We start from the raw sequence: 70,876 nt of genomic DNA on the forward strand, positions 1-70,876 counted from the left end.
TAACTGTTGCTTCCTGACCTGCATACAGGTTTCTCAAGAGGCAGGTCAGGTGGTCTGGTATTCCCATCTCTTTCAGAATTTTCCACAGTTTATTGTGATCCACACAGGCAAAGGCTTTGGCATAGTCAATAAAGCAGAAGTAGATGTTCTTCTGGAACTCTCTTGCTTTTTCGATGATCCAGAGGATGTTGGCAATTTGATCTCTGGTTCCTCTGCCTTTTCTAAAACCAGCTTGAACATCTGGAAGTTCATGGTTCATGTATTGCTGAAGCCTGGCTTGGAGAATTTTGAGCATTACTTTACTAGCGTGTGAGATGAGTGCAATTGTGCGGTAGTTTGAGCATTCTTTGGCATTGCCTTTCTTAGGCATTGAAATGAAAACTGAGCTTTTCCAGTCCTGTGGCCACTGCTGAGTTTTCCGAATTGGCTGGCATATTGAGTGCAGCACTTTCATAGCATCATCTTTCAGGATTTGGAATAGCTCAAGTGGAATTCCATCACCTCCACTAGCTTTGTTCATAGTGATGCTTTCTAAAGTCCACTTGACTTCACATTCCAGGATGTCTGGCTCTAGGTGAGTGATCACACCATCATGATTATCTTGGTCATGAAGATCTTTTTTGTACAATTCTTCTGTGTATTCTTGCCACCTCTTAATATCTTCTGCTCCTGTTAGGTCCATACCATTTCTGTCCTTTATTGAGCCCATCTTTGCATGAAATGTTCCCTTGGTATCTCTAATTTTCTTGAAGAGATCTCTAGTCTTTCCCATTCTGTTGATTTCCTCTATTTCTTTGCACTGATCACTGAGGAAGGCTTTCTTATCTCTCCTTGCTATTCTTTGGAACTCTGCATTCAGATGCTTATCTCTTTCCTTTTCTCCTTTGCTTTTTGCGTCTCTTCTTTTCACAGTTATTTGTAAGGGCTCCCCAGACAGCCATTTTGCTTTTTTGCATTTCTTTTCCATGGGGGTGGTCTTGATCCCTGTCTCCTGTACAATGTCATGAACCTCCTTCCATAGTTCATCATAGGCACTCTATCTATCAGATCTAGTCCCTTAAATCTATTTCTCACTTCCACTGTATAATCATTAAGAAAGTGAAAGTGAAGTCACTCAGTCGTGTCCGACTCTTGGCGACCCCATGGACTGTAGCCCACCAGGCTCCTCCGTCCATGGGATTCTCCAAGCAAGAATACTGGAGTGGGTTGCCATTTCCTTCTCATTAGGAAAGTACAAATCCAAGCCATGATGAGATACTGCTTCACATCTACTAGGATTGCTATTAAGAAAAAGGGAAATAACAAGTGCCGGTGATGTGGAGAAATTGGAGCCCTCTTACACTGCTGGTAGAAATATATTGGGTTGGCCAAAAATTTGTTCAGACGTAGAGGGGTGGGAGGGAAGTTCAAGAGGGAGGGGACATATGTATACCTATGGCTGATTCATGTTGACGTATGGAAGAAACCAACACAATACTGTAAAGCAATTATCCTTCAATTAAAAATACGTAAATCAAAAAAAAAGTTTGTTCGGGTTTCCTAAATAAAATGCCTTAGCTGCTAAAAGAAGACAGTTTGCCAGTGCTTCAAAAAGTTAAAGATAGCATTACCATATGACCCAGCAATTCTACTCCTAGGTGAATCCTCAAAAGAATTAAAAAACAGGTACTCAAAGATATATACACTCATTTTTCAGAGCAGCACTATTTACAATTGCCAAAAGGTGGAAAATACAAAAATATCCATCAATAGAAAGATGGATAATAAATTGTGGTATATACATACAATGGAATATTATTCTGCTTCAAAAAGGAAGTGCTGATACATACACATACTACAATGTGAATGAACCTTGAAAACATTGTATTAAGTGAAAGCCAGACACAAGACTATATACTGTATGATTCCTTTTACATGAAGTATCTAGAATAGCTAAATCCACGGAAACAATGAAGATTGGTGGTTGCCAGAAGATGCTGAGAGGAGAGACTCGGGAGCATTTACTTAATGGGTATGAGGTTTTCTTCTGGGATGATGAAAATGTCTTGGAATTATACAGAGCTAGTAGTTTCATAGGGCTTCCCAGGTGATGCTAGTGGTAAAAAACCTGCCTGCCAATGCAGGGGACATAGAGATGCCTGGGTCAGGAAGATCCCCTGGAGGAGGGCATGGCAACCCACTCCAGTATTCGTGCCTGGAGAATCCAGTATTCTTGCCTGGACAGCAGAGCCTGGCGGGCTATAGTCCATGAGGTCACAAAGAGTTGGACATGACTAAAGTGACTGAGTGCACACGCACAGTAGTTTTACAACATTGTGAATGCCACCAAACTGTTCACTTTAAACTGGTTAATTTCATGTTATGTGAATTTCACTTCAGTTAAAAAACAGTTTTTAAAAGGTTAAGCAGTTAACCATATAACAGCATTTCCACTCCTATATATCTCCCCAAGAGAAATGAAGATACACCTAGACACAGAAGTATGTGTCCATGAATGTATCATTACTCATAATAGCCAAAATGTGGAAACAATCTAAAGTCCATCAATTGATAAATGGATAAACAAAAGGTAGTATCTCCGTAAAATGGAGTATTACTCAGCCACATCAAGGAATGTATTGATATACTTGACAACATGGATGAACCCTGAGAACATGCTAAATGAAAGCAGGCAGACACAAAAGGCCACACATTGTATTGGGTTGGCCCAAAAGTTCAGTCCAGGCTTTCCATAAAACACCCAAATGAACTTTTGGGCCAACCCAATATGATTCCACTGATATGAAATGTCCAGGAAAGGCAAATATATAGAGACAGAAAGATTGCTGGATGACTGGGGAGATGGAGAATGACTGCTAATGGGTATGCTTTTCTTTTTTATTATTAGCAAAATTTTTTTAATTTTAATTTTATTGGAACATAGGTGATTTACACTATTGTGTTAGTTTCAGATATAGGGTATGCTTTTCTTTTTGAAGTATTGAGAAAATGTTCTGAAATTATAGTGGGGATGGTTGCACAACCTTGTGAATATACTTGTGAATAAAAGCCACTCAAGGGCATATTTTAAAACGGTGAATTATATGATATGTAAGTTGTATCTCAGTAAAGCTGTTATAAGAAAATGAAAGATACTAAGTATACATTATTCTTTGCTTGGCGAGAGGGAAGGAGAGAGAAATAGCTAAAGAGGAAGATCAATGGAAAACGAGCAAGGGAGTGATTACCATAAAAATCAGCAGAGTGGTTACCTGTGTGTGCCATCTGGAGAATCCGGATACTTGAGGGGCTTCTTGAGCATTGTTATTTTTGTATTTCTTGACCTGGGTGGTGGTTATGCCAATGCTTCCTATGTAGCTACTTGTTATACTGCAAAGTTGTGTTTTATGTACTTTTCTGTATGTGCCTCTCTTCATCTCACTAAATGGTACCACTTTCCACCCAGTTACTCAAGTCAAAAATCTTGGAGTCACCTTGACTCTTCTCTTTATCTTACACCTCATATCTAACCTGCCAAGACACCTTGTCAGTTTTACCTTCAGACTACATCTAGAATCTGACCCCTTCTCATCTCCACCTGGTTTGGGGCACTTACCATCTCTTACCTGGACAATAGCAGTAGCCTTCTGATCTCTCCGCTTCATCCCTTGACCTGCCTACCCTGGAGTATTTTCTATATAGCAACCAGTTTCTTTTTTCTCCTTTGACTTGAAGGTATTTCTTAATGAAATATTAATCACATACAGTGAAATGCACATACATGTACATTCCAATGAGTTTGACAAATGTAGACACTAGTGTAACATACACCCCAGTTAAGATATAAAACATTTCCACTACTCCCCATAAGTTCCAGAAGGATCCTCTCTAAAGCCAGTGTCAGATCATGTGAGTCCTCTGCTTAAAACCTCCCAGTGACCCTCCTTGTCACTGACAATAAAACCTCAAGTTCTTGCAATGGCTCATAAAGCTGTACACAGTCTGCCCTCACCCCCATTACTTCTCTTATCTCATCTTAGAGTTCTTTCCTCTTCCTTGAGTTCATTCTGTATGGGCTCCCCAAAACAGATCATTAAATTTCTTCCTCACTGTTCTCAGGACAAATTGGGCACTTTCCTGCCTCAGGGCTTTTGTACTGAGTGTCCTCTATCTGGAATGCTGTTCTCCCAGATTATCTGCTTCATTTAGGTCTCTGCTCAAATGTCACCTTATCAGAAAGAGATCCTCCCTGACCACCCTATATACAATAACATGCCCCCTCCCTGCTGCCCACTGCTCTCTCATCCCCTTACCTTGCTCCAGTGTTCTTTATAGCACTTAGCTCCATTTATTATATATTATGCACGTGCGATTCTGCTATGCTCTCTCATGTAAGTTCTAGAGTGTGGGGATTCGAGTGCCTTTGCTTTGGCTGTATCTGCAGTGCATACCACCTGACTTGGTGGCTCAGAGGGTAAAGCGTCTGCCTGCAATGCGGGAGACCTGGGTTGGGAAGATCCCCTGGGAGAAGGAAATGGCAACCCACTCCAGTACTCTTGCTTGGAAAATTCCGTGGAGGAGCCTGGTAGGCTACAGTCCAGGGGTCGCAAAGAGTCGGACACGACTGAGCGACTTTCCTTTCCTTTCCAGCGCATAACTCAATGCCTGGCATATAGTGGGTGCTCAAAAGTATTTATTAGGCCAGCGGGAGCCCCGGAGGTCGGCGGTGCAGCCGAGGGGCCAGCGCAGACCGCGGGCGGCCAGGGCGTTGGTCCTGGGCCGCGCCTTTCTCCCTGCACGACCTCTCCGGAGCCGGGGGCGGGCCGCGCGAAGGTGACTTAGGGACCTTGCGGTGTCACCCTGGATCGCGCCTCCCGGCTGGGCTGGAAAAAAGGCGGAAGGACAGACCGAGCGCATTCGTGCGGGAGCCTCGAGCAGCCCCGGGTGGCGCGAGCCGCACCGGGCGGAGTGCGCCGCCAGGGAGAGCCCCGGCCCCAGCCCAGGGAAGGAATTTGAAATTGGAACAGGAACAAGAAAAAAACCAAAATTTTATCAGAAGCGCTGGCGACTCTAGCCACTGAACATCACGAATTAGAGCAGTCTCTGGTCAAAGGCTCCCCGCCTCTGAGAATCTCTAGAGAGGGCGAGTTCTGTCCCTGAGCAGACTGGAAGCAGTGACTGACCACGCACTCCTTGAAAGAGGAAGCAGAGCACCCGAGCAGTAGACAGCACAGAATGTCGGAAGGCAAGGACTCTGGTGGTGGAGACGCATTCTTCAAAGGCATCAAAAAACACAGAACAAGCCTGCCCTCCCCTATGTTTTCCAGAAATGACTTCAGTATCTGGAGCAGCCTCAGAAAATGTATCTGAACGGAACTCTCCAAGATCACCATGCCAGTTATATTTAATGAGGCTTTGAGCTTCCTCCAGCGACTCACTGAATTTATGGAGCATGAGTACCTCATCCACAAGGCCAGTTCGTTTGCAGATCCTGTGGAAAGGATGCAGTGGGGAGCTACCTTTGCTGTCTCTGCTGTTGCTTCTCAGTGGGAATGCACTGGAAAGCCTTTCAACCCACTTCTGGGAGAGACTTATGAATTAGTTCGAGATGACCTTGGTTTCAGACTCATCTCTGAGCAGGTCAGCCATCACCCACCCATTAGTGCATTTCATGCTGAAGGATTAAACAATGATTTCATCTTTCATGGCTCAATCTATCCCAAACTGAAGTTCTGGGGGAAAAGCATAGAAGCAAAACCCAAAGGAACCATAACACTGGAGCTTCTTGAACACAATGAAGCATATACGTGGACAAATCCTACCTGCTGTGTGCACTACATCATTGTGGGAAAGCTCTGGATCGAGCAGTATGGGAATGTGGAGATCACAAACCACAAGACTGCGGACAAATGCATGTTGAATTTTAAGCCATGTGGCCTTTTTGGTAAAGAATTACACATAGTTGAAGGCTACATTCAAGATAAAAGCAAAAAGAAGCTCTGTGCTCTCTACGGGAAGTGGACAGAATGTTTATACAGTGTTGACCTGGCCACATTTGATGCTTACCAAAAAAATGATAAGAAAAATACTGAAGAGAAGAAGAACAGCAAACAGGTGAGTGCTTCTGAGGAGTCGTATGAAATGCCAGTGCCAGAATTCCAGAGCATGTTTGTCATCCCCAGGAGCGTTCTCCTGTGGCAAATAGCCCCGCAGCCTCCGAATTCGGCCCAGATGTATAATTTTACTAGCTTTGCAATGGTTTTGAATGAAGTAGACAAGGAGATGGAGAGCACGCTTCCTAAGACAGACTGCAGGCTGTGACCTGACGTCAGAGCCATGGAGAACGGGGAAATGGATCAAGCCAGTGAAGAAAAAAAGCGACTCGAGGAGAAACAAAGAGTGGCACGCAAGAACAGGTCCAAGTCAGAGGACTGGAAGACGAGGTGGTTCCATCAAGGCCCTAATCCCTACAGCGGAGCCCAGGACTGGCTTTATTCTGGCAGCTACTGGGACAGAAACTACTTCAATTTGCCTGACATTTACTAAAATGTAGACAAATTGGGGTGTTTTGGCTCATCCACAGATAAGTTTTAAATCTATATTTTCTTCCTTAGTTTCTCCTTATCTTTTTTCAAAGGGAAAAACCGTCTCATGATAACTTGCACTTCACCCAACAATAGTGGGGCATAGGGTGATACTGGTGATGGAAGTCTTAAGAAAAATGGGTAATTCTGCTATCCAGTCATGCTTCTTTGGAATACTATTTTATACAGAGGTATGGGAAACTGCTGGCAAATATGCTTTTGATGTTTGCTGTTGCCATATTTACTGAAAGTTTATACTTAAATGTAACTTTAGCTTTATGGAATTATATAGTAACCCAAATCAAGTTTTTTGAATATTTTTATGCTGTCATGCTTGAATGTTTTAGATTTAACTTTGTAATGGTTAGAATTCTCCTATATGAGGTTTATATGCTCAAATATAGAGAAGGTTTTATGTCATTTTTGTAAAGACTACATTGAAAAGATGGCTTTTCTTCACACTAATCCTATCAATTTTACTCCTTCCCATTCCTAAAAAGAAAAAAAAAATGCCTGAATGTTTGGAAGAGACAGTCCTGATTTGAAAATTCTAAACTGGAAAAAGTATTTCATTTGCTTATTTTAGTACTCTGAACTTACTTGTACAGTTTTCTATAATTAATGTCATTAGAATTAAAAAGTGAATAAAACCTAGCAATTCACAAAAATACCATAGAAATAGAGGTTTTAGGCACCATCATTACATAATGACAAACCTTTTTAAATGCTTCAACTTCCATTGACAAATGCCACCAGAGAAACTCAGTTGTATCCATGTATTATAAATATCAAACTATATACAAGGAGGTCTTGTGCATTTCAGGTTTTCAAGGCACCTGTGTACTTAAGATATGTATGGAGACCTACTGTACAGTAGCTTTGCTCCTTTAATTGGGGTACATTAATCTTTTGGTATTTATCTACCCAATCCCAGACTGAGATTTTGCTCCTATGGGCCTTAGGTAACCTCCAGCAAGTTATTTCAATGGCTGTCTTGAAGTTAAGAAGTTATAATGAAATAATCTACCTGATGCTAATAAAGGCTTTAGAAGGGTAAAAAAAAAATAAAAAATAAAAAACTATTAAATGAATGTCTGCAGTCCCCAGGCTAGTCCAGTCTGCCATGATATCATGTGGACTGGTGCACCAGCCTCCAGACTGATCTGTCTTGTGTCCAGATTCTACAGTCCATTCCCCACACTGAAGAATTATCTTTTTAAAATTCAAATCTGATCAGCTCACTTTCTTTCTTAAAACCTTTTGATGGCATCCCGTTGCCTTTCTGATAAAGTCCAGAGTCCTTAACATGACAGCAAGGTGGCTGTTCTTTGGCCCTGACTACCTGGCCACCTTTTTCCTCCAGCATCCTGGACTGCTTGGAGTTCTTAGCTGAAGCCAGTCTCTCACTTCAGGTCCTTGGTATATACTGACCCTCTGACTTGGATACTCTTCCTAATCCCCATTTACAGGTCTCCAGTTGAGGGTCATCTCCTAGGGGAGCCTCCTCTGAACTCTCAGACTAGGTTAGCGCCTTTAGGGTCCAGCTGCAACTCATCTCAGCTGGCATGCTCTTTATCTCCCCATATTTATTTATTTATTTTTGGCCATGCCACAAGGCTTGCGGGATCTCAGTTCCCTGACCATGAATTGAACCCAGGCCATGGCAGTGGAAGCCCAGAGTCCTAACCACTAGGCCACCAGGGAACCACCCCCGTATTTAATTTTTTTCTAATTTGTAAGAAGAACTATTTAGTTTTCACCTATGAAGTTGCACCATTTAATTAGAGTAATAAAAATAGTTCTTTTAAAAATTTTAATCATAAACTTTGTAAACATGAAAAATACCTTGAGCATACCACGATTTTTGCTACTCATTGTCCTGTTTCTTTCCATAACACTTGTTAGAACACTGTTTCCTTTGCCTTCCACCTCAGTGTGTGTGTTAAGACTCTCTGTGACCCTATGGACTCTAGCCCGCCAGGCTCCTCTTTCCAAGGGATTCTCCAGGCAAGAATACAGGAGTGGGTTGCCATGCCTCCTCCAGAGGATCTTCCTGACTCAGGGATGGAACCTACATCATTTTACATCTTCTGCATTGGCAGGCAGTTTCTTTACCACTATGCTATGCTAAGTCACTTCAGTCGTGTCCGACTCTGTGTGACCCTAAAGACAGCAGCCCACCAGGCTCCCCCGTCCCTGGGATTCTCCAGGCAAGAACACTGGAGTGGGTTGCCATTTCCTTCTCCAATGCATGAAAGTGAAAAGGGAAAGTGAAGTCGCTCAGTCGTGTCCGACTCCTAGCGACCCCATGGACTGCAGCCTACCAGGCTCCTCCATCCATGGGATTTTCTAGGCAAGAGTACTGGAGTGGGTGCCATTGCCTTCTCCGTCTTTACCACTAGCGCCACCTAAGTTTCTCTTTCTTCAATTGTCTCTACAACTTTTTCTTTCCTGTTCTCCTGGTTTTTTTTTTTTTTTTGTCTCATCCCTTAAATGCTGTTTTCTGTGTCATACTTTCTTAAGCCTTCTTCCCGCTAGGCTTCTCATGTATCCCCACTGTACTTAATACATTCTGTTAAGAATATATGACATTGTATGAAATGACTTTGATTCTGAATTCTCTCAAGGGCTGGAATTGGCTTAATCCTGAGAGGTCAGCCCAGTGCACTTTGTTTTTGTACTCATCAAACCTGCACTGTGTGATGTCCAGCTCCATGAGGTCAGGGGCTATGTCTATCTTCTTTGCTAATATCCCGTATGCTAGGCACAGTGCCTGACAAGGGTGGCTCCTCAAAGAATATCTTTAAATAGATTAATGTATATGAATATAAAAACTCTAACCCACAATTTATTCTTACATCTTTCCCCTGGGGGTCAGCCCAAATTCTAGTCAGATCAATAAAAATTTACTAGTCATTTGTCCTAACTGGCCTCCCTGCCTTCCATCTTGCTGCAGTCTGATAGCCTGTAACCATAGTTACATTAAAAAAAAAAAGTTTGATTGTGTTCCCCTCCCCAAATCTCTTTACCTACAGAATATAGTCAAAGCTCCTCGGCTTGGGTTCAAGGCTTTGGCCCCGATCTCCTTTTTCAGACCTCTCTGAGTTTATTTATTAAGTGCTTATTATATGCCAAGCACTGGCCTGGTCACTGAAGAATTCACAGGCTAGTTGGGAAAACAGGTTCATAGATTAATAGGGCATGATCAGCTCTATGAAAACACAGTTTCAGACACCAGATTATAAAATATTAGGCTTTTGCCTTCTGCAGGTTCACAAGTTCAGTCCAGAACTGCATAGGGTCACTACCAGCTACATTTCAAATGTTCAACAGCCACATGAAGCTAGTGGCTATCATATTGGACCCTGGAGCACAGAGCATTTCAATCATCCATGGAAGGAGTTACCTATGCTTCAAGGAGAGCAAGGAGCAGTGCCCATACACAGGTTGCAGGGCTAGCTAGCAGTCCCCAATCCTAATTCTCCCACTCTTACTGCTCCCCCAACCCCTAACACACACACCTTGGCTGGGGTGTATTTTGAAGTACTACAGGCTCCCAAAAGATCATGCGTGAAAATACTTTCGTAAATTATTAAGTGATGCATAATTGTGATATAATAAATAGGCTCAGTTCTTGTTTTTATCACAGCTTTGGTCACTTCAAGCAAATTCTAGCTCTTTTGTTGAATCCCCCAAATTTATGTAAAAGGGTTATGAAAAGTAACTGTTACACACAGGCAGCATTTATGCCAGATAAAACTCCAGATTTTACCTACCTCGATGCTTTTGCAAGCCATCCATCCAGGACCCCACTTCACCACCCACCTTTTCTTCTCACTCACTTTCCCTAGAAAGGAAGGACGAGAGTTAAAATTTCCAAAACAAAACGTTTATTTTGAGATTTGAGAATAATGGGAAAATTTAAGTAATGGGAACTGGATCCTCATCGGGGTCTTCTGGGAAACCTGAAGCACCACCTCCTTCTGCAGCTCGGTGCTTCTCCAGTTTAGCAATCAATTCTTTCGCTGGATTGAAGACGCCATTGGTCTGCTGATCACAGACATAGCAGCGCGGGGTGGTGCGGAAATGCTGCAGCGCGCAGCTCTCGCAGAAATAATGCCTGCACTTGGTGACAACTGGGTTTTGGAAGGTCTGGCGACAGATGAAACACTTGAATGGTATTTCCTCCTCATCGCTTCCCACTTCATAGTTTTCGTCCTCATAGACACCATAGCGACCCTCATCAAGCTCGCGTTCGATCTGCCACCCGTGCTTGTAATCTGAACGGTCATGGAGGAATTTGCAGCTGTCTCCGAAGCCGCAAAAGCCAGTCTCCTTGTAGTCCTTACAAATGTCGGGCTGGTAATCCCAGCGCACGGTGGCACGCAGATGCTCGGGAGCTCGGATGGGGCCCTTCCTCACCATTCCGGAGGAAGCATTGCCCATAGACGTATCCTTGGGTTTCATGAATTTTTGATAATTATTGATTCCCCGATAGATCTTGTCATCTTCCTTGCCCCTCAGCTCCTCCTGGATCTTCTGGCTGCGCTCAAAGATGGCTTGTGCGTCACGCTCCTTCTCTGTGTCTAGCTCGTAGACAGCAGTCGCCCCCATATCTTCTGGCCCCACGGGTTTCGCCGAGCGAGTGGACTTATAGACCACGCCGAGACTCTCGGATTTGTTCTCCTCCTCCTCCTCGCTACTCAGGTCGCCGTATGCCACCTTCTGTTTACCACTGCCACGGGTCTTCTGTATCATCGGATTGTGGACCGCTCGCTTCTTTTCCGGGCGAACCACAGTGTTCCCTTCGTCACTGCTGCTGCTGCTGTCTCCGGACTCCTGGTTGCAGATCGGGCGCTTTCTGCGGCCTGCAGCCACCTTTCGCCCAGGCTTTTTGAAAAGAAAGGTGCACACCTGGTCTGTCGTCTTTCCTGGGGAAAGTTGCTCGGCCATTTTTAGAGTCTTGAGGTCCGAAACGGCGATGATCTGCTGGCTGGCGCGGGGCTGGCTGGCGTTACTGCACGTCGGGCGCACGACTGCAAGTTGATGCAAAATCTGCTGCAGAAAGAGGACTGCGGGAGCAGGGAGTGTGCGAGAGCGCAGAGGATTGCGGGAGCAAGGAATGTGCGAGAGCGCGGGCGCGCGCCCCTCTTGAGTCCTGCCGCGCCCCGTCGCTTCCTCTGGAGGCTTACGTGACTCCTACCCCGCTCGCGCGCAGCCGCGGAGCTTACCCGGAAGAGATCGAAGCCGGGTCACCTTTAAGGGACCTGGAAGGGAGTGTTTGGCCTCCGGAACGGCGTCGCGATGTGGTTCGAGGTTCTTCCCGGGATCGCCGTTATGGGCGTGTGCTTGTTCATCCCGGGAATGGCCACCGCGCGCATCCACAGGTTCAGTAACGGCGGCAAGGTAAGACGGCTTCTCCGGCCCGGCGGCTGATTCCATCGCTGTCGTTACGTAATGGATGGTGGCGTCGGGAGGCCCTTAGGACCCGGAGGCTCTCTCCGAGATGGTAATCCTGAGATCCGTCCTTGCCAGTCTTTTTTATTGCCTAAAAGCGGAGACTTGCGGAACGAAACCCGTCCGGCACCATATTCCACTTTAGTAAGGATTTAGTAAGGTTGCTGGGTGAAGCCAGGGCGGGAGGGTGGAGCAGAGACTGGGGGCTGGAAAGGTAGGAGATTAAAAGAGGTTAAGTCCGGACTCCTAGGCAGAGGAGAAAGAACATTGAAAGTATTAGTCGCTCAGTCGTACCCGACTCCGCAATCCCATGGACTGTAGCCCGCCAGGTGCCACTGTCCATAGAATTCTCCAGGCAAGAATACTGGAGTGGGTTATCATATCCTTCTCCAGGGGATATTCCCGACCTAGGGATCGAACCGGGGTCTCCTACATTGCAGGCAGATTCTTTACCGTCTGAACCACCAGGAAAGCCCTATCTAGGCAGAGGAGAGAGGCGTCAATTAGTCTTGCCTCCACCCCAAGTCTCTTTTCTGGCTGGATTTTGATTTTAATTTTTCGCATCCATATCTCGGTAGCTTCTCGTTTTTCACTTTTTCCTAGCCTTGATTTAATTAGTTTGTTTTGTTTTTTTGGCCCTGACGCGCTGTTTGCAAAATCTCCTTTCCTCGATCAGGGATTGAACCCGGGCAACTGGCTGTGAAAGCGCCAGGTCCTAATCACTGGACGGCCAGGGAATTCCCCTTAATTAGGTTTTTACCTTGACTTTTTTTTTTTACCCCCCACTTTCTCTTGCAAGTCTTTAGGAATTTAGCTCAAGCTCCTGTTTTTCACTTTAGGATTGTGATTTTCTTCTCTAACTAGTTCTTTAATCAAGTCAAGTGAAGTCGCTTAGTCGTGTCCGACTCTTTGCGACCCCATGGACTGTAGCCTGCCAGGCTCCTCTGTCCATGGGATTTCCAGGCAAGAATACTGGAGTGGGTTGCCATTTCCTTCTCCAGGGTATCTTCCCAACCCAGGGATCCAACCCGGGTCTCCTGTAGGCAGATGCTTTTACCGTCTGAGCCACCAGGGAAGTCATAAATTATCAATGTATTTGGTTTCTGGCTTTGTGATTGTCTTTCACTTGTGACCTACCGCTGTTCTTTGATCTCAGTGTCCCCAAAAGGAACAAGTAGTCATGACTTTAAAAAAAAAAAGAGGAAAGAAAAAAATGATGCTGGTTAAAACAGAAAGTGTAAGAAATCATGGTTACCGTCTTAATTCTAAAGTTTAGTGGTCCGATTTTATTTAAGATTCTATCTTAATTTGGTTTTTATATGAGTGATGATTCCATTTTTCTGGAACGTCACTTATTAATTAAAGTTCTAATATCTCTCTATTGGCTCACTTACCTTCATAAACTGCAATAATGATTTCCTTTCATTGTAGGAAAAAAGGGTTGCCCATTATCCATATCAGTGGTATTTGATGGAAAGAGATAGGCGCGTCTCTGGAGTAAACCGTTCCTATGTGTCAAAGGTAAGATGGCTCTGATGCTAGCTCACCTGTCAGGGTTGAGGTGCATTCTGGTTAACGTTTTCCAAAGGGCTTACAGCAGACTGGGAAAATGCAAATTAAAGTAGCACAGTGCCTTTTACATACTTAATGATCATCTTATTCTCTGCATTGTCTGCCTATATCCTTTCTTGTTCTGTTGTCTTTTTTCTTTTTGATTTATAAAGGTTCTTATTATACATTACAGATGTTAATCTTTTGTCTCTTTTATATGTGGCAAATATTTTTCTGTCTGCTGTCTTTTTTACTTTATCCTGGCTTTCATCAGATATATTTTTAATCTGGATGTTTTGTTTATCATAGTTTACATTGATACAAAGGACTTTTGTATCCAAGATTCTAAAAAATATTTCTAAAAAAAAATATATATATATATATATTTCTACAGTTTCTCCAAATACAATTAACAGTTCTTTCCCCTTTTTCACAGTTAGTACTCTGACCTGTCTACAGGTCATTTGGGGGTATAATGTGAAGCAAGGGTTTACCTTTAGTTTTTTTCCAAGAAACAGCCAGTTACAAGAATTATCTTATAGAACAGTCCATTTTTTTGTTTGTTTCAGATACCACTCCAGTAAACTAAATTTCCATATACACATGGGCCTGTTTCACTAATGTACTCTTCTGTACTCCACTGGTTTGCCAATTCATGCACCAGTATATTAAAGAATTACTATAATTTATATTTGAATCACGAAATGACTTTTTGTGGGTCAAAAATGGTCAGACAGTAGCATTTTCATATGGTTCGGCCTAATAGTATGTTCTTATATGTTGTAGAAGTTTGCCCTCATTCTTTAAAAAGATTATTCCTACAACAGAAACAGAATACCTGGACTATGTTATTTTAACAACCTGGAAGAAATGTCATCACTGATGACACTTTGACTCTATAGTTTCTGAAGCATTTGGTTGTGAACTGAGTGTGATAGAATGGTCTTCTGAACAGTGTCATCCTTACAGGGCACAAGTTCTTCGAGGGGGCGGGGGAGGGTGGTCCCTGAACTTGAATTCTGACTCGACTACTTCCTGACTGACTTAAGCAAGGGATTAACCTGGCTGAGCCTCTGTTGTTTTTTTTTTTTTGTAACTTTTTTCATTTGTAAAAAAGTAGAATAAGGCTAATTATCTCTTCCTGATGTTGGCTGTTGTTTTATAAAACAGTTTTAAGTGATATGTTTGCTACTGTCAGAAAATGAAAACTAGGAATCATTACAGGTTCTAGGAGTCATTGCACATCTTTGAGAAGAACAGAATTCTCTCATTTTCCTTTTTAAACTGTTTTTCAGGGTTTGGAGAACATTGATTAAGGAAACGTCCTGGCTGATGAAGAACAACTCAGTCATGCTCTTCTATCTCTGCTAGTAGATTATGCAGCATATTGTGTAGCATGCATTGTATTTTGTAGTGTGTAATAAAAATAAAAAATAAAATCAGAGGTTTTCTTTACTTTTTAAAATAGTATGACACAAGATCAGGACGTCTACCTGATGTAGCGTTATCACTTAAAAAAAAACTAGAAGGCAACTGAGGCTTGTAAAATTACAGCTGTAATATACACCAAGCACCAATAACTGCCCAGCACACGATGTGTCACAAAGGTAGTTCCTACTCTTGTAGTAGATATTAAAATATTGGAAAACAGTGTTTCTTCAGAGATTGCTAGAAGGATACAGAAAAAGTAGTACTTTTTTTCCCTCGTTCCTTTTCTGAGTGAATCCCTATATGCTTAAAATTCCAGACTGCACCTTCATCGTCCGTGCATCCTGTATCCACATATAGTAGTCACTTAAGTGTTGATTCTTATTTTAGCTTATTATGTAGAGCAGCAACAATGATTATGTTTATTAAAATGAATGTTTTTGAAATAAAGAATTGCATGTCCAGTGCTAAAGGTAACCAGATAATATTAAGATCTGAAAAGGTGTAACTACTGTGAAGAAGGTGATAATCCATGTGTATAGATCGACACCCCAGGTGACCACGGAACCTCTAGGTGAGAAAATTAAGTTACCTTTCTTCTCCATCTTTTATCCCGGCCTTCCCCAGATGGTAAAGAATCCACCTGCCAATGCAGGAGATGCAGGTTCGATCCCTGGGTTGGGAAGATCCCATGGAGAAGGGAATGGCAACCCACCCCAATATTCTTGCCTAGGAAACCCCATGGACAGAGGGGCCTGGTGGGCTACAGTTTGTGGGGTCGCAAAGGAGTCAGACATGACTGAGCAACTAACAACAACAACAGGTTTTTTTTTTTATCCAGTTTAACATTTGATCTACTGATGGATTTAAACACACCTGCACCATATGGCTTCTGTTGACCTCATCTTACAGGATAGGCCTTACAGAGGACCGAGGTGGCAGTCACACCCAGAGGAATACTCTGTATCGTGCCACCTTAAAGGAAAGCTGTGGTCATGATTACAAATTTAATACAACCTCTGGTCTTTATGTAATGCTATTACACAGGGCTCATTTTATGATTGTTATGAGAACTATCTGGAAAGGAAGAGAGAGAGCAGGTAGTACAGAGAGGAATACAGGAGACTTAACAACATTACTAAATCTGTCACTAAATGTGTTGATTTTTAGGTCTGTTCTCTGTCCATGGGCCTCTAGGTGGGGCCCATCCAGTAGCAGATTCATCCTTAGATAACTGTCAGGGCTTGCAGCAAGGAGCTGCAAAGTGACAGAAATCAGTTGGTCAGGTTCAGCATTAGCATCTGAATTCTTCAACTCCCTTTTTGGTAGCACTTGCTATGAAACTTAGCTTTATTTTTATACTCTACTGCCAGGGAGTGAACCAGATTAAAACACTTTGAAGCCAGAAGACTATAGTGATGCTTTGCAGCCCATGTTTCTCTTGATTTTTTGAAAGTGCAGTTAGCCGGAAGGGTTTTCTTACAGCAGCTCTGACAGGTGGTCTGGCTACTGACCTCAGATTCACTACTCACCTGCTTTTAAGGCCAGTTGAAAGGACGCTTGAGAAATGATGCCATTCGTTTGGTTTTATTACCTTTTTGATTGAAGTATAGTTGATGTACAATATTATATAAGTTTCATGTACACAACAAAGTCACAATTTGTAAAGGTTATACTCCATTTATAGTTATAAAATACGGGCTATGTTCCTTGTCCTGTACAAGGCATCCTTGTAGCTGATTTTATACATATGGTTTTATTCTTTAATTTTTAAAATAGATACCATACATAGCTCAAAAATCCAACAATATAAGTTATTCAGTGAAAAGACTGTTCAAGTTCCCTGCCCATCACCTACCCCACTGTCACACTACCCTGATGGGTTTCTATGCATGGAGAAAAATAAACACATGTTCTTCTGTCTTCTGTGATGGTAACACTTGACACATATTTGACCTCTGTCACTTGTTTGGAAGAATGGTTCTTGTTTGAAATTATATTTACCAGGCTGCCATCATTATTTCTAGGGTCAAATGAAATCATCACTAGGAAAAGACTTTGAAAAAGGTTAGAGGAAGCCATACACTTTCAGAAGAGAGAGGAAGAGGATGGCCCTACCCTTTGTTTGGGAAACACTTTTAAGTGAAATATTTATGGGAAAAAAAGACAGTCTAGAATCAGCAATTCTAACTTATAAGGACCCTTAGACATTTAGTCCAAATTCTGATTCTTCAGATGAGGAAACCGGTTCAAGGATGGGGAGCAGTCACCTGGCTAGCTAGTAGCAGACCTAGGGACTGGAATCCTGGTGTCTTGACTCCCAACCTCCTGTGCTTTTAGTCTTTGTGGCTCACTTCAGTAAACCCTTCCTTTTATCTGGGCTTCCCTGATAGCTCAGTTGGTAAAGAGTCCACCTGCAGTGCAGGAGGAGACCCGGGATTGATTCCTGGGTCGGGAAGATCCCCTGGAGACCGGAAAGGCTATCCACTCCAGTATTCTGGCCTGAAGAATTCCATGGACCGTATAGTCCATGGGATCGCAAAGAGTCGGACTCGACTGAGCGACTTTCACTTTCTTTTCGCTAAACCCTGCTGAGTGAATGCCACACCAGGCACTATGCCCCAGATATGAACAAGACACAGCCCCGCCCTTCCGGAGCTCAGTCAGTGGGACTGCAAGTCCATTACAGGACGGGGTGCTGAGTACTGTGACAGGTCTGCAGAAGGTGCTTCGAGCGCAGAGTAGGGGCCTGACCCTGTCTTCGGATGGGGGGAAGGGAAACGGCTTCAGGTAAGTTCCAGGTGATGCCCACAGCAAGCCAAGCCTTGAAGGTTGGAGAGCATTTAGGAGATAAGCAACTGAGGTGAGAAAAGAAGCATGAGTGCGGGCACATCACACTAGCATGGCTGCGTGGGCAAGTGCCACAAGTCGTGCAGAACTAGAGCCCAGAGGGGCGTGGCAGGAAGGAGAGGGAAGAGAGACTGCAGAGGCTGATCTGTCTTCCGCGGGTGTTGGACTTCCTCCCGGGCAGCTGGGAGCTCTGCGGGCGGCAGGCAGGAGAGTGAGGTGAGGACCCGCCTCCGTCTGCGGGGCTGCTCTACGGAGCACCAACTGACTGCAAGCCGTGGTTCTCAGCCAGGGCGTTTTTGTTCCTAGGGACACGTGAGGTGCTACTGCCATCTAGTGGATAGAGGCCGGCAACGCTCCTCAATAGCCTCAGCGCAGGGGCTGCCCCTCCCGGGGTAGTTTTAGGAAGTCCATGATGACATCAACACTGCTGAGATTGAGAAACCCTGAAAACAGCCAGGTCTCCATCAAGTAACATGGCTTCTTCCTCCTGTTCCTTGTCCTTTTTTCATTCAAGTTCAGATCCCAGATTCTCCCTTGTGTGTGCGTGCTAAGTTGCTCCAGTCGTGTCCCACTCTGTGCAACCCCATGGGCTGTAACCCGCCAGGCTCCTCTGTCCATGGGATTCTCCAGGCAAGAATACTGGAGTGGATTGCTATGCCATGCTCCAGGGGATCTTCCCCTGCCATGGATTGAACCTGAGTCTCTTTATGTCTCTTGCATTGGCAGGTGGGTTCTTTACCACTAGCGCCACTTGAGAAGCCCCGGTTCTCCCTTCGCTCATCTCTAAACCTGAACTTTATCCCATCCTCAGAGGCTTTTGTTTTCCCACAGGTGTATCCCAACTCGCCACATGTGACGCATCTCAGGTCGAGAAGGGCAAAGAACAAACCGTTTCTTTTCCGAAGGGCTGTGAAGACTGTGAACACTGAGGGTACCAGCACATCAGGAGGCTCTGCCCCCTATCAGCTGTGTGACCTCAGGCAAGTCACTTCACTACCCTGAGCCTCAGATCTCCCATCTTTTAAGGGAGGATAGTCGGCGCTCTGCACACATCCCTGGGTATCTCTGTCCTGACATCTGTCAGGACGTCGTGTCTGTGGAGTAGTTTGTAACTGGATGGCATTGTGCCTGTGGAAGCTGTCTAGTCTGCCCCCAGCTGCCCCAAAGGCACCCAAATGTGGTGTCGGGAGGACCCTGAGACCCAGGGCGTAACCAGGTGTAGGCAGTGCAGCAGTCTTGGCTTCTCTCTTGGAACCTGTGATTACAGCCTGGGGGTTCACAGAACATTGCAGCAAAGATGGCACTAACCTTGATAAGGACACGAATTGCTCTGAAGTTGTGTTCTGAAAGAGAGAAAGATGCAATTTGCTGCCACTGTGCGAACCCAGGTCCTGGTTTACCCCTCCAGGTAGACGCTGCCTGCTCTGTTCCAGGGGAAGGTGGTGACTGGATGGGACTGAAGCTTGTTGTCCTCAGCAGGAAACTTCGGGATGGGGGGGGGGGAGAGACTTAAACATCACTTGGTTTTCAAGATTTCACATCACCCTGATGCTTTTGTGACCCAGAACTCAAAATTATTCTATTACACTTTTGTACTTTCACACTTTTTTGACACACAAGAAATGTGAAACGATTATAGAGGTTTTTCTTTTCCAAGTGTGTTGATGCCGATTTTGCGTGTCTAAAGACATTGACTTCCCTGGCGGCTCAGCTGGTAAAGCATTCACTTGCAATGTGGGAGACCTAGGTTCAATCCCTGGGTTGAGAAGATCCCTTGGAGAAGGGAACAGCTACCCACTCCAGTATTCTGGTCTGGAGAATTCCATGGACTGTATAGTCCATGGGGCTGCAAAGAGTTGGTCATGATTGAGTGACTTTCACTTTCAAAGACACTAGCATTCAACTTCTTGATTTGAGTCTGTGTGTGCTTGTATAATGCTGCCTTCCTCCCCCCACCACATCCACATACTCCTGACCAAACAGCTCACCTCTGAGGTTCGCATACTCCGGAATGCTCTTTTTGGGATACGCTCTTCTTATGCTTCCCAGATGAAGCTGGAGTAGAGTCTGAGCTGGGGAGGAGAATGTTCTTAGGACCTTCACAGTTTGATGCATGGTTGAGAAAAGACAAGATGAGGACATTTCTGGAAAGAATCAATCCAAGGCTATGTTTGCATAATCTTTCATCGTTAAAGGTTTCTTTGGTATATTTGCGTGTCCTCTGTGTCTGATGCTGTTGGCCACCCCCAAAGTCTCTTTGGCAATAAAGAGCCAAATCACCAGTTTGGGGATTTCCACAAATCTTCACTGAGGACTAAAGACCTAATTGTTCTTTTCAGGGCATCATTGAGAAAATGGCCTAGCAGATCTGACTTGTGTTAACCCACGTAAATGCTGCTTTATTTGTTTGCAGGCATTTTGTTTCATCTGTTGTTTTGTTTCATAGCAGGTGTCTTCGTCAATTCCAGAAAACATGGAGAAATCAATTATTATATGGGCTAGAGGGTGGTTGAGAAATAAAATTTACAAACAAGTATGCAATTTCTTTTTTAACTTTATTTTTGGCTGCAGTGGGTCTTCGTTGTAGCAAGCGGGGACTACTCTCTAGCTGAAGCGCACAAGGTTTCATTGCAGCGGCTTCTCTTGTTGTAGAGCATAGGCTCTGGCGCACATGGGCTTCAGTAGTTGCACCATGCAGACTCAATAGTTGTGGCTTGCAGGCTTAGTTGCTCCGTAGCCTGTGGAATCTTCCTGGACCAGGAATCAAACCCATGTCCCCTGCATCAGCAGGGGGATTCTTATCCAGTGCACCACCAGGTAAATCCAACAAGTATGCAATTTCAGTTATGACATCAAAGAACTGTAATGCCAAAGGCAGTAGGAGAAAAGGGAAGACAATGGAAACACTGAGTGTCACTTGCCCCCAAGAAAACAAGAAGCTTTCCTGTGTGTTTAAGATTTTCTTTGGCATACCTGCCTGTCCCTCTGTGTGCCACCTACCACATGGCTGAGGAATGTCTGTTTCACTTAGCAGACAGATTGTTTTCCTTTTAGGCTTAATACTCTTTGTTTCTAGAGGCCAGAAAACAGTGCAGGCCCCCAGAAGCCCACTCCCATCTCTTAACTTTAAGATCCTAGTCTGTGGGTCAAGCTGGATCAAGTCTCTAGGGCAACTCTCGAGTTTTCATCCAGTGTCTGTTATGGGCGGCCCAACGTGGGGATGACCATCTAGGCATCCCCATCAAAAGGCCAGCCATCTGGGAACAGTTCTGCCATAGTACTTGTGTACTGAGCAGGAAGCTATTCAATGAGGCACTCCCGCAATATCAGACCTGCATGCTCAAGGACTGCTGGGAGGTCTGTGACATCACAGCTCTCAGTGATCTGCCCACCTGGGACTGACAGGCACAGTACTCAGGGTGTGTGGCCTTTATGGATGGAGAACAGGCCTCCGTTTAGGAAAGGCCCTGGGCTCCTATCACCTCCTCTCCCTTCCTGGGGCAGTCTGGTCAGGCCTTTTACGGTGGAAGTGAAGTCAGTCAGCCACACTTGCTGAGAAGCTGCCCAAACCCATGGTGCCTTGCTACATTTGACTCACTTCTTCTTTTTTCAGGTAAGCACAGTTTATCCTCCCAACTAGACTGTAGGTGCACTGAGGGTGGGAAACTTGTTTCAGCTTCACTTCACTTCAGGGTCTGCAGCACTCAGAAGAGCCATGCTAGCTGACTGGGATCATTTGCCAGGGGATCGTCAGCATATAGCATGAGCTTCATCTCTGAGAACAGCCTTGTGGGGCATAGGCTGGGGTTGGGGGAGTAAGAAGATAAACAAGGGAAGGGGATGACAGGCTTAGCATGAAGGTACCAGGAGAGGTGAGGGCAGGAGCTGAGAGGGAACGAACATGACTGAAGGGCTACACTGAGGCTGTCTGATCGCGGGTTGGAAAAGAATTTCCAGACACAGGCCATTTCAGAAGGGAGTGAGTTTTTATTAAGAACAAAGAGCAGAGATAATGTGGGCACTGTGAATGCAGTGGGATGACCTCCTGACAGAGGAGGGAAAGCTGACAGTTTTCATGAGTGAATAGCCAATTTTTATAGCCTCAAGACAAAGAAAATTCCTGCTGGAAGGCTGGCGTTAGGTGATGGGTTGGGGCGCTATGGGGTGTTTAGCGGAGTGGGCACCTTGGCTTAATTGGGAGTCAGGAACTTATTAGTGATGATCAGGGGGGCTTTTGGCAACCATTACAAAGGGGCTCAGTCGGCTTGGGAGGTGTCCTTGGTTCTGGGCTTCGATTCTGTGGCCTTGGGCAAGGCCTCGCACCTGTGGCCTGGGACAAGCCTCAACAGGTTACAGGTGGGAAGGAAGAAAGGCCGAGGCCCAGGGTGTGGCTGTCCTTTCTCCTGCGCTGATGTCATCTGCCCCTGCTGGACCCCCTGCCCGCTTCTGCCCCCCTCCCCAACTTGTTCCTCCCCTAACTGTCCTCAAGTCAGAAAGAAGCTGACAGCGATCAAAGCAACACCCCCCCACAGAGCACCGCATCCTGGGTACCAATCCACCCCACTTTCCACACGCGGGGCAAGCGAGGCCCCGCCCCTTCTCCCTCCCCTGGCTGGAGCAAGGGACGAAGCCTGGGAGACTGCGCGTTTCTGACCCCCGTGTGACCCCGTGTCCAAGGTCCCCCGCAAGCAGACCGAGCACACTCACCAGGCTGCCCGCAGGGTCTAGAAGGGCCCCCAGGCGGGGCCGCGGGGCATGTCTTTGCACATGTTGTCGAAGGCGCAGGCTGGCGCACGGCTGGAGCAGGTGCTGCACCGCCCTCCCCCACCCCGGGCCCGGCCCCAGCTCCAGTGCAAGAGCTTGGGGACCGGGGTGTGTGAGAGGGGAGCTGCCAGAGGCTTATTTCCTACTCTTTCTTCTCCTGCCCCACCTGCTTCTCTCCCATCTGCGCCCCCACTTACAAACCGCCCCCTCCCCTCAACACTCTTGTGCGGCGCCTCCCGGGGAGGAAGCATCCGAGGAGGGCGGAGGGCATGGTTTGGAGGACCCTGTCCTCATTGCTGATGAGGGTTCAAAAGGTCTCTCAATCTGTTAGGCCCAGAGGCCAGAGTTTGTCGCTTCAGTGAGGGGCTTGGCTGGGGGTAGAAGGTGACGTTCTGGCCACCCACTTGAAGCTTTTGCCTCAAAGAGGAGCCTTTCTAATCAGCTGGGAAATCTTTCCTGGCTCCCCCTCGAGAACATTTTTATCTTCTAAGAGCGTCTCATCGGTGGATTGCACATCTCTCTCCTCTGGGCAGTTAAGAATCCCACTGCCCACCCTGGGCCTGGCACCAATGGCCCCAGGGCTTCTTAGGTCTTGCCGCATACAGGCGGCTGGAGCTCTGTCCTTTTGGAGTGCAGGTGCCACCCGGCCCAGTGTTTCCATTTCCCCCTCTTTCTCCCAGGGAACCCAGGAGAAGGGCAGGGCTGTGGATCAGGGCCTGCTGAGGCACTAGAAGGTTCATGGCAGTTGGTCCGATGGGCCGTATGGGAGTCAGATCAACAAACAGAACCCAGGCCACTCCTCATCATCCAGAGTTTTCACAGCTCATGAACCTCTGTGCTCCCCAATGCCAGTGTCCACACAAGCCCTCCTGCCTTGGCTCTGATGTACCAAGCACTGTTCTCAGCCTTTTCTGTAAAACTGTGATTTGATCCTCATTAAGAATCCTATTCCATAGGCACTGTCATCCCCATTTTATAGACAAACTAAGAAATGTTAAGTAAATTGTTCCCGGGTATGTGCTGATAACCATTACAATATAAGCTTGTCCTGGATTCATAAAAGACATCTTTGAAAACAATCAGGCACACAAGGGAGATCCTAACCTCAGAAGTTGGGAATAAATAAGTAAAAGCTCAGTCAATGAAGGTGGACAGCTCTGGGTTTGAGTTTTAGCCAACTTATGTAATACACTCTGTGCCCCTGCTCAACTCTAATGAAAACACCAACACCTACTTCTTGGGGCTATTGTGATGTATCGCTTCCCAGTGACTGGCACACAATAAGGACTCCCAGTATATACCAGCTGCGAGGCTCACTACTCCTGGCACAGCCCTGCAATCCCACCTGCTGGGGGGAAGCTAGCTTGGACAGGACAGCCTAGTCCTGATCCATAGGTCAGATTGCTGCTGTGACTGGACTAGCCCCCTCTCTCACTAACAGAAGAAGTCAATCATTTGGGCTTTGGTTCCTATTGGCTGAAATTGGTGTTGCCCTGGTAGCACATGTAAACATTCCAGCCGGGAAGCCTGGGGAAAAGCTGCCCAGCGACTCTTTCTGAGGCTTCCTGGGCCGCTGCCGTTTCATACGAGGATCCAGGATCCGAGGATCCGGTCACTCAGGTATTGAGGGTTAGGAAGGGTGGGAGGGCTCTGCAAAAGGGGCCTGCCCTTGTTTTCCCCATTTGTCACTCACACCTCAAACTTGACCCCAAGCCTTCATAGCCATTCTGGCTTCTGGCCTCTCATTAGGAAGGGGAGGGAGAGAAAGGGCTAGAAGAGGGCGGTGGGAGGGAGGCTTTGGGTCTGTGGTCCACAGGCATGTAAGGATAAGATGGGAACTGCCTCCTGAGCCCTGCTCCCCACTGGAGCACAGGGTTCCTGGGGTCCTTCTATAGACAAGGCCCCTGCTAATTTGGTGGGTTTGAAGGGCACAGATTTGGCTTCCAGTAAATTCATCAAGAGGCAATTTACTGAAAGTCAAGTCACCAAATGACCAGGTAGCCAAATGGGCTGTTTTCTGAGGGATCACATTGCTGGATGGGCTTTATGACAAACTGCTTTGGCCAAATTGGCATAGGCCTCAGGGTGGGAGAGCCAGTTCTCGAGGGCTAAGGGCCTCCAGACACCCTTACCCCGACCCTTCAGTCCCTCCTCACTCTGGGATGGGCTGCCTGGGAAGATTCCGTTTTCCCCCAAAGGATGACCCTGTCCACCCCTCCACTGCACCCAGGGGAGCTGGGTTGCCTAGTACAGCACCCACCACAGTCTGGGACCAGTGATGACATCCAGAAAGGGAACAAAGGATGACCTTCTTGAAAGAGGCTAACAGTGATGAGGTCATCACTCATTGTGAAGCGTGGAGGGGAGGGAGGAGGGCAGGGTGGAGAAGAGGCAGGCTGTGGAGCTGGATGGCCTGGGGTGAGGTTGGCTTCCTGGTTCACGTGAGTCCTTTTTATGATTCAGGGCCCCAGTGGGGAAACTGCTGGCATACAGAAAGTCGGAGAGAAGGGTTAAGTCAAGGGGATATTTACAAAGCTATTGGCAAAGGGTAGGGAAAGGAGGGTGGGATGGCTCCTCGGGGCTGGTAATAGTGGGGCCATGACATTGAGGGGAGAGGATGGTTACCCTCACCAGCCTGAGAAGTGAGCAAGCTGCCCTGGGACTGGTGGCCACCTCCTCCATGCAGCCAGTCAGGGGTGACCCGGGAGGCAGAGAGCCCCGGGGAATACCTGCCTGGAGCTCACTTTCCTTCTTTCAGCCTGATCTCCCCATTGTGTGGCACCGCCTGGAAGCCAGAGGGCGTGGACAGCCCACTGTTACAGTCCTGGCAGTTCAGTGTTCCCGGCTGGAGAGCAGGGGAGGTGGGGACAGTGGGCCTAGAAGGCATAAGATTTTATTTATTTATAGAGAAATAAATAGCTCCCTTAGGAGCGAGAGAGCCACTTTCAGGCAGCACTGGCCAAGCAGGGATTGCCTGCAGGGGGTTTATAACTATGCTAGAAGTGAGTACACCTCAGTGAGGAGACTTCAGCATAGCAGGGAAAGAAAGACTCCAAGACTCAAGGGAAAAAGATGGAAAATGTGCAAAGACTTCTAGCTCTGTGATGAACCCTTCACAGTCATGATAACTAATTTCCACAATCTGGATAAGTGTTAAACACACTTGGGAAATTTTAATTATCTCTTACAAACATCTTAGGCTTCCCTGGTGGCTCAGATGGTGAAGAATCTGCCTACAATGTAGGAGACGTGGCTTTGATCCTTGGGTCGGGGAGATCCCATGGAGAAGGGAATGGCAACCCACTCCAGTATTCTTGCCTGGAGAATTCCATGGACAGAGGAGCCTGGCGGGCTACAGTCCATGGGGTCGCAAAGAGTCAGACACGACCGAGTGACTAACACACACAAACATCTCACTAAAATAGGAACTGCTGCTGCTAAGTCACTTCAGTTGTGTCCGACTCTGTGCGACCCCATAGATGGCAGCCCACCAGGCTGCCCCGTCCCTGGGATTCTCCAGGCAAGAACACTGGAGTGGGTTGCCATTTCCCTCTCCAATGTATGAAAGTGAAAAGTGAAAGTGAAGTCACTCAGTCGTGTCTGACTCTTAGCGACCCTATGGCAGACAAATATTTTCTTAACAAATTTCAAGCTCTGAGCCAGCATCATACTTACTGATGCCACACCAAAAAGCACACCCCTTGAAGCCTGAAGCAAAAGAAGCCACTGTCTTGTTTCCCTTCCATTTTTCTGGAAGTGTTACCCAAAGCTAACACTTATATATTGCAGGGAAAGAGATGGCAAAAGAAAAGGTAGTTTCTGACAGATAATTGCATATCTGTAAAATCCAAGAGGAAAAAAACTGAAAAGCAAACTCCTCCTCTACTGTACTGCCTCGAATCCTTTTAATTCACTTTATCTTCAAAGAGCCACATGCCCTCAGTAGCCTAAAGCGGGGTTTGAAGTTGTTGTTGTTGTTTTATAATTTTATTTATTTATTTTTGGCTGTGCTGGGTCTTCGTTGCTGCACAGGCTTTCTCTAGTTGCCGCAAGTGGGGGCTCTTCTTTGTTGCAGAGCACGGGCTTCTCATTGTGGTGGCTTCTCTTGTTGCAGAGCACCCGCTCTAGGGCCTTTGGTAGTTGCAGCACATGGGCTCAGTAGTTGCGGCTCCTGGGCTCTAGAGCACAGGCTCAATAGTTGTGGCACAGGAGCTTAGTTGCTCCGTGGCATGTTGGATCTTCCCAGATCAGGGATCGAACCTACATCTCTTGCATTAGCAGGTGGATTCTTTACCACTGAGCCACCAGGGAAACCTGGGGGTTGAAGTTCTAATAAAGACTCAACTAGAAATCAGTACTGTTAGAACTATAAGGAAGTTAGGAATCAGTTGGCTACACCTTCCTTGACTTAAGTCTTCATGGTTATGAGAATCAGAAAATCCTTGGTTTTCAGGAATAGGGGATCTCAGCATCCAGGCACAGAAGGTAAACTGAGAGACCCCTCCTACTCTAACACCTAATACCCTCTCTAGAGGCAACAACCGTTTCCTGTGTCTTGTGATTCTTCAAGAGATAGTCTGTACTTAAGATGAGTTTATACAGGCATGCACGCACACACACACACACACACACACACACACAAAGTAACTTCTTGAGTTTCTTTTTCCAGTGAAAAGAAAATGAATGTGACCAAAAATGTCAAATTTGAGAAGGAAGCAAATGAGGATAAAGGTTCTACAAGCCAGGCGATGGCTACAGAAGATCCTCAAGACATAACAAAAATAGCTCTAACTTTAGCCAAAGATGCCATCACTGCTGCTGTCAAATCTGCAGAAGGTAGTAAACCTGTCTGGGTGCCTGTGGTCTCATTAGGTAATGCTTCACTAGGAAGTAACTAATACATTCATACTTTGTTTGCAGAAGCTGAAAACCCCATCAAAAATATCGATTGGATCACCCATGGTGAGTTCACAGAAGAAAAGGGCCGTCAACAAGTTGAGGAGTTTGTTTTGGTAAGTTCTTTGGCCACTCCAGCTTTGCACACAAGGGAGAAGAATGACACAAAGGCTCCTGTTTGATGAAAAGTTGGAAGTCCTGCTAGAAAGCCTAAGTGATGATACCACAGGCGACTTGAATAAATAAAAACTGTCTCATCTGGATTTCCAAATCAAGATGGGATAGTCTTTGAAGGTGAACAGCACAATCGTATTCCCAGTGTTTGTATTGTCTTCACCGTACACTTCCCTAAGAAAATCAGATATTCTCAGCTAAGCAATTTTCCCATGCCACTGCCCTAAATGGGGGCCTAATGGCCTAAGAAGGAATTGTTGTTTAGTTGTTAAGCTGTGTCTGAGTTGTGCGACCCTGTGGACTGTAGCCCACCAGGTTCCTCTGCCCACAGGATTTCCCAGGCAAGATTATGGGAGTGGGTTGCCATTCCCTTCTCCAGGGGATCTTCCCAAACCAGGGATCGAACCTGCATCTCCTGCATTGGCAGGCAGATTCTTTACCACTGAGCCACTGGGGAAGCCCTTCTAAGGAGGGAGATGCCTCTCTAAAAACAGGGGTTCTGTAGTCCCAGCTCTAGAGTTCTCACGTTAACAGAGGGGATGTAGAGAGATCACAAGGCGTTTTGCCTTAGCTCTGGAATGTGTTCACTGTACAGTCAGATGCACACGCTCCTAACTCCTTTTCTTTTTCCTCCTGGTCTTGGCTCTGACCTATTTGTGGGGCTTATCCTGGCAGCTCTTGGGAGAAGGCCCTGGGTTGCTTTGCGTACTGGCGGGGTGGAGGAAGAAGACTGGTCTGAAACCCCCACTTGCTCTATTTCCTTGGAAGAGAAACCAGTTGAAACTGGTGGAGGCAAACTTCTGGAGCCTGGAAGAAGTGTCCAGCTGTGTCTGTTCCTCTGGTCAGTCCATCCAAGCCTTCTGGCCTAAGGGCACTTTCCCAGCCCCAGGGAGGCCCCAGTCAAGTGGGAAAGAGGAAAGGTCAGGGGTTCGGGACTCCACACCCTCCATTTGTGATCCAGTCGTGTTGTTGCCATTGCAAGGGGACCAGGAACACAATGAAGACAAATGGTGCAAAGTTCTGGTTCCCCTTGGGCCTTCCCACTCGGAGAACATCTCCCACTTGGGTTTGGGCCAAAGGTTCTGCCTGCTGCACCCAGGGCTTATGAATCAGACTGAATGGAACAGAGAACAAGCAGGAGAACGTGCCTCTGGAGATCCTACTGGTCCCGAGTAAAAGGCTAAAAGTCAGTCCTGCCTGGGCTGCAGGGCCCCATGTGATCCGAGTCTCCATCCCCACCTCCTCCCAACTGACTGCTCAGACCCCATCACCTACCACCTTCTCCCTGGTCACCTTTCTCACTCAAGTTGTACTTGCAGTTCAACTGCCAGGCATGCTCCCACCTCAGGGTCTCTGCACTTGCTGTTCCCTCTCCCCTGAGATCTACTCTCATGGGTCATGTTTTCCCTCTCTTCAGGTTTTTGTTAAGATGCCTTATGCTCAGAGGCCTTTCCCCGCCACCTGATTTAAAATTGCACCCATTTCTCCTCTGCCTTATTTCTTTCCCATCAGAACTCAGCTCTATCTAGGATATTAGATTTTATTTACCCTATTGCCTTTTATCCGCCATCAGAACACATGGTCCATGAAGGCAGAGATTTTTGTTCACTGTCATGTCCCCAGGCCTTAGAAAGGTCAGGTACATAGTAGTGAAAGTGAAAGCCGCTCAGTCATGTCCGACTCTTTGCGACCCCATGGATTGTATAGTCCATGGAATTCTCCAGGCCAGAATACTGGAGTGGGTAGCTGTTCCCTTCTTCAGGAGATCTTCCCAACCCAGGGATCGAACCCAGGTCTCCTTCATTGCAAGCAGATGCTTTGCCAGCTGAGTCACCAGGGTATATAAATATGTGTTGAATATATGAACAGATTTATTCTCTGTGCCATTATTTCTTCACAGATGAAAAGCTAAGTCAAAGTATTTGTCTTACTCATTGGTAGGACTGTTGTGAGGACACAGACAAATTAGAAAGTAGAAGGTGATGGAAAAGCTAGAAGCTCTATGTAACTCCTGACATAAAACCACCATTTCCAGTCCTACTAATGCAGCAAGCTCTAGAAGTAAAGTCTACCATCTAAGTGCCAGGCATTTCTAATGGAGCACTTTCTCAAGCTTACTGAAGATTTCTTAGAGTTCACCACACACCAGGGGATGGCAAATTAGGAGTTATTACCATTTACTGAGCGAGCACTGCAATGTGCCAAGCACCGCTAAGCACTTCACATGCATTATCTCATTTAATCCTCACAACAAACCTGGGTATAGGTACCTCAGTGTACCCATTTTACAGATGATGAATCCTGAGGGTCAGAGAGCTTGGGCGATCTGTCCAAAGTCTTTCTGATTAATCAGCAAAATGAAGTTTTGACTGTAAGTCTATCTGATATACTTTTCTCACCATAATAGGAAGAGTCCTTTTTGATGCCAAAAATAATACAGTTTACTATCAATGAAAAGTGCAAATTCAAAAGATTTTAAGGTATTACAATGTGAATAAGAATGATTCAATCTGGTATCAGAAGGCTTGTGTGTTTGTGGGGAGGGAACAGGTACACTTATACACTACCAGTGGGCATAACTGGTTTATTTTCTTCAGCAATGCAATGTGGTAACAAGAACACACAAAACAGTTCTTTAAAAAAATTGTTTTTAATTTATTTTTATCTTTTGGTGCACTTCACGGCATGTGGGATCTTAGTCCTCTGACCAGGGGTTGAACCCATGCCTCCAGTGCTGGCAGCATGGAGTCTTAACCACTGGACCACCAAGAAGTCCCAAAAATACACAAAGAAGTTCTTTATACAAGAAAACCTGGAAAACCCTTCATGCCTATCACACACTTACAATATTTTCATAATAAAATTAAGATATCATTATTAAAAAAAAAAACTCAGTGAGCTTTTTGCTCACTGACACAAAGTAGACAATGAAAACCCCCTTCTAACCACACAAAATCCAGTTCTACTCCCTCAGATGTCACTTACCAGGGATAACAGTTTTGTGCATATACTTCCAGGTGCATGTTGATTTTGAGTCTAATAGTATGTAATTGTCTAAGCCATCCATGGCAGAATAGCACAATGAAATACTCTTTTCCTGGAAGTGAGTATATAAAGCAATGTTATGTAAAAATGACAAAACATGGGATAACACACACTCACAGCATAGAGATAAAAATGGGAAGATTGGCTTGATGGAGACAGCTGAATTTACTGTGTCTAAACCCGCTTTAGAATATCCTAGAGCTGAGACATCTGATGGGGTGGAGAGAGCACTGAGCTGGCTGCCTGGGAGCCTGGGTCCCAGTCCCAGCTGTTTTGTTTGTCCTTTGCTATTTCTAGGTGCCAGGATCCTTATATGCAAAGCGAGGGGCTCTATTAGATCATCTTTAGGGACCACTCCAATGCTATAGAGCCTGTGACTGTGTGACAGATTATTTTTAAAAAAATCTTGGCTGTGCTGAGAGGCATGTAGGATCTTAGTCCCTGACCAGGGATTGGACCCATACCCCCTGCATTGGAAGTACAGTCTTAACCACTGGACCATCAGAGACCATCTGTGACATTAAACATTAGGCCTAAAAAAGTGTATCAAGTATAACACAGAAAGGTTGAAAATAAAAGGCATGCTCCAATGGTCCTCATAGGGTTGACTGTTGACTCCTTAATTCAAAGGAATAATGATCTATGTAAGAACACACAGACCTGATCTCAAGAAATTTAGAGTCTGATGTTCCTCTCTGGCCAACTCTAACAGCCAATTGGGTATAAGTTTGAAATAAAATCAGCTGAGGCAGAAGGCCAGCCTATAGTTTTTCTTTTTATTATTGTCTGCCCTGGGTCTTTGTTGCAGCATGCAGGTTCTTTGTGTGGCATGCAGTCGCACAGGCTTTAGGTTCCTTGCAGCATGTGGCATCTTAGTTCCCCAATCAAGGATCAAACCCACGTCCCTTGCATTGGGAGATGGATTCTTAACCACTGGACCACCAGGGAAGTCCCAATATTTATTTTTTAAAGGCGGCCTGAAGTTTTTTACCATCTCCTCCCAAACTCTCTTCTGATAGATATCACTGGGATTGTTAGAAAATCCTACTCCTGTCCTTCTGTGGACCTTCATCTTAATTTAGGATCTTTTCCAATTTGGAAGCTTTCTGTGCCCCAACAGCCAGAGCAAGGGGATTTCGTTGAACTTGATGAATATCTCCGGCTTTCAAGGCCTGGTACTAAGGCTCAAGGGTGCAACGTGACTTGTGTGGACCTGAGGTGTTATTAAGGTGTGTGCTTTGGAGGGGGAAACTTCTCCAAGCCATCTGGATGATCCTGACCTATTCCTTTTCTAACCTTATTTTACTTACCACTTAGGGCTGCAATGAAGTGAGTCTGGTTTTCCCAAACAGGTGATGAGATCAGCCTCATCACTTTCCTTTTATTTTTTAAAAAGTCTTTATTGAATTTATTACAATATTGTTTATGTCTTATGTTTTGGGCCACGAGGCACGTAGGATCTTAGCTCCCCGACCAAGGATCAAACCTGCATTCCCCTGCATTGGAAGGTTAAGTCTTAACCCACTGGACCACCAGGGAAGTCCCAGCCTCATTACTTCCTAGTCACACATTTAGGTCTCCTGGAGTGAGCAGAACACATGTCCTAAGCACTTTCTAATTTGCCAATTAACCAAACTCGCCTTCCAAGTAAGGGTCCGGAAGGAAGTCACTGTGGACATGCATGCAGTGTGTATGTACACACACCCGAGTGTGAGCCCCTGTGCTCCAAAGTCCAATCTCAAGCAATGTCTGCAATACTAGCTTATTTCCCATTTTAGCTCCACCTTTTCTCTCCTCTACCCTTGGAGATAAGTGAGAGTTGACTGTAGTTTGAACCCCGGTCTAAAAGGTTAGAAATGGATTCCACAAGTGGGGCTATAATCCCTACTGTTGTGTGCTACCTTCATCGCAGCGGTCCCCAACATGCAGGCTACAGACCGGAAGGTACCTCCAGTCAGATCAGTGGCAGCATTAGATTAGAAATAAAAGTGCCCAATAAATGTAACGCACTTGAATCAGCCCCAAACCATCCCCACCCCCCTGGCCGTGGAAAAACTGTCTTTCACGAAACTGGTCCCTAGTGCCAAAAAGGGTGGGGTGCGCTGAGAGGACTTGAACAGAAGTCTGCTTTTCTTCCTCTGTGTGCTTTTTCTTTTCCCCTGTGAAATAGAATTGGGAGTATCAAGGCCGCTGGGAGCACTACACAGAGTTTTTAAGGAAGGAAGATGTGCTTCACAGCTTCTACTACATCTACTGTGTACGGTGGAGCATCCCAACTGCTCGGAGACCCATAGCCCAAATCACTGCCAGTGTGTACTTCACCATCAAGGTCAACAAAAACAAACCTCTGGTAAGCGCTTCCTTGGCTGCCCTGTTCCCTTCAGTGAGACTTCAATGAGAACAGACTTCGCATGTCAAGGCCATTGATGGCCCCTTCCTTGTGAAACTGAACAGTCATATTTCTGTCTTCAATCTGGTGGAGCCCAGCTGTAGCACTTGCCATCACTGATCACACCCTCCTCTGTGAAATGTTTCATTTGGCTTCTAGAACAACAACATTCTCTCCTGGTTTTCCTCTTGCCTCACTGACCACAGTTTACTCTACTGGTCCTCTGCTCTCTTTCTCTCACTGACCTCTTCATGTTTGCATGTCCTGAAACTCAGCCTTTGGGTATCTTCTCTAGCCTCTTTTCTTGTACAGTCTTATCCAGTCTCCTGGCTTTAAATGCTACCTCTAGCTTATTTTTTAAAAACATTGATTTTTTTCTACACTGGGTCTTTGTTGCTATGTGTGAGCTTTCTCTAGTTGTGGTGAGTAGGGGCTACTCTTCATTGTGGTGTGCAGGCTTCTCCTTGCGGAGCACAGGCCTAGGGTGCATGGGCTTAGTTGCTCTGCAGTATGTGTAATATTCCCGGACCAGGGATCGAACCTGTGCCCCCTGCATTGGCAGGAGGATTCTCAACCACTACACCACCAGGGAAGCCTCACCTCTAGCTTGATTCCCAAATTTCTGTCTCCAGACCAGACTTCTGTCCCTTGGATATTTAAACATCTCCCTTACTGTATCCAAAGCTGAACTTCTGATTTTCCTTTCAAAGTCTGACCTATGCCTTCCTCATCTCAGCTGATGGCCAAAATCCTTGTCATCTTCCTTGACTCTTCTTTTTCAGTCACATCCATTAGGAAATCCTATTGGCCCTACCTTCAAAGTAGGTGCTCAATTCAAGCCTCTCTTCCCACTGCACCTCTACCACCTTGGGCCAAGACACCATCATCCCTCACCGAAGTTATTTCAATAGCCTTCTAGCCAGTCTAGCCAGTCTGCTTCCACCTTTACCCACATCCTGTCTCTTTTCAGCTAGCCAGAGGGAGTCTTGGAAAAATGAAATTATGTCACACCTCGAATGTTCCAACATGCTTCTCCAACTTCAAAATGCATGTGAATTACTCAGGGATCTTGTTAAAAGGAAGATTCAGATTCAGCAGGTCTGAGCTTCTGCATTACTAAGAAGCTCCCAGGAGCTGCTGATGCTGCAGATCCACAGACGACACCCTGAGTAGTGAGGGCCTACAGCCCTTGTGTGATCTGGTCCCTTGTTATTTCTGCTTTCCTATTACCCCTGCCCCTTCACTTACTCTGGTCCAGCCACTCTGATCTTGCTACTCCTCAAATAAGCCAGGTAGAGTCCCACCTCAGGGCTTCCGTACTTGCTGTTCCTTCTGACTGAAACCCTCCTTCCCTCCCTAATACTTTACCATCTTCCGATCGTCTATGTAATTTCTTACCTTGTTATAGTCTGCAACCCCACCAGAATGTAAGCTCCACGAAGGCAGGGATTTTGGTGCTGCTGTAAAACAAGACCTGGCAAATAGCTGCCACTGAGTATTTGAAGGAATGACTGCTTGTCACCACTAGGTTGACTGTGAATATGAAATATGCTGACAGCTGCTGTGAAAGGAGTCCAAATGACACCCATGAGTCCAGGGTTAGGATCCTTAGAACCAGGGTGGTACTAACCATGTCTGGAATACAGGAGACATAAAAGTGTTACTTCCCCTTTGCCTTCATCCTTTCACAAGCTATTTGAGGCTCTCCTGACTCTAAGGATGACCACACCATAGTCAGCCAACCATGTCCTATATTTATCCTATCCTAGTACAAACTTACCTATTTGGAGAGTCTGGAACCTGGAGTGATCTAAAGAGGTAGACTACAAGGAGTTCTCATTTCTCCTGGTCATACAGTCTACCATCAGCTATCTTGCTAACTGGCAAGCTCTAAGATTGGAAAGGGAGACTGCTGGAGGTACATGAGACCATGAAGAGAGAAGACCTGGGGCTGAGCAAGAGCCTGGCTCAGAATTCCAAGTATAATTTTGGAGGGGACACTGGATGGGGGGTCACTGAGACAGAATTATAACTGTAAAAGACATTTTAAAATGTCTTTGAACCGTGTTAATCTATATGGTTTCATTCTTAGGCTGTCCCTACAAGGTAAGTTGGTTCTGTTGACTGAGTAAACTGGACCACGTAAAGAAGGCACATGACTTCCTCATGCTCCTAGTAATGAGAGCACAGCCTCCCCTGACTTGTTTTCAGTTTTGTGGAGACTCTTAAAGTATTTATTGCCTAAAAGATCTTTTGGGGGAACACAGGTTTGAAGTGACAACTACCACCCACAGATCTCCAATTCACAGGGAAGATGAATTCTAGAAATTAAAGAGTATACTTGTGGATACATATAGCAATGTAAAGAATCATGAGTTGGTATGACTGGTCTTGGCTGACAGTTGTCTTTTTCTCTTAGGACACACCCATTGATGTCTCTTATGTCTTTGAGGGCCATTCATTAGTTCACAGGTAAAGAAAATTTAGAGATTTTAAAAGGGTAGTAGGACAAGGTCATCACACTCCAAGAAGCCAGCAGGCCTGTTTTGTTGTTGCTGTTGTTTAGTTGCTACATCGTGTCTCACTCTTTTGTAACCCCATGGAGTGTACCCCATGGAGTGTAGCCCTCCAGACCCCTCTGTCCTTGGGATTTCCTAGGCAAGAATACTGGGAAATCTTTCTCCAGGGATCTTCCCAACCCAGGGATTGAACCTGAGTCTCCTGCATTTCAGGCAGATTCTTTACCACTGAGCTACCTTGGGAAGCCCTCAGCGACAGATAATTTATGTAATGGTCACTTTTCTTCTTTGGACCACCTACTCCATTAAGATGGGCTGAAAGTAAGAATCTGCTTTTGTTCTAGAAAATGGATTTTATCTGTAATGTCTTGCTTTTCAGTGACTAACAACTTGAGGTTAGTTGCTGGAGTAAGGTGCGGCCAAAGGAGGTCCCGTCTATCGTTTCAATGGGAAACTTCACAATCACATGGAACTCACTCATAAATAATATTCAATAATTCCTTTTCTTTGTACAGCAGCTCTCTTACAGAATCTTTACATATAAACTCACCCTTTTATTGACTGGGCCTAAGGAATGGAGACAATCTTTGCCTCCACCCCCAAAAGGCATTTTGCTCACTAGGAATGTAACAGAGTAAACAGGGAATCAATGGATCCCTGGCTCAGTGTTTTGTTTCCCTTTAAAAGCTTTTGTTGTGTTTGTTTTTCCTCCTCTGCAGACCAGGAGAAATTCGCTTTCGAGAAAAATGGCTAAGGGACATTATTGAGGCCAAATATGTTTTAATGAATCCAAATATCTTCCAATTCAACAGTATTGGAATCTTCCAGAATATTTTAGGAGATTTCTAATCAGAGCATATTAAAAATATGATACTGTACATCAAACCACAGAATATTTATTGAATAATAAATTTGTGGCATACAATCTAGCTGCATTGTTTTTCTTTGCATTCATTTTCCAGTTGGCAACTTCCACTACATTAGCAGAGTAACCACTAAGTTGTCTTCTATTTTCTAAAAGGTTTTTCCCGTCACTGTCTGTATCGCTCAGAGTCTTTCAGATACAAAAGCTGAGTTTAGGGAGTAGATAAAATTCACCTGTCAGACCAAACTGAGATTGGTCCTTGGCTCTTTGTTCCCCCATTTGAGCCTGAGTCTCCAACCTGAACATACCTCTTTCATGGGCACAACCGGGGAACAGAAAAATGGCAACAGTTCTACAGCTCATAATATAACCAGTCTGAAGGGTTTGCCTACTCACAGTTGTCTTTATTTAATGCAAGTTAAGCCTCATTGTTAAACAATACATTCTGAAATTCTGCAACTGGACATGCTGCCTGCCACAAGACAGCGTCACAACTGTGATGGCACCAGGGTGGCTTGAGGGTTGGCTTGATGAAACAGGGAAGGTTCAATCACCACCCTTACTATTTATGGCCTTCTTCCATTCTCACACCAGATCATTTCTTCCTACCATGTCTGTGAAGCTGTCTTGCCTGGCTGTAATATCTTAAACATCAAAGACAAAATTATGAGTGATTACTTATAGGTATATCAGAATACGTATTTAGGTAGACAAGCACTGGAAAGGAACACAGAATACTAAAGACAATTGATGGGGTAAAACTGTGGGTAATTTTTCTTTCTTCTTCTTCAACTGTTACATTTGTGAAATAAATTGAAAAGGAGGGAAAATCTTATCAGAGCAACAGGTGAGGAGGTGGGAGAACTAGGTAAGTCTCCTTGGAGAACAAAAAAATATATTTCAATTACAACAGCCCTCCCATTTGACTTATGGCTCAAGTGACTAAAACACAGTTTGAAGCAGTAACTCTAATGGGCTGAAAATAAAACACTCTTAGCCATTTTATTCTTCCCTCCTCTTTCCCAAAGAATATGCTACCGAAGCTATTCTTTGGCAGATCTTTCCTGAAAAAATCTTAATGAAAGATATGATAAAATTCTGAAATAAATTAATATATTTTCTTTCACTTACTCAATAAGCATTTATTGAGTATCTACTCTGTGGAGGATACAGGAGAATCCAATGGACATCCATAATATTCACATATCACAAAATTGTTACATTTAGGGGGAAGGATGGGGGTAAGGGTTAGGGAGTTTGGAATTGACACATATATGCTGCTATATTTAATAATGGATAACCAACAAGGACTACTGTACAGCACAGGGAACTCTGCTCAACGTTATGTGGCGGGCTGGATGGGAGGGGAATTTGGGAAAGAATGAATACATGTTTATGTATGGCTGAGCCCCTTTGCTGTCCACCTGAAACTATCATGACATTGTTAATCAGCTATAGTCCAATACAAAATAAGAAGTTTTTAACAACTGTTGCATTTAAACTACCTTGCCTACTGAATGAAAATCAGAGAACAACCCCATTCAGTCTCTAGGAACTAGTAACAAAAACTAATGTTCTTAGAGAACAAAATTTTAAAAAAATGTGGCCCCCTTTTGCACAGTTTGTGGCATCTCAGTTCCCTGACAAGGGACTGCACTTGGGCCTTTAGCAGTGAAAGCACAGAGTCCTCACCACTGGACTATCGGGGAATTCCTGAGAATAAAATTTTTAAATGGGAAATAAAAATTATGTTTTATTACACAGGGAAATGGACAGATTATGACTCACAAATTTGGGACCTAGTTTCAACTTTTGCAAAGAACAGATGTATTAGGCTAGGCAACAATGATGATAGATCACAATCACTTCAAATTCAGGCATCATAAATGTTGCCACGTGCCAACTGGCTCTTTAGTTCATTAATTGTGGGTTAAAGGTAGACATTTTCCTAGAATGTATGTTAAGTAGTAAACTTTTTATCTATACTTTAATAAAGTATATCAAGTATACTTTCACTGTTTTGTTTTAAAACTTAAAAAAAAAACCTTTCAACTATTATAATACTGGAGTGGGTTGCCATTCCCTTCTCCAGAAGATCTTCTTGATCCAGGGATCGAACCCAGGTCTTCTGCATTGCAGGCAGACTCTTTACCATCTGAGTCATCTGGGAAGTTAGCTTATAAGGGGAGAGGGTCTTTTGTAACAGCAGAGTCTGAAATTCCCCATCATTCAGATAATTTATACTTATCTTAGGCACATAATAATGCAGTTCAAAACAACCTTAACAAAAACAGCCAAAACTTCTATTATCCCCTTCCCACTTCCCTCCTATGTCTTAACAACTAAACTTGAACAAAAGGAGGGAAGAAAAAGATCATGATCTCACAGTCCCAGAATTTTTCATTTTTCCCAAAGTCAAAAGTCAATAGTAGCCAAAAAAAGTGATAAAGTGAGAAGTTAACCTGAATGACAGATGTAAAAAAGAAACTGAAAAGTTTAAGCATGTTTAAAATGAAATGAAGTACAGACTTTAAAAATTTTTAATATCACATTATCTTCATCCTTATGACATAATGAAGTTAAAGCAATGATTCATTATATTTTTCCTTATTAAACTCAAGATTATTATTGATTCCTATTCATTTACAATGTTCAAATAATGATCTAAACACAGTTCAGATGGAAATAATGTACTTACATTTACACAATAGACTTCCCAATATTTATATTTGAAAGAGCCATTCTTAAGTAACCTGTTAGGAATTTTAAACTTAATGTTTACATTTTCAATTCAGTAAGTCTATGGGTTAGACTTTGCTGTTTGGTCTGTTGGTTGGTTTGGGGGTGGAGGTAGGGACTAAAATCAAAATACATTATTTCCAGAGCAGACAGCATATTGTAATAAACAAGTCAATCTTCCAATTCTAGATTTGCTTTTTTTCAGCCATGCCTTCTTTCTGTTAACAAAAGTGGCCTCCTGTATCAACACAGAGGAATGATTAACTTCCACAAGTTCATTTGGGGTGGGCATCATGTAGAACTCGTGGCAGCACTGTCCCATAATGTTAAGAGTTCAGTTCCTCATTTCACCAGCACTCTCTCTCAATGCCTCCTCCCCCAACACAGTAGAATTTCACTCATAATTTGGATTTTTAAACCAGAAAGTTGTTTTGGTTAATCCAAAATAACCCAAAGAGCTTGCTAAAGTTATATCAATACGCAGCTTTTTTATAGGACTGAAAGAATTAAATAGAAGGCACAGTAGCACTGTAAAGCTTTTTCAGATCATAATCTTTTTGCGTGTGTATATATGGAACCCAAACTTTCTTTTTTGTTGTTAAAAACGTCTGATGAACAATCAGAAAATCCTTATTTGTCCTCTTTCCCTTTAGTTTTTCTGTATACCATCTCCCGAAAACTGGCCAGGATCTTGTTTTCTCTCTTTCGTCTCTCTTCTTGGTTAAAGGATGCAAGGGCTCTCTTCTCATCAGCACTATAGATCTGGTTCTCTTTTCGCAGACGCACAGCTTCCATTCGGCGATGCCTGGAGATAATTGTATTTTTGGCTTAATTTCTCAGTAGTTATTCTCATAGTGCTTCCTCACTAATCCTTTCCTAATACAGAGTGGTCAATTTAAAATGCTGACAAATAGAAACTTTCTCTAATGGGTTAGATTTTCCAAGGATCATTCATTTTATCTGCTGACATGTCCTTTGATTAATTTCTAGTAAGTAAATAATGATCTCTGAGGTTCTGTCAATAGAGTGAGTTATTAATTTCAAATTCTAAGGGCATAAGTCTAGTTCTGATGTTTCCAGTAAGAAAAGCAAACAGGCAAATTATTAAACTTCCTAAGTGGTAATGCAGACTTGATAGTAGGACAGATAAGATTTAAGTTGTCATCTAGCTGGTAGAACTTCAGAGTTCTAATTTATCCTATAATCAAAAGAACTAGGTTTAAATCTACAACTGAATCTTTCGATGTTTTGTGGGTGGATTTAACTTCCTTAGAATCCAGTAGCAGTTCACAGAAAAGAAAGAAGGGATTTTAGCCCAAGGGCCAAATCAGGAAAGCATAGGCTCTGAGGCAGAGGGAAACTCTTAGATCATCTTTAAAAGGTCTGCTTATTTAGAAGGAAAACTTCACGAAAACCTGCTGCTTTTATGTGTATGTACGCAAACCTACACAATCAATTACAGATGAAGCTTGAACTATGCCTAGAAAAACAGAGCAAACTGAGTAAGGTGAAGAGGGGAGACTCATTTCAGGTTAGTGTGAAGGTGGGGGAGTGGCAGGTCAAGGAGTCAAGGAGATGACACTGTATTTAGGTTGCTCAGGGTATAGTGAGTAGAGGAAGTGATCTGGAACAGAAAGTGCTATATGAATAACGCTGTAGTAAACATCCATATACACATCTCCTGGTACATGGGAAAGTCTTTCCTCTTGGGTACACAGGTATGGAATTGCTGGGTCATAAACTATGTGAATGCTCAACTTTCCAAGACAACATCAGACTGTTTTCCAGAATGGTTGTTACCAGTGTATACCACCACTAGCAATACTTAAGAGATCCTATAGACTCACATCCTATCAAATGCTTGCAGTTGTTAGAACTTTGAACTTCTATTGAATGGGTGTAAAACCATATGTCCATAAGTTGATTTCCATTTCCAATGATTATGAACATCTTTTTCAGTTTAGTTCAGTTCAGTTGCTCAGTCATGTCAGACTCTTTGTGACCCCATGGACTGCAGCATGCCAGGCCTCCTATGCATCACCAACTGCCAGAGTCTACCCAAACCCGTGTCCACTGAGTTCGTAATGCCATCCAATCATCTCATCCTCTGTCGTCCCCTTCTCCTCCTGCCCTCAATCTTTCCCAGCATCAGGATCTTCTCAAATGAGTTAGCTCTTTGCATCAGGTGGCCAAAGTATTTGAGTTTCAGCTTCAACATCAGTCCTTCCAATGAACACCCAGGACTGATCTCCTTTAGGATGGACTGGTTGGATCTCCTTGCAGTCCAAGGGACTCTTAACAGTCTTCTCTAACACCATAGTCCAAAAGCATCAATTCTTCTTTATAGTTCAACTCTCACATCCATACATAACTACTGGAAAAACCATAGCCCTGACTAGATGGGCCTTTGTTGACAAAATAATGTCTCTGCTTTTCAATATACTGTCTAGGTTGGTCATAACTTTCCTTCCAAGGAGTAAGCATCTTTTAATTTCATGGCTGCAATCACCATCTGCAGTGATTTTGGAGCCCCAAAAAATAAAGTCAGCCGCTGTTTCCCCATCTATTTCCCAGGGAGTGATGAGACCAGATGCCATGATCTTAGTTTTCTGAATGTTGAGCTTTAAGCCAACTTTTTCACTCTCTTCTTTCACTTTCATCAAGAGGTTCTTTAGTTCTTCTTCACTTTCTGCCATAAGGGTGGTGTCATCTGCATCTCTGAGGTTATTGATATTTCTCCTGGCAATCTTGATTCCAGCTTGTGCTTCCTCCAGCCCAGCATTTCTCATGATGTACTCTGCATAGAAGTTAAATAAGCAGGGTGACAATATACAGCCTTGACGTACTCCTTTTCCTATTTGGAACCAGTCTGTTGTTTCATGTCCAGTTCTAACTGTTGCTTCCTGATCTGCATACAGATTTCTCAGGAGGCAGGTCAGGTGGTCTGGTATTCCCATCTCCTTCAGAATTTTCCACAGTTTATTGTGATCCACACAGGCAAAGGCTTTGGCATAGTTAATAAAGCAGAAATAGATGTTTTTCTGGAACTCTCTTGCTTTTTCGATGATCCAGAGGATGTTGGCAATTTGATCTCTGGTTCCTCTGCCTTTTCTAAAACCAGCTTGAACATCTGGAAGTTCTTAGTTCACGTATTGCTGAGCCCTGGCTTGGAGAATTTCGAGCATTTCTTTACTAGTGTGTGAGATGAGTGTAACTGTGTGGTAGTTTGAGCATTCTTTGGCATTGCCTTTCCTTGGGATTGGAATGAAAACTGACCTTTTCCAGTCCTGTGGCCACTGCTGAGTTTTCCAAATTTGCTGGCATATTGAGTGCAGCACGTTCACAGCATCATCTTTTAGGATTTGAAATGGCTCAACTGGAATTCCATCACCTCCACTAGCTTTCTTCGTAGTGATGCTTCCTAAGGCCCACTTGATTCACATTCCAGGATATCTGGCTCTAGGTGAGTGATCAGACCATCGTGATAATCTGGGTTGTGAAGATCTTTTTTGTACAGTTCTTCTGTGTATTCTTGCCACCTGTTCTTAATATCTTCTGCTTCTGTTAGGTCCATACCATTTCTGTCCTTTATGGAGCCCATCTTTGCATGAAATGTTCCCTTGGTATGTCTAATTTTCTGGAAGAGATCTCTAGTCTTTCCCATCCTATTGTTTCCCTCTATTTCTTTGCACTGATCACTGAGGAAGGCTTTCTTATCTCTCCTTGCTATTCTTTGAAACTCTGCATTCAAATGGGTATATCTTTCCTTTTCTCCTTTGCCTTTTGCTTCTCTTCTTTTCATAGCTATTTGTAAGGCCTCCTCAGACAGCCATTTTGCTTTTTTGCATTTCTTTTTCTTGGGGATGGTCTTGATTCCTTTCTCCTGTACAATGTCACAAACCTCTATCCATAGTTCATCAGGCACTCTGTCTATCAGATCTAGTTCCTTAAGTCTATTTCTCACTTCCACTGTATAGTCATAAGGGATTTAATTTAGGTCATACCTGAATGGTCTAGTGGTTTTCCCTACTTTCTTCAATTTAAGTCTGAATTTGGCAATAAGGAGTTCATGATCTGAACAAGATCATGAACATCTTTTTATGTGTAGCCATATATTTTTTTATTCTGACAAATGCCTGTTTGTGTAATTTTCTCACTTTCCTTTTGTTTACAGAAATTCTTTAAATACTCTCTGTACTGACTCTTTATCAGTTGTGTGTATTACAAGATCTTATCCCAGCTTGGAACTTGTCTTTTCACTTATTTTAAGATGTTCTGATGAACAAAAGTTGTTGCTTTTATCTCAGGTAAAGTTATCAATATATTATTGTGTGGTTGGTGCATTTTTTGGTCTTCTTTAAGAAATACTTCCCCACCCCAAGATCTAATAGATATCTGTTCATATTCTATACTAAGAGTAATGAAGTTGTTTTTGACATTTAAGTCCATAATCTACCTGCACTGACTTTTAAATATAGTGATAAAGGGTTCTACTTTCATTTTTCTCCATACAGGTGACCACTTTCTTCCTGCTCCATTTACTGCCTAGTTCCTTCTTTCCCCACTGATTGGAGAAAGCAGCTCTTTCATGTAATGAAGTTCCATACATGAATTAACTCTACCAGGCTCTCTATTTTATTCCACTGAACAGTTCATTTGTTTCCCCACTCTTTGTGAAGTGCTGCAAGCTTCATAATAAACCCTCATATCAGTAGGAAAAATCACCTTCCTGCTCTTCTTCAGAAATGAGATGACTACTGTTGGCCCTTTAGTCTAACATTTTAATTTTGCAAGAACTGATAACTCTACAGTATTGCCTTCCTATTCATGAACATGGTATCTCTCCATTTATTTAGGTCTTCTTAAATGTCTCAGTGTTTTATAGTTTTTCCTATAAAGATCTTAGACTTCTTTTGTTAAGATTTACTCCTAAGTCCTTCATATTCTCTGATGATACTGTTATAAATGTTTTCCTTTCATTTAATTATATTTTCTAGTTGTTTGTTGCTGGTACACAGAAATGCAATTGATTTTTGTGTATTAACTTTATATCTAACCATTTGTTAAACATTCCTGTTATTTATAATTCATCTGAGGATTTCTTAGGATTTTCTATCACTCACAAAAAGTGACAGTATTATATCCTTTGTTCCAATTTTTGTGCCTCTCATTTCTTTTTCTTGTCTTATTGGTTCTTAGATATAATGTTTTCAAATGTCAGTCCTCAGAATTCCAAGATTCTGAAGATGCTTCAGGGGTCCTGCAAATATTTGCCCACTTTTAAAAGTTTATGAAGTTTTAAAATTCAGCTTGATCTTGGTATTGAAACCCTATTAGTTCACTCTCCTTGTTCTTCCTGGTATTTTGCTTTTTCTTCCCCATTTTATATTCCTTTTCTCACACTGAAACTGACCTCTGTCATATCTTTTTTCACTCTTCATTCTCAGTATCCAGAGGACTAGAGAGTCCATGTTCTCCACAGAGAACTACAGGCAAACTCAGAAACTTTTACTGTCTTATGAAAATGCTTTTTTAACTACCAGAATGCCACATTGCTCATGCGGCACTGATAAGTAACCAAATTTAACTATCTCCTCCAGAAAATAAACTATCTGTATCAAACTATGAATGAGAAAACAACACTGGAAAGACTAATTCTTTGACGCTGGAGATACAACTGAGTTGCATACCTACCTGGAATTTTAGACAACTATATTTATACCAATAAAACCAATAAAAAACCAACATTTATACTCTACTTTTCGTTAGAAATGGGCACTTAATGAACATACCTGCTACCACTCATTACATAACCTGAACATTCAAATGATGCAATTTCTTCACTTGTCAAGCCAATTTCACCTCTTCGTGGGATACGTTTTCCAGCTTTTACATATTCAGCCATAGCTGCACCTTCACCGGGTAACAGAGCATGGCCATAGCTACAAAGTAATATAGAATTAAGAAAGGGTTCATTATAAAAGAAAGCACAAAAATCATTTCTCTCAGAAAACAGTAGGAATAACAGTTACTGGGCAGCATGCTGGGAAGCCTAATGTAAACTACCTTAATTTAATTAGGGAACACTGCACTGTGACCTATATTACTAACCCAGAAATGCAGAGATACTTTGGAAGAATAAAAGGACTGATGTTAGTGAGCATATATTCATGGTTTACAATTATGGATCAATTTTCCCTACAGCTGTTGTCTTTATTGCTTCTGCCTCCAGTGAATTCCTTTTCCCTTTAAATACAAAGCAGAGAAATAATATATCTCAAATTAACATATTTTTAAAACTTATGGCCAATAATAATGCTATACAGTAACAGTTCTCTATTAACTTTCATTCAAGGGGACTTTGAAAACTGCCATCCTGGGACTTCCCTGGTGGTCCAGTAGCTAAGACTCCATGTTCCCAGTGCAGGGGGCCTGGGTTTGATCCCTGGTCAGGGAACTAAACCCCAAATCCCACAACTAAGACCTAGTACACTTGAAGAAAAAAATTTTAAAACAAAAAACAAAAACTACCACCCCTTCATTCAATTCACTAAATTCTTCATATCTATTAAACTCAAAGCTTGTAATATACAGTAAAAATAATCTCTGTTCTTGTGGAATTTATACATTAATAAGGATATAACACTAATACAATGTAGAATATATATTACAATGCACAAAAGAAAATGCTGTGAGTACTGAAGAATTAAAGAGGGGTAGGAATCACACCTACCTGTAGAGGGAAGGTATTGGGAATCAGCACATGCCCCTCCTTTTGAAAAGGGCTTTGAGAAATGTTAAGGATTTTAACAGGAAGGAATTGGGGTTAACGAAGAAACCAGGACTGGGAAAAGAAGGGAAGCCATGTTGGAGGAAGAAGGTGAAAGTGCACAGAAACTTTGGGTCTAAATAAGGGAGTAGTGAAAGATATACTTGGAAGAGTAAGTTAGGACCATACTTTTGGGAAGGCACTTCAGAGATTATAAACATGCTCCTACTTACTTTAGAGGTTTATCATCTTGAGAGGCAAGTGTTTTGGGAGCCTCTGGGCCAATCAAATCTGAGGGCTCTTCAGGCTCTGCAGGAAAGATATTCAGAAACATATTCACATTTTGACTAATCAGTTAATTCAGTGTTTTATCTGTTCTGAAGTCAAACTCTATCAGAAGAACCTACTTGATCGATCCTTCCAGGGATTCTCCAGAAACTCTTCTTGGGACTCTTTAGAACTTGAGTCACTGGAATCTTTTCTGCTCTTCTTAGACTTCTTTTTCTTATATTTCTTCCTGCATTGATTATAATTTGATATAAATTGATTTAATATTCCCAGGTTAAAGGGCATCTTACTTTTTCAAGGCAGCGAAAGACTGATTGAAATGATTTGGATGCTCAGCTTATTCAAATGTGTTAGAGAAGAATTTGTATTAAAAAATTTAACTTATTTATTTCACCATAAGCTGGCTCAGACAGTAAAGAATCTGCCTGCAATGCAGGAGACCCAGGTTCGATTCCTGGGTTGGGACGATCCCCTGGAGAAGGGAATGGCAACCCAATCCAGTAGACTTGCCTGGAGAATTCCATGGACAGAGGAGCCTGGTGAGCTACAGTCCATGTGGTCGCAAAGAGTCAGATAAGACTGAGCAACAAACACTTTCACTTTCAAGGGAACAATAAAACATAGTTCTCATGTTGTACAAAGATAGCAGAAATAAAGCAGTTTAAGAAAACAGCTCTTATCAATTTGAACATCAGTAATTTTCAGTATAATGGATTAAAAAACATCATATATGTTTGAATCCTTGGGCTCATGATGATAAAAACCTCAAAAAACCTCAACTCATTATTTTGAAAACTCATAAAACAAGTAAGCAATTATTCCACCCTTCCTAAACTTCAGGGTAACCAAATAGTTAATGAGGGTAGGCTTCTCATATAGAATTATTTTACCTAATAAATGAAGAATCATTTTGCAATCCCTAATGAAGTAAGGGACCTCAACAAAGACTATTGATACAGGTTAATATGACAAAAAGAGATGCCCAGATATTATCTGCCTCCTGCTGGAAGTACACAGTACTACTTATGAAGTATTCCTACCAAAAACTCAAATCTGAACCTTATCAAGTGTCTAGACCTAACTATCTATCAATCTACAGGAAATATATAGGACAGAAAGCATGTTAAAAGGATACCGTAAGAATACAACCAGCAAAATCCACACTGTAGGAAACTCTCCAGGGCAAATGATATTGTTTCCTCTACAACTAAACTGCAGGAACAAAAAGGGAAGGGAAAGCTATCTATTTAAAAAGATGGAAAAGACCTACCAACCAATCACAATTCATGTACATTGTTTAGATTCTAATTTGAGGAAACTATTTGAAAAACTGCTGAGACCTGAATGAAGAATTATTATTAAATATTTTATGTGGATTAATAGTACTGTACTTTTTTTTTTTTTTTAAGAATGCCTATCTTTTAGAGAAACTTGCAGTTTTATGGATGAAATGATATCTGGGACTGGTTTCAAAGTAACAGTGGGGGTGGACAGCAGAGACTGTCAATAAGTTGATAATTGTTCAAGCTGAGTGATAGTTAATAGAAGTCCATTATACTATTTTATACAATTGTACATATTTTTAAAATTTTCCATAATAAAAATTAAAGAAAAAACTGACGATCTGTGTTTCTTCTTCTTTTCCTTTTTCTTGGCTTTCTTTGCTCTCCTTTTTGTATCTTCATCTGCAAATTAAAGCATATTATAATTAAAAAATTTTTAACTCTAAAACCTTAATACTTCTGAGTAGATAAATACCTTATAACTCTTCTATTTGTTGTTACAGAGGATTTAATTCATTCAAACATTTATTCTTAGGAAATGTGCAAGGAATGAGGGACATAGAAATTAAAGTTGCACTAAGCATTTGGTTCTATAGGGTATTATTATTAACTTGATTGCATGAGATAATAGTATTGTGATTAGATAGGAAAATGTCCTTATTGTTTAAAGATGTACACAAAGATATTTAGGGTGGCAGTGTGATATTTTAATTTACCTTGAATATCTCAACAACAAAAAAATCCATATTTGAAGCAAACATGTCAAAATGCTAACAGATGGTACACCTGAGTGACGAGCACTGTATATGGCATTAATGACACTACTCCCTTCACTTTTCTGGATGTTTGAGTGTCTTCATGATGTTTGTGTTTGGGGGGATGATTTCCAGGAGCTCAGTCTAGTGGAGGAGACAGAGGAAAGGGGGTCAGTAGAATCCGAGTGACAGGGAAGTGGGGGGCGGTGTTCTGGGCGCACAGAGGAGTCTCACCATCAGGCTGGTTTGGAGAGGGTGGGTGAGGAATGGTTGACCGTGAAAAGGTGACTCTTAAGCTAGTTCTTTCTAAAGTCAGCTTTATTACAAAAGTAATACACGTCCATCCATGCAGTGAGTAGGCCAAGCCACATGCAAGGAGAGACTGGCACTGTAGGCAGCCAGATTCTGTACTACATGGCAGAGTCAGGAGAAAGGACGTGCAATATGTGGAGATGAAAGTCACTCTCAGGCCACACAGGACGCTGCAGGAGAGTGACAGAGTACCTGTGATGAGAAATCCACAGAAATGTGTCCCCAGAGGAGGCACCCTCTGTCAATCACCAGCCATGGGAGGGCACCAAAAGACGGCTTTGTTGTGATGCAGCCCCACAGGAAGTGTCTTCTAGAAATCAACTGCTGGCCTGAAGGGTCCCCTATGTTATGCCTCTGAAAATCACACAAAGCTGACTGCTGAGTGTGAGAATCTCACAAAAGAGATGCTCCACTCGGATGATGCAGCCCCCTATGGCCTGGTTTGGCACCACATGTCTCAAAGACTGACCCCAACTTGGTTCGGTGCCACACGCCTTGTGCAGCTACACACAACCACTCTGGAGTCACACCGCTTAGCTCCGAATCCCAACTGTGTGACCTTGGGTATGAGCAGACTTATAATCTGCTCGGGTCCTCTGTCTCCCCAACTCTAAGATGTGTCTGACAGTGACTGTGTGGATTAAACAGCAATAATGCCTATCAGGCACTTAGCAGGGTGCCCGACACAAAGTCAGTGCATGTTCAAAACTCTGGGTTATTATTATTTTAAAGAACCTTTTTCTAGCAAAAGCTTTGGACTTCCTTGGCGGTCCAGTGGTTAAGAATCTGCCTGCCAATGCAGGGGGAAAAGGTTCAATCCCTGGTCCGGGAAAATCCCACGTGCTAGGGAACACAACTAAGTCCATGCGCCACAACCACTGAGCCTGCACACTCTAGAGCCTGAGCCCCACAACAAGAGAAGCCGCTGCAATGAGAAGCGTGTGCATCGCAATGAACAATAGCCTCCACCTGCCACAACTAGAGAAAGCCCCCATGGAGGAACGAAGATCCAGCACAGCCAAAAATAAATAAAAGTAAAATAAACTTTAAGAAGTAAAACTAGTTTTGAAGCAAGGCGGGCAGAATGATATTGGCTTTCTTACCACTGGAGTCTGTGTCAGAATCAGAGTCGCTGTCACTATCATCAGAATACTTCTTGTGTTTTCTTTTAGATGATTTTTTCTTCCTCCTTTTCTTGGATCTTTCTTTTGAATGACTAGACTTCTTCTTCTTCTTCTTTTCTTCTACATAAAAAACAAATCAAATTACTTCTAAAGAAGTATTTCTTTTTAAATTGTTTTAAAACCTTCTTTTGTACTGGGGTATAGCCAACTGACAACGCTGTGATAGTTTCAGGTGACAGAGAAGGGACTCAGCCACACATATACAAGCATCAGAAGTATTTCTGAGTATCGATTTTATTGTATTTGAAATACTGAAAAGGAAATGATGACAGGCAATTTGAGTAAAAGTAAAGTCTAATGTTCAACTATTTATAAATGTATTTTAAAAAATTTCTCAATAAAAAAGCTCTCAATTAAAAAAATACCTTCTGAAGTAGAAGCTGAACTGGTGCTTTTCTTTGGCTCTTCATCCTCTACTGGTGTATGTTCATCAGAGCTGAATTTAAAGAAAATGGTAATAAGAATCAGAAGAGTGTTAAAGGCAACCTACTGAATGTTGTTGTTCAGTCACTCAGTTGTGTCTGACTCTTTGCAACTGGGGACTGCAGCATGGACTGAATGAGAGACACCATTTGCAAATCATATCCGAGAAGAGATTAATATTAAAAAAAGAAAAACCCAAAACCCCCAAAATAATGTGATTTTACAAATAGGCAGAGGATCTGAATAGACATTTTTTTCAAAGAAGACACACAGATGGCCAATAGGTAATGAAGAGATGTTCAACATCATGAATCATTGGGGAAATGCAAATCAAAACCACAATGAGATATCACTTCACACTTGTTTGGATGAATACTATCAAAAAGACAAAAGATAACAACTGTTGCTGAGGATATGGAAAAGAGGGAACACTTACACTCTGTTAGTGAGAATATAAAATGGTACAGCTATTATAGATTCCAGAATGGAGGTTCTTCAAGAAATTAAAAATTGAACTTCATATCACCTAACAATCTCATTTCTGGATATGTATCTGACGGAACTGAAATCAATATCTCAAAGAGATATCTGGACTCTCATGCTCACTGCAGCATTACTTACAATAGCCAAAATGTTAAAACAACCAAATATCCATGAATGTATGAATGGATAAAGGAACTATGAGAAACACACACGCATACCCCACAGCAGAATATTATTTATCTTTAAAAAAGAATGAAGCTTGCCATTTTCAACAACATGGACAGCCTGTGAGGGCATTTGCTAAATGAAATGTCAAACAGAGCAAGATAACACATGATCTCACTTATATGTGAAATCTAAAAAATGAAAAACCACCACACCACAGATACAGAGAACAGAGTGATGGCTGCCAGAGCGCAGAAGGTGGGGGCAGGGCATGGGTAAAACACATGGTGGGGATCCAGAAGTACAAACTTCCAGTTATAAAAGAAGTAAGCCATGGGGATGTGATGCACAGCACGGCGACTGCAGTTCATAATGCTGTATTGCATATCTGACAGTTGGTAAGAAAGTAAATCTTAGAAGTTCCCATCACAAGAAAAAACTTTTTATAACTATACATGGTGATGGATGCTAACTAGACTTACTATGGTGATCATTTTGCAATATATACAAATATTGAATCATCATGTTATAACATGCCTGAAACTAATATTGTATGTCAAATATATCTCAAAAAATTATAGGGGGTGGGAAAAAATAACAATTTTTTAAGAAGAAAAAAGAACTTTCAGATAATAATGCTTTATCACCCTGTCGCAAATTACAGGTTTACCTGTCAAGCACCTTGTCTCAACTCTAAAGAAAACACAGAAATAGAGCAAAGGGTAGATGCAACTTCTGAATGGCACCAAAGAGAAAAGCCGCAGTCCATAGGGTCGCAAAGAGTTGGACATGACTGAACAACAACACAGAGGAAAAAAAAAAATAAGGAAAAGGAAAAAGCATTAGGCCTTTAATAATACTGAATACAGGAAACTAAACAGACTCAGTATATTCATTTTTAAAAACTTTTTGTAATGTTAATGTCTGACATTTAATCAGTTACTGGATTGAGAAAAAATAATTCAAAATAATATAAATGTGTTTGTTTCAACACTGAACCCTTTTATGAATAAGAAATTAGCATCCCATGAATTACAATTTAAAGAGAACAATTAGCATGCTAAAATCCACTAGGAGCATGTTTTAATCCTAAGGTATGTTTAATGTTTTTAAAACTCAAGGCACAGAATAGCATAAATCACAAGAAAGAGGGAAAAAAAGAGCTATAGTTAAGGTTCTTCACTTAACAAAAATTTTGACCATAGACTCTGGATTTAAACAAATGTTGCATTTAAAAAAATATATATATATATTTAAATTTTATTTTTATTAATTGAAGGATAATTGCTTTACAATATTGTGTTGGTTTCTGCCATATAAAAGATGCATTTTTTAATCACTTACTCTGGTTCTGGATTCTTTGGAGAAAGTCCCCACACTTCAGGAGCTCCCAATTCTCCAATCCTCTCTCTCTCACTTAGTCTCCTAGAAGAGATAGGCAGGTAAACTGTTTCCTAAATGTATTATAAGATTCAAAGGGGTCTACTTAAGTCCTGTTTTCCCTCTACCTTTTAAACTTTAAACTAATAATAACTTGGTTTAAACTCAAGAACTTCCCTGCCAGTCCAGTGGTTAAGACACTGTGCTACCACTGCAGGTGATACAGATTTGATCCCAGGTTCAGGTACTAAGATCCTGCATGCCACAAGAGGTGGACAAATTTTTTTTTTAAAGTAAACTCAACATTAGGATCTAACTCAATATTAGGATCTAATGTTCTGATGTATCTGATGTTCTACCAAATAGTACAAACTACAGACAGCCCGATAGGCCTGGCCAAGATTCAGCCTGGGAGGCTGTCCAGTGTGTCATTTCCAGTACATGCATCACACAGCTCCCAACTGCTCATTTCATCTTCTGCAATATGTGACAAAAATGGTCTTACATTTGGAAATAACTTCATTTGTTTATGTATCCTTATGAAAGTAAAGAGAATTCTCTACTTCTGACAAGGTCAAACCTTCGTTTTCAAAAAGTCAGGAATTAATGAAGAAAATAAAAATGAAGCATTAGAAGTAGAAAATAAAGGGACCTCTGAAAGTAAAAGAAAAGTTTTGACAAAACTTTACTTAATGAGATATAGTGTTTGTTTTCTGTTTTTCCCCTAATTATTTTTTTCAAAAAGGAGTAAATTCTCTATCCTTGGAAGACAAAATTATTTTATGTTTGTGATTTCTTCTCTTAATTTTTGATATTCCTTATAAACACACAAACAATACACAACAAAAACTAAGGTTTACTTCTTTAAACGTCAGCTGCTGTGACTCCACTTGTTTAAAAAAAGAACCTTACTGAAGAAATAAAATCCTTTTTGATTTTTTAAAACAAATGATTTTTTTCTTCCTTATTCAGGGGAAAAGGTACAATTGTGCAGAGTTAGACTCAGGTTTCCTACTTGAAGTAACACAAAATCTAATAGAGGACATACTTATAGCTAAACTTTGAATACATACATACAGGATGAAGAATGCTTGACAGGCTAAAAAGACCAAACAGTAAAGTTCTTATCCCTCCTGCCACCCAACTTCGTGGATACTTTAAAATTATTTATCCTCTAAATGTACAAATGCAAATTTCATCCAAGGAATTCTGACATCTATTGGTGAGGAATGTCTAGTATGGAAACTGGATGCTTTTTGATGGACACAGCCTGGGGGTAACTTTCTGGAAATTTTAATTTGGAGAAGTCAGTCTCCAATCTATCTTAGGACTGTTTTTACTGTTTCTGTTCCCATGCACAAAATACTAACAGCTAACACTTAAGGGCAATTTATTGTGTTCCAGGCACTAAATCATTACATCTCTAAAAAGCTTTTGTACTAATTTTTCCCTTTTACATGGTGAAGAAATTAAACTAAGAGAGGTTAAGTAACTTGCCCAAGGTCACACAAGTATTAAGTAACAAAGGAGGGCTTCAGACTCAGGCAGTCTGATTCTGGAGCCTGTCCTCTTAATTACTAGACTTTAGTGCTTCCCACTTTTGGAAGAAAAAGATTCAAGCTATCTCCCAATTGTTGAAACCTTAACCTGCCCCTCAATGCCTGCTACAGTTTTTAATTTCTTGTACTTTTAAACACATACAGTATGATCAGTACAGTGTCTGACACACAATTTAACACTCAATAAGCATTAGATATTAAGAATTACAAAGCACATAACTGCTATAAATGAAGTGTAACCTTTAAAAATAGTGAATCACTATATTATTGTACACCAGTTACTTAAAAACACTGTATATCTACTATACTTCGATTTTTTTAAGTAAAAAAATTAAAGCTTACAAAACAGTAATTATAATTCTTTTCCTTTCTCCTTATTCATTTTCCTCTCCAATACTCACTGTCATTAAACGAGATCTGATGTCAATCTGACCTCATTTTTCATGGTCAAGATTGAGACCGCTTAAGATCTTTCTCAATGTAGTCCAATCTTATAGTTTAGCAGATCATTTTTTCCTACATTTAGTCAAACATCTTGTTTCAGAGGTTCTCCTCCCCTCCAATTTAAACCTTGTATCTCAACCTTTCCCAAGTCACTACAAAACAACTCCACTCACTTATCCTATTGTCTCAAACCTGTTTGATCATTCAACAAGCAATGGCTGCGCACCTACAAAGTGCTCCGCACTGTAAATTTTGTGATCAATAATCTGGGCTCTTCCAAGGGCTCAGTCTACTGGGAAATGAAAACGTGATCACTAATGACAACGACACAACCAAGTAAATGCTGTAATTCCCGCAGGTCCGAGGCTCTTGACCATGCCCGCAACAAGCTAGGAGGCTGGAAGGGGTAGCGGGAAGGAGACCAAGGCATTAGATGAAGGGGCCGAAGGATGAGCGAAAAACCTAACGATGGAAAGGGATGAATAAGGCGTCATCGTGGGTGGACTGAAGGAAGGGATGAAAACGCGCGCCAAGTCAGGGAGAGAGAGCGAAATGCGAATAGTCCGGTGCGGAATGAACGATAAATCGGACTCTAAAGGCTGGTGGGCTTGCGAAAGAAAGTGCGTTCGTCTCACTCACTTCTGCCGCAAGCTCTCCTCCCTCTCCTTGTCCAGGAGGCTAGGCCACGGCTTGTCGCTCCCGTAGGGGCGTGAGTAGCCGCCATAATAGGCGGACGAGGAGGCAGAAGCGAAAGGGGCGCCGCGCGGTGCGGAGGGCCGCTCTCGAGAGCGTGACCGCGAGCGCGAACGGTAGGACTGGTTTCGGGAGCCTTGGCTGGGGCCACTCAGCTGATGGCTGAGGCCATTCCGGTCCCCGGACCGAGAGCAAGAGCGCGAGCGCGAGCGGCGGCCGCGCGGGGAGCGAGAGGATTTGCTAGGCTTAGGGCTCTTCGAAGAACTGCGACGCTTCCCCCCGGAGCTCGAGGCCTCCCACTCCGGGCTGCGGGAGCCAGACACCGGAGCCATCGCTATTGCTGGGTCCCTGAATCCGTGGGTGAAGGGGGCGCTCGCGCGAGCCCGGAAAAATTCTCCGTTGCCTTGGCTCCCAGGACCGGCAGGCTTATCACCGCCAGAACCCGAGGAAACCTTGGAAACAGTTCCGGGTACGTCGGCAAATTCCTTCCCCAGACCTAGGCGGTCCTACTGACTCAGGGACGGGATGTGTGTACTCTTGTAAGGAAGCCGGTGGGGCAACAAGGTTCCCTCATCCTTCGGGTTCCGAATGAGGCTGCTCAATTCTAAGCTCTACATGAGACTGTACTTTTTTCATCGTTGACTTGAAAGACTTAAAGGGAAGGACGACAGACCACAGGATACGTGTCACTAAACAACTGTATGAACAATAAGTACTGTGTAACTAAGTAAGTAAATAAACAATTGTATGTCTATGTATGTGTGCATGTAAGTATAAGTTCCCAGGCGGCGCTAATAGTAAAGAATCCACCTGTCAGTGCAGGAGACATAAGAGACGTGGGTTCCATCCCTGGGTCAGGAAGATCCCCTGGAGGAGGGCATGGCAACCCACACCAGTATTCTTGCCTGGAGAATGCCATGGACAGAGGAACCTGGTGTGCTACAGCCCATAGTGTCACAAAAAGTCGGAAACGACTGAAGTGACTTAGAAGGCACAAACACACACACACAGGTTTTTTTTTTTTTTTTTTTCCAGTTCCAAGCAAATTAAAGGGGATTTATCTAAATTGACAAAACGTTGTCCACTGGAAAAGGGACTGGCAAACCACTTCAGTATTCTTGCCTTTAGAACCACATGAACAGCATGATAAGGCAAAAAGATAGGAGGACACTGAAAGATGAACTCCCCAGGTCAGTAGGTGCACAATATGCTACTAGAGATCAGTGGAGAAATAACTCCAGAAAGAATGAAGAGACAGAGCCAAAGCAAAAACAGCACCCAGTTGTGGATGTGACTGGTGATGGAAGTAAAGTCAGATGCTGTAAAGAACAATATTGCATAGGAACCTGGAATGTTAGGTCCATGAATCAAGGTGATAGAGTCCACATGGGGGTCTTACTGATAAGATGGCTCGTTATGTTGACCTCGCAAGCAAATAATAAATCACAGTGATCCTTGAGACTGACCAAATTGCCCAAATGGCATCCTGTTATCGCACTGGTACCTATCTTCACAAAGCTGCGAGACCACCAGATTCCAGACCTCTGGCTACATGACCATCCCTTCAGAGAATTTTTCATTGGTGGGGCATAAGAAAGACTCCATCAGAAAGGGAGGACTCTGGTTCTCCTTAAGGGCCAGTCACCCTCTCTTTTCCCTCTAATAAAATTTCCCTTTTCTTGCCTGACTGCCTGGCTTGCTCTCTTTTTCTCTGCACTCACCTTACATTCTGGTGCTGAAACCCTGGAGGGAAGATCCAACGCAACTGGGTGGACTCCTCTCATGAGCCCACCTCCGGTGGTCCCCTCCCTCAGACCTTGCTGAGAAACTGAGGCAAGCTCAGGAAGGGGACTTTCCACTTGCCTTGCTGGACTGACATCCACACACTGGGCCACATTTCATCCGTCGGTTACAAGGGTGAGTGAAATCCCATTCTCTTGGATCCTGTGTCTCTCGCCTCATTTCCAAGTCCTAGCTCTAGGCGGGAGGATCCCCACAGCCCTCGGGCCCTTGGCCTTGTGCCCCGTCTGACTTTGAAATAGGGGACACCCATTTCAAAACAGACTATTATTACTCTCTGAGAAAGTCCTGAGTACGGGGACACCTTTTCTCTGGGACCTTTCTCCTCGCTTTCTCTCGCCCTTGTCTAACCTCCCTATTCAGCCGCAATGGGAAATTCTCAATCCCAGCCCTCAAAATCTACTCCTCTAGGATGCCTTCTCCGAAACCTAAAAGCTTTGGGCTTCCAAGAGGAGATCAGACCAAAAAGACTTATTTACTATTCTAACACTGTCTGGCCACAATACAGACTTGATAACAGGTCCCAGTGGCCAGAAAATGGAACTCTTGATTATAATACTCTATGGGACATCAATAACTTCTGCCTCCGCAAAGGCAAGTGGTTAGAAATCCCTTATGTTCAGGTTTTCTTAGCTCTCCACTCTTGATCCTCTCTCTGTGAATCCTGTTATACTTCTCAAATACTCTTGGCCCACTGTGGGCCACATCCTCCTAATACAATGTCTTCTGATCCCTGTTCAGACTTTTCTTCTTCTTCCTTCAACCCTTCCGACCACAGCCCACCCCATAGCACTCCCAATCCCCTTTGCAGCAGCTCCAGATCCAGTTCCACAACCTCCACCTTACGTCCCCTCCTCCCTCCCTCCTTCTCGAGTGCAGGCCTCCACCACAGCAGCTCCCAATCCCCCTCCCCAGCTTGTGCCTGAGATAAGCTCTGAGACCTCAGCCCCAACCTCTACCCTGAAGGTCCCAAGGCTTTACCCCAACCTCCCTAGATCCCCTCCCGTACTGGTCCTGAACAACTTTAAAACAGGAAACTTCACCACAGGACCCCGCTCCTTCCCCTGATCCATTGCTCCCTTTAGGGGAAGTAGCTAGGGCAGAAGGCATTGTTGGGTTCATGTCCCATTCTCCCTCACTGATCTATCTCAGATTGAAAAGTATCTTGGCTCCTTCTCCTCAGACCCTGATAATTATCTAAAAGAATTCAAGTATCTTACCCAGTCTTATGACTTAACTTGGTATGATATTTACATCATACTTTCCTCCACTCTTCTCCCAGAAGAGAAGGAACGAGTATGGCAAGTCTCTCAGGCGCATGCTGATGAGATACACAGGACAGACGACACTAACCCTGTAGGGGCAACGGCTGTCCCCTGAGATGATCCCAACTGGGATTATCAGGCAGGGAGACCTGGACAAGCAGCCCGTAATCATATGATTACTTGCCTCATTGTGGGTCTTCAAGAGGCAAGGCATAAAGCCATCAACTTTGATAAGCTCCAGGAAAGAACTCCAAGACTAGATGAAAACCCAGCACAATTTCTAGCCAGGTTAAAGGAAGTGCTACACAAATATACAAAATTAGACCCCACTTCGGCAGAGGGCACCATTGTCCTTAGCACCCATTTAATCTCCCAGTCATCCCCAGATATCCTAAAGAAACTGAAAAAGGTAGAAGAAGGCCCTGAAATCCCTCAACGAGACCTTTTAAATTTAACCTTTAAGATTTTCAATGACCAGGAAGAACAGGCAAAACTAGAGAAGGCCCAATGAGATCAGGCCAAATACCACATTTTAGCCATTGCCCTACATGGCTCCAAGCCTCCATCAACCAACAAAGAAAGGAAGCCACCTGGGCCCTGCATCAAATGCAGCAAAGAAGGCCACTGGGCCTGCCTATGCCTAAAGCCAAGGCCCCCTCCAGGTCCATATCCCAGCTGTGGCATAAAGGAACATTGGGAGGTCGACTGCCCAAATCCCCCTCCAGGGACCTGGACATCCCCTCCTGGTCCTGAGCAGGAGTCCTCCGACCCAGCTCTGCCCAGCCTCCTCGAACTTGCCACTGAAGACTGAAGTTGCCCAGGGCTCCAGGCCCTGACTGTCATTACCTCTACGGAGCCCAGGGTAACTTACTGTGGCAGGTAAGCCAATCTCCTTTCTCATTGACACAGGGGCCACTTACACTGCTATGCCTGCCTAATCTGGAAAAACCAAGATCTCTCAGGTCTCTGTTATGGGGGTTGATGGTTTAATATCTACACTATGAATAACCGAGCCTCTACCTTGCACACTTCAAGATACCCCATTATCCCTTTCTTTTCTCATACTCCCAAAATGCCCCACTCCTATTCTTGGGAGAGACCTTCTCTCAAAATTCAAAGCCTCTATTACTATCCCAAGTCCACCCTCTGATCTAGCCTGGCTACTGCTTCTTAACCCCCCCCTCCTCTTCCCCCACCCCATTGCCCTCCTCGTCCATACACACCATAGTTTGGGATACAGACAACTCATCTGTTGCCTCTCACCATGGTCCAATTCATATCCATCTCAAAGACCACTCTAAATTCCCCAATCAACCACAATACCCCATCTCCGAAAAACATCAACAAGGGTTAAAGCCTATCGTCACTAAACTCCTACGTCAGGGCCTCTTGCACCCAACTCACTCGCCCTATAACACCCCTATCCTATGTGTCAAAAAGCCAAATGGCTCCTATTGCCTGGTCTAGGACCTGAGACTTATCATTGCGGCTATTATCCCCATACACCCAGTAGTTCCAAATCCCTATACTCTTCTCTCTCTCATTCCCTCTTACACTACCCACTTCACTGTTTTAGACCTCAAAGATGCCTTCTTTACTATTCCTTTACACCCAGACTCTCAAGACCTCTTTGCCTTCACCTGGACTGATCCAGACAATCATCGCTCCCAACAGCTGACATGGACAGTCCTCCCACAGGCTTTCGTGATAGCCCTCATTTCTTTGGCTAAGCTCGAGCATCAGACCTAATCTCTCTTGACCTTACTCCAAGTACTGTCCTCCAATATGTGGATGATCTCCTCCTTTGTAGTCCTTTGCTTACATATTCTCAACAACACACTATACAATTCCTTAATTTTCTACCTGATCGAGGCTATCGAGTATCTCCCATCAAGGTTCAGCTCTCTCTTCCTAGAGTCAGCTATCTCGGAGTCCTTTTAACACCAACAAAAAGATATATTACTACCAATAGAAAGTCCCTTATATCCACCCTACCACTCCCTACATCAGAAACAGAGATCCAGTCCTTCTTGGGGTTAGCTAGATATCTACGCCTCTGGATTCCTAATTTGGCCCTCTTGGCACAACCCCTATATCAAGCTGAGGAGATCTTTCAGAACCCCTAGAGGTAAAATCAAATATATGTTCAGGCTTTAACAACTTAAGCAAGCCATTCTCTCAGCTCCAGCTCTAACAGTTCCTGACCTTTCTCGCCCCTTTATACTCTACACTACTGAGAGAAACAAAATTGCCCTAGGAGTTTTGGGACAAAATCAGGGCCCTCCTTTACCCGTGTTGCTCATCTGTCAAAGCAATTAGATACCACAATTCAAGGATGGCCAGCCTGCCTACATGCTCTGGCAGCAGCTGCACTCCTTGCTCAGGAAAGTACAAAACTTACTTTTGGAGCACCCACTGTCATTCGTTCACCAGATGACTTTAAGGACTCACTTTCTCACAAATCCATGGCCCTTCTATCTCCTTCAGGCATTCAACTAATTCATGTCACCCTTCTCGAATCTCCTGAGTTTTTCTTTGAACGCTGTCCTACTCTAAACCCTGCCACACTTATCCCTAATTCTTCTGAGCCCCCTATTCATACTTGCAAAGAGGCATTAGAAGACCTGATGCCCCATTTTCCCCACATTTCCTCAACCCCTTTAAATAACCCTGACTTTACTTGGTATATTGATGGCAGCTCCTCTATGACATCAAAAGGAAAAAAAAGTAGCTGGATATGCAATTGTCTCTGACACCGAAATTATTGAATTCCAACCTCTCCCTTGAGGAACCCCTTCCCGAAAGGCAGAACTTATTGCACTAACTAGACCCCTTACACTTTGCACATCATATACTCACATGCTGCCATTTGGAGGGAACGAGGGCTCCTATCTACTAAAGGTTGTCCCATAACTAATGCCCTGCTTATACTCCAACTTTTAAAAGCAGCTAACATGCCAAGTGAAGTAGGCATCATACATTGCCGAGGTCACCAGGTGGCCTGAGGCTCCATTTCACAGGGCAACAATGCCGCAGACAGAGAAGCAAAACAAGCCTCACCCCGATCACCAGCTCAACAACTTATAGTAATCCCCAACATAAAGCCCCTTTACCTCCCTGAAGTAAAAACAATTATTACAAGATTGTTACAAGAGGGAGCACAACCACAAGGAGACTGGTTACAAAAAACAGGGCCACCATGTCCTTCCCCAATCTCAGGCCACACAGATTCTTCATCAGGCCCTGCACGTAGGCACTAAACCTCTTTATCGTCTCTTAAAACCTCTTATCACCTTCTTTCACTCCTACAGCAAATCACTCACTCTTGCTTTATCTGCTCCTCAGTCTCACCACAGAGAGCCTTAAAGCCTATTCCCTCATTCCCAACAAATGAGGCTCGAGGTTATATCCCAGGAGAGGACTGGCAAATTGACTTTATTCACATGCCTCCAACACGAAAAATAAAACTCATACTCACTCTAGTAAACACATTTTTAGGGTGGATCAAGGCTTTTCCTATGAGATCAAAAACTGCCTCAGAGGTTAACACAGTTTCTCATACGAGAAATCATCCCTCACTTGGGCCTCCCACTCTCCAATCCGATAATGGGCCAGCTTTAATCTCCCAAATCACTCAACACGTAGCCCAATCCCTTGGCATAACCTGGAAATTACATATTCCTTACAGAACCCAATCAACGGGAAAAGTAGAAAAGGCAAATTCTATTCTCAAAATGGACCTAAGCAAACGCTAGAACTACAAAGGCCATGGACTGAACTCCTTCCCATGGCTTTGGCTCATATTAGGGCTATGCTGCATGGACTCCCTTTTCTCTTAGGTCAGTTCCCTACTGCCAGCCCCTTGCTGGAGATTATCTTCCCATTCTTAACCTTATTAGACACCTCATGAGAGAACAGGCAGATTGCTCTCTCTTAAAGCCTCATTGAACGAATTCAGCTGACTTAACACTCATACACAGGGACCTCAGTCAGTCAGTCAGTTCAGTTGCTCAGTCACGTCTGACTCTTTGCGACCCCATGAACCGCAGCACGCCAGGCCTCCCTGTCCATCACCAACTCCCGGAGTTTACCCAAACTCATGTCCATTGAGTTGGTGATGCCATCCAATCATCTCATCCTTTGTCATCCCCTTCTCCTCTGCCCTCAGTCTTTCCCAGCATCAGGGTCTTTTCCAACGAGTCAGCTCTTTGCATCAGGTGGCCAAAGTATTGGAGTTTCAGCTTCAACATCAGTCCTTCCAATGAACACCCAGGACTGATCTCACTTAGGATGGACTGGTTGGATCTCCTTGCAGTCCAAGGGACTCTCAAGAGTCTTCTCCAACACCACAGTTCAAAAGCATCAATTCTACAGCACTCAGCTTTCTTTATAGTCCAACTCTCACATCCATACATGACTACTGGAAAAACCATAGCTTTGACTAGACGGACCTTTGTTGACAAAGTAATGTCTCTGCTTTTTAATATGCTGTCTAGGTTTGTCACAACTTTCCTTCCAAGGAATAAGCATCTTTTAATTTCGTGGCTGCAGTCACAATCTGCAGTAATTTTGGGGCCCAAGAAAATAAAGTCTCTCACTGTTTCCACTGTTTCTCCATCTATTTGCCATGAAGTGATGGGACCAGATGCCTTGATCTTAGTTTTCTGGATATTGAGTTTTAAACCAGATTTTGCACTCTCCTCTTTCACTTTCATCAAGAGGCTCTTTAGTTCTTCCTCACTTTCTGCTATAAGGGTGGTGTCATCTACATATCCGAGGTTACTGATATTTCTCCTGGCAATCTTGATTCCAGCTTGTGCTTCTTCCAGCCCAGCGTTTCTCATGATGTACTCTGCATGTAAGTAAAATAAGCAGGGTGACAATATACAGCCTTGATGTACTCCTTTTCCTATTTGGAACCAGTCTGTTGTTCCATGTCCAGCTCCAACTGTTGCTTCCTGACCTGCATACAGCTTTCTCAAGAGGCAGGTCAGGTGGTCTGGTGTTCCTAGCTCTCTCAGAATTTTCCACAGGTTATTGTGATCCATACAGTCAAAAGTTTTTGCATAGTCAGTAAAGCAGAAATAGATGTTTTTCTGGAACTCTCTTGCTTTTTCAATGATCCAGCGGATGTTGGCAATTTGATCTCTGGTTCCTCTGCCTTTTCTAAAACCAGCTTGAACATCTGGAAGTTCACAGTTCACGAACTGCTGAAGCCTGGCTTGGAGAATTTTGAGCATTACTTTACTAGTGTGTGAGATGAGTGCAATTGTGTGGTAGTTTGAGCATTCTTTGGCATTGCCTTTCTTTAGGATTGGAATGAAAACTGACCTTTTCCAGTCCTGTGGCCACTGCTGAGTTTTCCAAATTTGCTGGCATATTGAGTGCAGCACTTTCACAGCATCATCTTTCAGGATTTGAAATAGCTCAGCGGGAATTTCATCACCTCCACTAGCTTTGTTCATAGTGATGCTTCCTAAGGCCCACTTGACTTCACATTCCAGGATGTCTGGCTCTAGGTGAGTGATCACACCATCATGATAATCTGGGTTGTGAAGATCTTTTTTGTATAGTTCTTCTGTGTATTCTTGTCACCTCTTCTTAATATCTTCTGCTTCTGTTAGGTCCATACCATTTCTGTCTTTTATTGCCCCCATCTTTTCATGAAAAGCTCCCTTGATATCTCTAATTTTCTTGAAGAGATCTCTATTCTTTCCTATTCTATTGTTTTCTTCTATTTCTTTGCATTGATCACCGAGGAAGGCTTTTTTTATCTCTCCTTGGTATTCTTTGGAACTCTGCATTCAAATGGGTTATATCTTTCCTTTTCTCCTTTGCTTTTTGCTTCCCTTCTTTTCACAACTATTTATAAGGCCTCCTCAGACAGCCATTTTGCTTTTTTGTATTTTTTTTTCCCTTGGGGATGGTCTTGATCCCTGTCTCCTTTACAATGTCATGACCCTCCGCCCATAGTTCATCAGATACTCTGTGTATCAGGTAAGAGAAACCCAAGTAAGACGGTAGGCGCTGAGAGAGGGCATCAGAGGGCAGACAGACTGAAACCACAATCACAGACAACTAGCTAATCTGATCACACAGACCACAGCTTGTCTTACTTAATGAAACTAACCATGCCATATGGGGCCACCCAAGACGGGCGGGTCATGGTGGAGAGGTCTGACAGAATATGGTCCACTGGACAAGGGAATGGCAAACCACTTTTGATTCTTGCCTTGAGAACCCCATGAACAGTATGAAAAGGCAGAAAGATAGAACACTGAAAGATGAACTCCCCAGGTTGGTAGGTGCCCAATATGCTACTGGAGATCAGTGGAGAAATAACTCCAGAAAGAATGAAGGGATGGAGCCAAAGCAAAAACAACACCCAGTTGTGGATGTGACTCATCATAGAAGCAAATTCTGATGGTGTAATGAGCAATATTGCATAGGAACCTGGAATGTTAGGTCCATGAATCAAGGCAAGTTGGAAGTTGTCAAACAGGAGATGGCAAGAGTGAACGTCAATATTCTAGGAATCAGCGAACTAAGATAGACTGGAATGGGTAAATTTAACTCAGATGACCATTCTATCTACTACTGTGGGCAGGAATCCCTTAGAAGAAATGGAGTAGCCATCCTAGTCAACAAAAGAGTCCAAAATGCAGTACTTGGATGCAATCTCAAAAACGACAGAATGATCTCTGTTCATTTCAAAGGGAAACCATTCAACATCACGGTAATCCAAGTCTATGCTCCGACCAGTAATGCTGAAGAAGCTGAAGTTAAATGGTTCTATGAAGACCTATAAGACCTTTTAGAACTAACACCCCCAAAAGATGTCCTTTTCATTATAGGGGACTGGAATGCAAAAGTAGGAAGTCAAGCAATACCTAAAGTAACAGGCAAATTTGGCCTTGGAGTACAAAATGAAGCAGGGCAAAGGCTAATAGAGTTTTGCCAAGAGAATACACTGGTGATAGCAAACACCCTTTTCCAACAACACAAGAGAAGACTCTACACATGGACATCACCAGTTGGTCAACACTGAAATCAGATTGATTATATTCTTTGCAGCCAAAGATGGAGAAGCTCTATATAGTCGGCAAAAACAAGACCGGGAGCTGACTGTGGCTCAGATCATGGACTCCTATTGCCAAATTCAGACTGAAATTGAAGAAAGTGGGCAAAACCACTAGACCATTCAGATAATGGTGACCTTCTTCAAAAGATCCCGTGCATGTAGTGCTACACTCAGTGCCCCCAACCCTGCAGCAGGCCACCATTGACCCATGCCTCCTCTGGAGACTCCTGGACACAAACAGGCAAGTCTGGGTCACTCTTGTGAGGTCACTGCTCCTTTATCCTGGGTCCTGGTGCACAAGGTTCTGTTTGTGCCCTCCAAGAGTCTATTTCCCAGTCCTGTGTAAGTTTTGGCAGCTCTATGGTGGGGTTAATGGCGACCTCCTCCAAGAGGACTTATGCTATACCCAAGTCTGCTGTACACAGAGCCCCTGTCCCTGTGGCAGAAAAACAAATATCGATAAGTAAACAAAAACAGATGTTTTGGTTAGTAACTGAACTGGGATTTCCCTTACTTACCTTATTCACAATAGGACTTTACTCTGTGCCTCCCCCTGAGTGGACTATTATTCTACAGCTTTCCCTCTGTTTCACCTACTTCTCCATAGTTCTTGGTTTTTTGGAGGTGGCCCTCCTCTACTGTGATCAGCCTAGATGAATTCATTATCCACTTGCCTTCACGTAGTAACACAAGCCCTTACGTTTCCTGGAAACACCACTGTTACTGATCTCCCCTTATTCCTTGACTTTATAACTGATCTTTGGCTCCAGGGAGATTTCACATCTACCCAGATTGATTTCTACACCTGGATTCTTATTTTTATCATTTTCTCTCCTTAGACATGAGACACCACATCATGATTTGACTCTTACTCCCTCTTCTTTTACAGTCCAAACTTCACATTAATACCCTATCTATAACTCACCCTGCCCCAAACCTTGCCTGCTGCTGCTTCTGCTGCTAAGTTGCTTCAGTCGTGTCTGACTCTTCGACTCCATAGACAGCAGCCCACCAGGCTCCTCCGTCCCTGGGATTCTCCAGGCAAGAATACTGGAGTGGGTTGCCATTTCCTTCTCCAATGCATGCATGCATGCTAAGTTGCTTCAGTCGTATCTGACTCTAGGCGACCCTATGGATAGCAGCCCACCAGGCTCCTCTGTCCACAGGATTCTCTAGGCAAGAATACCGGAGTGGGTTGCCATTTCCTTCTCCAAACCTTGTCTACCTATTTATAACTTTAAATCTGACCCATCATTTACTCAGTACATCAAACCCAACCCTGGCCAGTCCAATGAAGTAACACGTTTCATATCAAAGGCATTGCTTTTAATACGAAGAATTGATACTTTGGACTGTGGTGTTGAAGAAGACTCTTGAGAGTCCGTTGGACTGCAAGGAGATAAAACCAGTCAATCCTAAAGGAAATCAGTCCTGAATATTCATTGGAAGGACTGATGCTGAAGCTGAAACTCCAATACTTTGGCCACCTGATGTGAAGAATGGACTCATTGGAAAAGACCCTGTTGCTAGGAAAGATTGAAGGTGGGAGAAGAAGGGGATGACAGAAGATGAGATGGTTGGATGGCATCACCAACTCGATGGACATGAGTTTGAGCAAGGTCTGGGAGTTGGTGATGGACAGGGACACCTGGCATGCTGCAGTCCATGGGGTCACAAAGAGTCAGACATGACTGAGCAACTGAACTGAACTGGATTTGGAAGTACCACACAATTTTGATTATAGTAGATTTATAGTGAGTCTTGAAGTTGGATAGTGTCAGTCTTCTGGCTTTGTTTTTCTTCAGTATTAATTTGACCATTCTGGGTCTTCTGCCTTTACATATAAATTTTAGGATCAGTTTGTCAATTTCTCCAGGGTAACTTGCTGGAATTGTGATTGGGATTGTGTTCAATCTATAGATCAAGTTGGGAAGAACTTACTTCTTAACATTATCAAGTCTTCCTATCCATAAACATAGAATATCTCTTCATTTATTCAGCTCTACTTTTGACTTCTTACATCAGAGTTTTATAGTTTTCCGCATATAGATATTGAGATACTGCATATATTTTCTTAGGTTTATACACAAGTATCTCAGTTTTGAGGTGCTAATATAAATGGTGTGTAGGTTTTGTTTTTAAGGTTAAGCTTTTAAAAATATATATATTTATTTTTATTTATTTGTCTTTGATGGGTCTCAGACATGGCATGCAGAATCTTTAGTTGCTGCATTTGGGATCTAGTTCCCTGACCAGGGATTGAACCCAGGCCCCCTGCATTGGGAGCTCAGAGTCTTAGCCACGAGACTATGAGTGAAGTCCCATACCTTTTAAATTGTCTACAGTTCTTGAATATTCTTTTCTGTTTGTTTTTTTTTTTTAACTCTTTTTTCTCTTTGCTTATCATTTTGGGATATTTCCATTATCATATTGGGATGTTTCTATTGTTTTATATTTTACCTCACTGATTTTTACCTGCCTCATCCAGTCTTTTGATAAACCCATCAAAGATATTTTTCATTTCTGTCACAGTGTTTTTGATTTCTAGCTTTTTCTTTTGATTCTTTCTTAGAGTTTTTATCTCCAGCTTACATTGCTCATCTGTTCTTGTATCTTGTCCACTTTTTTCATTACAACCCTTAGTATATTAATCATAGTTATTTTAAGTTCTAGATTCAATAATTACAAAAATCTCTGCCATAATTTAGTCTGGCTCTGATGCCTGCTTTCTCTCTTTTGAATGTTTCTTTTTATTTTTAGCATGCCTTGTAAATTTTTGTTGAAAGCCAGTCAATGTATTGGATAAAAGAACTGAAGTAGATATATTTTTCTTGTGAGGTTTGTTTGTGTGTGTTTATTTGGCTAGGAATTAGGCTGTGTTTACTGTTAGTGGTAGGTGTCAGAGGCTAAAAATTCCACTAGTATCCTTATTCATCTCCCCTGTCATCTTTGCATTTCCTTAGAGGCTTCTTCTTCTTTTTTTTTTTTAAATTATTTATTTACTATTTGGCTGTGGTGGGATCTTTGATGGATCATGGGGGATCTTTTTATTGTGGTGCTTGGGCTCAATAGTTGTGGCACTCAGGCTTAGCTGCCTTGAGACATGGGGGATCTTAGTTCCCTGACCAGGGATCAAACTTGCATCCCCTGCATTGCAAGGTGGATTCTTAACCACTGGACCACTGGGGAAGTCCCTAGAGGCTTCTTCTTAAACAGAGTCAGAGCTTGCAGTTCTTTCAGCTGTAATCCACTTTTATTATACAGGAGCACTATTGATGTGGTGGTAAGCTTGGGGGCAGGGGAAGCAGTCTGTAGTCCTATGATTGAATCTCAGCCTTTTAGTGAGCCTGTATCCCTGAACTGTGACCTTTACAAGTGCTTCTCAACTTTCACACCCTTCCCTTTAGCAGAGACAAGAAGGCTAGAAGGAGGTTGAATTGGGTATTTCCCTGCCTCCTGGTCAGCTCAGCTCTAGCAAAACCCAAGGATCTAACAGAAGCAGAAGTGATTAAGAAGAGGTGGCAAGAATGCGAAGAAGAACTAGTCAAAAAAGATGTTAATGACTCAGATAAACCACAATGGTGTGGTCATTCTCGTAGAGCCAGACATCCTGAAATGTGAAGTCAAGTATGCTTTAGGAAGCATTACTACAAACAGGGCTAGGTGATGGAATTCCAGCTGAGCTATTTCAAATCCTAAAAGTCAATGCTATTAAAGTGCTTCACTCAATCTTTCAGCTCAAAATCCATCCTACAAGCTAGGCTTCAGCAGTGTATGAACCAAGAACTTCCAGATGTACAAGCTGAATTTAGAAAAGGCAGAAAAATGAGAGATCAAATTGACAACATTCACTGGATCATAGAAACAGCAAGGAGAGTAGAAAAACATCTACTTCTGCTTCCCTGGTGGCTCAGATGGTAAAGAGTCTGCCTGCAGTGTGGGAGACCTGGCTTCAATTCCTGGGTCAGGAAGATCCCCTGGAGAAGGAAATGGCAAACTACTCCAGTATTCTTGCCTGGAAAATCCCATGGATGGAGGATCCTGGCAGTCTTCAGCCCATGGTGTCCCAAAGAGTTGGACATGACTGAGTGACTTCACTTTCACTGCTTCAGTGATCACACTAAAGCCTTTAACTGGGTGGATCATAACAAACTGTGGAAAATTCTTATAGATGGAAATACCAGACCACCTTACTTATCTCCTGAGAAACCTGTATGCAGGTCAAGAAGCAACAGTTAGAATTGGACATGGAACACCTGACTGGTTCAAAATTATGAAAGGAGTATGTCAAGGCTGTATATTGTCACTGTGCTTATTTAACTTATACGCAGAGTACATCATGTGAAATGCTGAGCTGGATGAATCACAAACTGGAATCAAGGTCGCTGGGAGAAATATCAACAACCTTAGATATGCAGGGGCTTCCCTGGTGGCTCAGACAGTAAAGAATTTGCCTGGAGTGTGGAAGACCTGGATTTGATCCCTGGTTTAGGAAGATTCCCTGGAGGAAGGCATGGCAACCCACTCCGGTATTCTTACCTGGACAATCTCCATGGACAGAGGAGCCTGGTGGGCTACAGTCCTTGTGGTCGCAAAGAGTTGGACACAACTGAGGGACTACGCACAGATATGCAGATGACACCACTCTAATGGCAGAAAGTGAAGAGGAACTAAAGAGCCTCTTGATGAGGGTGAAAAGAGGCTCAAAGAGGAGAGTGGAAAAGCTGGCTTAAAACACAACATTCAAAAAACTAAGATCGTGGCATCTGGTCCCACCACTTCATGGCAAATAGATGGGGAAACAATGGAAGCAGTGACACACTTTATTTTCTTTGGCTCCAAAATTACTGCAGATGGTCACTACAGCCATGAAAGATGCTTGCTCCTTGAACGGAAAGCTATGACAAACCTAGACAGCATATTAAAAAGCAAAGACATCACTTTGCCAACAAAGGTCTGTATAGTCTCAAAACTATGGTTTTTACAGTAGTCATGTACAGATGTGAGAGTTGGACCATAAAGAAGTCTGAACACCGAAGAATTGATGCTTTCGAATTGTGGTGCTGGAGAAGACTCTTGAGAGTCCCTTGGACTGCAAGGAGATCAAACCAGTCAATTGTAAAGAAGATCAGTCCTGAATATTCATTGGAAGGACTGATACTGAAGCTGAGACTCCAATACTTTGGCCACATGATGCGAAGAACTGACTCACTGGAAAAGACCCTGAAGCTGGGAAAGACTGAAGGCAGGAGGAGAAGGGGAGGACAGAAGATGAGACGGTTGGATGGCATCACTGACTCGATGGACATGAGTTTGAGCAAGGTCTAGGAGTTGGTCATGGACAGGGAAGCCTGGCATGCTGCAGTCTATGGGGTGGCAAAGAGTCAAACACGACTGAGTGACTGAATGGAACTGAGGCAGTGGAGAAAAAAAGAAAAAAGAGCTCTGGGGACTTCCCTGGTGGTCCAGTGGCTAAGACTCCTCACTCCCAATGCAGGGTGCCTCAGGTTCAACCCCTGTTTGGGGCACTAGAGTCCACATGCCACAACTAAAGATTCCTTCATGCCGCAACTAAGATCAAAGATCCTGCATGCCACAACCAAGACCTGAGGCAGCCAAATAAATAAATTAAAATAAAAAGAGCTGTGTTGCTTGACCTTGTGGTGAGGGCTGTGGAAGCAGATGTAAGGAACTCACGTGCACATGAACCTCCGTCCTGTTTCTCTTTTCTCTTACAAAACCCAGCTGGCCA

General features: G+C 43.3%; 4 protein-coding genes and 1 pseudogene across 4 annotated transcripts; 3 read left to right on the plus strand and 2 right to left on the minus strand.

Moving 5' to 3' along the window:
- Nucleotides 1–3,506: 3,506 nt before the first annotated feature.
- Nucleotides 3,507–11,969, plus strand: LOC139181163 (oxysterol-binding protein-related protein 1 pseudogene; annotated as a pseudogene).
- Nucleotides 10,431–11,727, minus strand: RNF113A (ring finger protein 113A). The gene has a single exon (XM_019955375.2). It carries the CDS (start codon nucleotides 11,514–11,516, stop codon nucleotides 10,485–10,487), a length of 1,032 nt encoding a protein of 343 aa, XP_019810934.2. The 5' UTR covers nucleotides 11,517–11,727; the 3' UTR covers nucleotides 10,431–10,484.
- Nucleotides 11,774–15,015, plus strand: NDUFA1 (NADH:ubiquinone oxidoreductase subunit A1). Its single transcript, XM_070784039.1, has 3 exons — nucleotides 11,774–11,969; nucleotides 13,452–13,541; nucleotides 14,867–15,015. The coding sequence occupies exons 1-3, from the start codon at nucleotides 11,868–11,870 to the stop codon at nucleotides 14,885–14,887; spliced, it is 213 nt and encodes a 70-aa protein (XP_070640140.1). The 5' UTR covers nucleotides 11,774–11,867; the 3' UTR covers nucleotides 14,888–15,015.
- A 9,085-nt stretch (nucleotides 15,016–24,100) lies between these two features.
- AKAP14 (A-kinase anchoring protein 14) lies at nucleotides 24,101–36,565 on the plus strand. Its single transcript, XM_070784689.1, has 6 exons — nucleotides 24,101–24,233; nucleotides 27,283–27,449; nucleotides 27,534–27,625; nucleotides 32,899–33,078; nucleotides 35,537–35,589; nucleotides 36,356–36,565. Exons 2-6 carry the CDS (start codon nucleotides 27,293–27,295, stop codon nucleotides 36,483–36,485), a joined length of 612 nt encoding a protein of 203 aa, XP_070640790.1. The 5' UTR covers nucleotides 24,101–24,233; nucleotides 27,283–27,292; the 3' UTR covers nucleotides 36,486–36,565.
- Nucleotides 32,898–55,456, minus strand: NKAP (NFKB activating protein). Its single transcript, XM_070784688.1, has 9 exons — nucleotides 54,925–55,456; nucleotides 52,247–52,327; nucleotides 50,197–50,267; nucleotides 49,751–49,891; nucleotides 47,919–47,982; nucleotides 46,417–46,526; nucleotides 46,243–46,318; nucleotides 45,033–45,182; nucleotides 32,898–40,045 (listed from the first exon to the last, which is right to left on the minus strand). Exons 1-9 carry the CDS (start codon nucleotides 55,308–55,310, stop codon nucleotides 39,871–39,873), a joined length of 1,254 nt encoding a protein of 417 aa, XP_070640789.1. The 5' UTR covers nucleotides 55,311–55,456; the 3' UTR covers nucleotides 32,898–39,870.
- Between the last annotated feature and the right edge of the window lie 15,420 nt (nucleotides 55,457–70,876).

The sequence above is a fragment of the Bos indicus genome, chromosome X, assembly GCF_029378745.1.
Source record: "Bos indicus isolate NIAB-ARS_2022 breed Sahiwal x Tharparkar chromosome X, NIAB-ARS_B.indTharparkar_mat_pri_1.0, whole genome shotgun sequence".
Classification (NCBI taxonomy): domain Eukaryota; kingdom Metazoa; phylum Chordata; class Mammalia; order Artiodactyla; family Bovidae; genus Bos; species Bos indicus.

What these genes read in the sequence shown, in the direction of transcription:
- RNF113A (XM_019955375.2), bottom strand. Translation starts at nt 11,516, where the DNA reads ATGGCCGAGCAACTTTCCCCAGGAAAGACGACAGACCAGGTGTGCACC.
- NDUFA1 (XM_070784039.1), top strand. Translation starts at nt 11,868, where the DNA reads ATGTGGTTCGAGGTTCTTCCCGGGATCGCCGTTATGGGCGTGTGCTTG. An exon ending in GGTTCAGTAACGGCGGCAAG is followed by an intron (nt 11,970 to 13,451) that starts GTAAGACGGCTT and finishes CTTTCATTGTAG; the next exon opens with GAAAAAAGGGTTGCCCATTA. An exon ending in ACCGTTCCTATGTGTCAAAG is followed by an intron (nt 13,542 to 14,866) that starts GTAAGATGGCTC and finishes ACTGTTTTTCAG; the next exon opens with GGTTTGGAGAACATTGATTA.
- AKAP14 (XM_070784689.1), top strand. Translation starts at nt 27,293, where the DNA reads ATGAATGTGACCAAAAATGTCAAATTTGAGAAGGAAGCAAATGAGGAT. An exon ending in TGCTGTCAAATCTGCAGAAG is followed by an intron (nt 27,450 to 27,533) that starts GTAGTAAACCTG and finishes CTTTGTTTGCAG; the next exon opens with AAGCTGAAAACCCCATCAAA. An exon ending in GGCCATTCATTAGTTCACAG is followed by an intron (nt 35,590 to 36,355) that starts GTAAAGAAAATT and finishes CCTCCTCTGCAG; the next exon opens with ACCAGGAGAAATTCGCTTTC.
- NKAP (XM_070784688.1), bottom strand. Translation starts at nt 55,310, where the DNA reads ATGGCTCCGGTGTCTGGCTCCCGCAGCCCGGAGTGGGAGGCCTCGAGC. An exon ending in AAGAAGAAGAAACACAGATC is followed by an intron (nt 46,527 to 47,918) that starts GTCAGTTTTTTC and finishes TAATCAATGCAG; the next exon opens with GAAGAAATATAAGAAAAAGA. An exon ending in TCCCTGGAAGGATCGATCAA is followed by an intron (nt 46,319 to 46,416) that starts GTAGGTTCTTCT and finishes TCTTTCCTGCAG; the next exon opens with AGCCTGAAGAGCCCTCAGAT.